This window comes from Coregonus lavaretus, assembly GCF_964263955.1.
Source record: "Coregonus lavaretus genome assembly, contig: HAP1_SCAFFOLD_1046, whole genome shotgun sequence".
NCBI classification, from domain to species: Eukaryota; Metazoa; Chordata; class Actinopteri; order Salmoniformes; family Salmonidae; genus Coregonus; species Coregonus lavaretus.
In genome coordinates, this window is record NW_028159390.1 from 1 (window position 1) to 72089 (window position 72089).

At 44.1% G+C, this 72089-nt stretch overlaps 1 pseudogene across 1 annotated transcript; it reads left to right on the top strand.

Moving 5' to 3' along the window:
- The first annotated feature begins 898 nt into the window (after positions 1-898).
- LOC311122933 (potassium voltage-gated channel subfamily A member 3-like) lies at positions 899-21080 on the top strand (annotated as a pseudogene). Its single transcript has 3 exons — positions 899-1241; positions 8015-8258; positions 20010-21080. The product of its transcript is annotated as a potassium voltage-gated channel subfamily A member 3-like (transcript).
- Positions 21081-72089: the final 51009 nt, after the last annotated feature.

Below are 72089 nucleotides of genomic sequence, written 5' to 3' on the forward strand. Positions count from 1 at the left end.
CCCCTAAGCAAGCTGGTCCTGGGGCTCTGTTCACAAACACAAACAGACCCCACAGAGCCCCAGGACAGCAACACAATTAGACCAAACCAAATCATGAGAAAACAAACAGAGAATTACTTGACACATTGGAAAGAATTAACAAAAAAACAGAGCAAACTAGAATGTAATTTGGCCCTAAACAGAAAGTACACAGTGGCAGAATACCTGACCACTGTGACTGACCCAAACTTAAGGAAAGCTTGACTATGTACAGACTCAGTGAGCATATCCTTGCTATTGAGAAAGGCCACCGTAGGCAGACCTGGCTCTCAAGAGAAGACAGGCTACGTGCACACTGCCCACAAAATTTGGTGGAAACTGAGCTGCACTTCCTAAATTCCTGCCAAATGTTTGCTTTGGCAATGTTAACATACGTTTCCCATGCCAATACAGCCCTTAAATTGAATTGAATTGAGAGAGAGAGAGAGAGAGAGAGAGAGAGAGAGAGAGAGAGAGAGAGAGAGAGAGAGAGAGAGAGAGAGAGAGAGAGAGAGAGAGAGAGAGAGAGAGAGAGAGAGAGAGAGAGAGAAGCGCCTGCCAGGGCCAAGGGTAAGATTTGTGTTTATAAACCCCATGTAGTGGGCGGGAACACCAATTGGAGAGAGTCAGAGGGAGTGAGAGAGAGAGAGAGAGAGAGAGTGAGAGAGAGAAAGAGGGAGCGAGAGAGAGAGAGAGAGAAAGAGAAAGAGAGACAGAGAGATAGGGAGAGAGAGAGAGAGAGAGAGAGAGAGAGAGAGAGAGAGAGAGAGAGAGAGGAGGAGGAGAAGAAGCCGTGGTGGTGTCAGGTTAACAGGGGCTTGCGGAGGGGGAGCAGCTGGTTCCCCTGCATTCGTCTCCATCCCTCCATCTCGCCGTGCGCATGGACGACCACCTCAGCCTCCTGCAATCCCACCGCCTTCCGTTACCAAGACCCACCGGGACGACGCCAAACTACGGGACCGCGACACCCTTGTGAACCACAGATACACAGAGACAGACATTGATGTGATGATAGTGGTGGCGTGCGGCGGAGACAACATGTTGGAGGAGTCGGCAGCTCTACCAGGTCACCACTCTCTGGACCAGTCTGAACAAAACAAACCGGGCCACGAGTGCTGTGAGCGCGTTGTCATCAATATCTCCGGGCTGCGCTTTGAGACTCAGCTCAAGACCCTCTCCCAGTTCCCTGAGACCCTGCTGGGGGACCCCAAGAAGAGGATGAGGTAGCGTGGAACCCCATATTATCGGCATATTCAACAGCGTTTAAAAAATACATGACCTTCAACAGTGTTATCTTGTGATCAAGCCATCAATGTTATGTGATTATTGGTGTCGTAAAAATGTTAGCTAACGGGTTAGCAATTAGCAAGTTTGACATTTCAATTAGTCAAATACTACTATTATCAGCTTTTTGATAAGCGATTTAGCAAAAAGAATAAGTCCCGTATTATCGGCGTACGGCCCCCAGTTATTGGCCACCTTACTATTTTGTTCAATTACAAGATATATCCATTTAATTTTGTTCAAAAAATAGACACCAACCACGTACCAGAAGTGTTTACTAGGTAGTTGACTAGTTAGCTAGTTAGGTAAAAAATAATGACTTGCCTGTCAACTTTTCATTGCGTAGCCCGGTGCGCCCTCCTGTGGACTCTTAAGAAATGGTTCTTCACCAACATATTCAGTGTTGTAACCAAATAATGTCTCATCATTTGTTTGACAGATTCATCTTATGTTTTGAGAAGGTAGATAACAGTTGAATTCTAAAATATGAGTATTAATAATTTACATCAAATAAAACTTTAATTTCAGTTATGTGCATTCAGTGGTTCAATAAATATATATATTATATTTTTGACATTTATTTTTTTGTACAAATTAATAATTTAATATGAACACAAACAAAACAAACAATTAAATCTCGACCTCCATCCTTATATTGTCACAAAAATCCCAATAATAATCCAGCTCCACCGCTACCTCTGGATCCCACTGCTCACACCTGCAGTGGAACCAGTGCTGACAGAAGTCACAGCACACCCATAGCACCTCGGATCTACACTCCTGAGAGGAGCTTGCAGGCGGATCACGCTCCCCACAGCGAGCACAGCAGGTGGTGTCTTCTTTTATAAAAAATAAAATAATACAAATTGATTAATATGGTTTTGCAAAATGTAGAAGTTCTTCAGCAACAATAGTAATTGATACAACTGAGAGAGAGAGAAAAACAGATGAAGTACCTGAGAGTGGTGCCATGGTGGCGTGACCGACGTGACCGGTGGAGCTTTTCTCTTTTCTGTTTTCTGTTCTGCAGTTTGAGAAAAAGTACTGTTAGACAGAGCATGTTTCATGAAAACCCTTTTCAACTTTTTTACATCAATACCTCTGGAGGAAGCTGCAGAGGTTTTGGAGGAGGTGGTGATGATTGAGGGCTGGTGCTATGTACTGTAGATATGTAAAGAGAGATAAAAAATTGTACATTGCTGTTTTATAAAACAGTTAACAAACAGTCTTTTTTTCGTAATTTAACATGTGTTTACCTGTGGAGGTGGCGGTATTCAAATTGCAGGGGGCATGGACACCAGACGAGGCTGCTATGGTGGTGTGACCAGGGGAGTCTGAGGAGGCAGTTGGTACAGAGGAGGCCGTGTTGGTGGTGACAGACAGTGGGGGCTGGTGTGCATCGTGGTGGTGGTGGACAAAACCGCCGACGATGGCTTGGAGGAGCTGGTGTTTGTAATGGTGGGGTTGAGGGGCCGACGATGGTGTGGCCGGGAAAGTAGGCACGTGGCCTTCTTCTGCAGCTGGGGACTCCGATGGCTCCTTCAGGTGTTGCACACTGGGAGGCACTGGCAGTGGTGATGCAGCTGTCAGGAGTGGTTCCAGCAGGGGGTCTTGCAGAGGCGATGGCGTCAATGGTCTCATCCATGGCAGCCCTCTCCTGTGCCCTCTGTGTTCTGAGGGCTGCCCGACGCTCTTTCTCCTCTGCCTCGGCCCTCTCCTTCTCACCCCTCTCCTGCCACTGGCGCGTGTATTCCTCCCCGGTGAGGCACGTGGCGACCACAGGGAGTCTTCTGTATCGGTCCAGCCGATACTTCAGGACAGTAAGGATGTGCCCCAGGTCCTTCGCTATCACCTCTATTAGGGGGTGCTCTTCTAGAGCTAGGCCTGGGAATGGAGCATGGACTGGGACAGGAGATGGGGCTGAGGGTCCTCCTGTGGTCGTTGGGGAGGAGGTGATGATGGATGGCACAGTGCTGCTGGTTCCAGGAGAGGCGGTGGTGGGACTCAGTAGGGACCGAGACGGAATTAAAAAAAAAAAAAAAAAAAGGGAAGAGGCCACACTTCTTAAACCCTTCCACCACATAGCGCATGTCCTTGCATCGCTGGTACGGGTAGTACTCTGGCAAATTCGGATTTGTTTACCATGTAGGAGTGGTCAAAATGGCTAAGGTCTCCAGCTACCTTGGAGAACTCAGCCTTTAAAGGGCCAAAGTATGCCACGTCCAGCGGCTGCAGGACATGGGTGCAGTGTGGTGGAAGACAAAGAAGTATAACCCCTTCCCTTAGTGCCGCCGCGAGCACCTCCGGGTCCATGTGGCTCTTGTGCCCATCGAAGAGGAGAAGGAGAGGGCGCTCCTTCACTGGATGCTTAATGAAGTGCATAAACCACTTCCTGAACAGGTCCCGTCAATGTAGCCACTGCTAGCCAGGGGGGGGGGCCTCCCAGTGTGTAGTGGCCACCGGGGAAACACTTGGGGTAGATGATAAATGGGGGGACGTCCTCCCCAGCTGCATTGAAGCAGGCCAGCACTGTGATGTGCTCCTTGGTCCCCGGAGCCTGCTGGTACACGTGTTTTGCGCCCGGGGAGCCAGCACTTTGTGCCTGCTCTGGTCGCTACGAAACCCAGACTCATCGCAGTTATAGATTTGTCTGGGTTTCTCCCTCAACCCACTCTCCTCCAAGTGCTTCTCATAAGAAGTTAAGAATGTGTCCATCGTCGGACACACTCAGCTCTCCCCCTGTCCAGGGTGTCCGGCCTCCTCATGCTCAGGTTCTTGTGCCTCCTCCTGAACATTTCCCACCACCTCTTCCCCAGTGGTGGGATTGTTTCCCCTGGGTGCCGAAACCTACAATAGAATATAATATATAATTGTCCATCCAGGATGAAAATGTTTGTTTTGGCATCATCATACACATCCACATTTACATCACACACATTGCGAACAGTCAGTCCACCAATCTACATACATAAATACAGAGAACACCAAATACCTGCGTATTTTGTCTGCGTATTTCATCAGCCTCTGTCTGGTGAAGGGGAACCCATGGCTGGCGCAGTAGATACAGTACTGCACCAGAGAATTTTCATCCTCTCGTGCAAGCAATGTGGGTGGTCCACTGCGACAACCATGGGTCACCCGGCCGCTCAGCCTGTCCGCCAGGGTCTGCCGAGGTACACCATGCACCTTGGTAGATAAGAAAAGAAAACTGTTACTAGCAGATAAAATTCACATACACATGGTAATCTCCTAAAAACAAAAGATGCCTAACCTGGCAGCCTGGCGGATAGCCATCCCTGCCCCGCAGTCCTCCATGGCATGGAACATGTCCACCTCACTCCACTTCTTCCTCTTGACTTTCTCCATGCTGTGGTGTTAATACATGTAGCTAAATAACTTGGCATACTATACACATTTTAGAAAGTTAACTCAATCTGAATATGTATAAACATGTACATTTCAAAGCTAAGGCATTGAAAGGTGATGAAAGTTTTCACAATAACTGAAAGTGTACCCACGTTTTTTGTTTGATGTTATCTGTAGTGAAAATTAGTGTCCCAATTAGTTTAATATTGATGCATACATTGTACAATTTGACTAAATACTGCCTCTATGTAGCTGTTGTAAGATTAAACATAACCAACAGTGATAGGTGTCAAAAAGTTAATGGTTCAACGTTCCAAATACATTTTTGCAGATTGTGCAAAACGCCTCCGTCAGAGGACTCCAATTTTGATACGGTAAACTTAACAACATTCCGCTGTTTTCGTGATATGTATTATCTAACACTTACAATTTCTTTCCTTTTTGCTGTCTTAGCAGTTCTATCAACATTTAGCAACTAAGCTAGTAACATTAGAAAATCCGTTAGCTATATTTCAGAGGTAAAAAGATTATTATAAATTATGTGTGGTCTGTCGCGTAGTCGAATTTTACAATATGCAGCGTGTCCCACAAAATGTGTACATTTTTGAAAACGCTCAAAACCTAACTTAACTTACACAAATTGCACTGAAAATCGGTGGTCAGCTAGCTAGAAGGGTGTCGTTAGTCGCAAAACTTACCGTTCTTTTCCAGGCCATTTAAATGTTGAGCTCGAGGTGATTTAGTCCTCCAACCACTAGAGAGTGTCAGAGATTAGGGGGAAATTAGCTAACTATACCACTTATACAGTGCCCTCCACAATTATTGGCACCCCTGTTTAAGATGTGGTCGAGGACTTCCAAAAATTCTCCTTTTTTTTAAACAACATAGAACCCAAATGCAAAAAAATTGAAAAATCCAACCTTTTATTTAAGTACATTACTTTGGTGTAAAAAAAAAAAATCACACATTTAGAAAAGAAAAAACTTGAAATCATGTGTCCCACAATTATTGGCACCCCTGATGTTAATACTTTGTACAACCCCCTTTTGCCAACAAGACAGCACTTAATCTCCTCCTATAACATTTCACAAGATTGGAGAACACAGAGAGAGGGATCTTTGACCATTCTTCTTTGCACAATCTTTCTAAATCATCCAGTGTCCTGGGTCCTCTCTTATGCACTCTCCTCTTTAGCTCGCCCCACAGGTTTTCGATTGGGTTGAGGTCTGGGGACTGAGATGGCCATGGGAGGACCTTGAGTTTGTGACTGCTGAACCATTTTTGTGTAGATTTTGCCACATGTTTTGGATCATTATCCTGCTGAAAGACCCAATGACGACCCATCTTCATCTTTCTGGCAGAGGCCATCAGGTTTTTATTTAAAATGTCCTGGTAGTTCAAAGTGTTCATAATGCCATGCACCCTAACAAGGTTCCCAGGGCCTTTGGAAGAGAAACAGGCCCACAGCATCACAGATCCTCCACCATACTTCACGGTGGGCATGAGGTGCTTTTCGGCATACTCATCTTTTGTTTTACGCCAGACCCACTTAGAGTGTTTGTTGCCAAAAAGCTCAATCTTAGTCTCATCTGACCAAAGCACACGATCCCAGTTGAAGTCCCAGTGCCGCTTAGCAAACTCCAGACGTTTACGTTTGTGAGTGTTAGTGAGAAAAGGCTTTTTCCTTGCATGCCTCCCAAACAGCTTGTTGGCATGTAGAGAACGTCTGATGGTTGTTTTGGAGACTTTGTGACCCCAAGATGCCACTCTTTGATGCAATTCTGTGACAGTGAGCTTAGGACTTTTTTTTTACTTCTCTTACCATCCTCCTCACTGTGCGTTGTGGCAAGATAAACTTGGGACCTCTTCCAGCCTTGTTTGTCACTGTTCCAGTTGTTTTAAACTTCTTAATGATTCCTCTGACTGTAGATACGGGCAAGTTAAGGCGAGTGGCTATTTTCTTGTAGCCATTGCCTGACTTATGAAGGTCGACACAAATCTGCCTTACTTGAATGGTGTGTTCTCTTGTCTTTGCCATGTTGACAAATGGGTAAGAGAATTAGGCCTCTGTGTCACGTCATATTTATACCCCAGGGAAACAGGAAGTCATGAATTACTAATTAAAAGTTCCTAGATACCCTGACCAACTTTAGCAACTACAGAAAAATATATTTTAAAAAAATTCAATTAAAATTTTCAGCGGAATTGTTAGGGGTGCCAATAATTGTGGGACACATGATTTCAAGTTTTTTTTTTTCTAAATATGTGATTTTTATTTTTACCACCAAAGTAATGTACTTAAAAAAAAGGTTGGATTTTTCTCTTTTTTTGCATTTGGGTTCTATGTTGTTTAAAAAAATAGGAAAATTTTTGGACGTCCTCGACCATATCTTAAACAGGGGTGCCAATAATAGTGGAGGGCACTGTATATGTAATTATGCTGTATTGATGTTAACCCTAACTCTAACCCCAAGAAGCGGTTGAGTTAACTATACCACTTATATATGTAATTATCCTGTATTGATGTTAACCCTAACTCTAACCCCAAGAAGAGGTTGAGTTAACTATACCACTTATATATGTAATTATCCTGTATTGATGTTAACCCTAACTCTAACCCCAAGAAGAGGTTGCGTTAACTATACCACTTATATATATGTAATTATCCTGTATTGATGTTAACCCTAACTCTAACCCCAAGAAGAGGTTGAGTTAACTATACCACTTATATATGTAATTATCCTGTATTGATGTTAACCCTAACTCTAACCCCAAGAAGAGGTTGAGTTAACTATACCACTTATATATATGTAATTATCCTGTATTGATGTTAACCCTAACTCTAACCCCAAGAAGAGGTTGAGTTAACTATACCACTTATATATGTAATTATCCTGTATTGATGTTAACCCTAACTCTAACCCCAAGAAGAGGTTGAGTTAACTATACCACTTATATATGTAATTATCCTGTATTGATGTTCACCCTAACTCTAACCCCAAGAAGAGGTTGAGTTAGGGAAGGACTTAGTATTTACTCTTTACTGGTTACTATGTATTGTGTTGTCTTAATGTGTGTATTGTCTGCTGCAGACAATTAATCAATTAAGTAGTAATATATCAATTTATTTCTGTCTCTCTCTGTCTCTGTTTCTGTCTCTCTCTGTCTCTGTTTCTGTCTCTCTCCGTCTCTGTTTCTGTCTCTCTCTGTCTCTGTTTCTGTCTCTCTCTGTCTCTTTCTTTGTCGCTCTGTCTGTCTGTCTGTTAATCAATAAAGAATGACTTCATATTTATGTATGTCTCTCTCCCTGTCTTTATCTATCCCCCCTCTCTCTCTCTCTCTCCAGGTACTTTGACCCTCTGAGGAACGAGTATTTCTTTGACAGGAACCGGCCCAGTTTCGATGCCATCTTGTATTACTACCAGTCAGGCGGGCGCATCAGGAGACCCGCCAACGTGCCCATAGACATCTTCTCAGAGGAGATCCGCTTCTACGAGCTGGGAGAAGAGGCAATGGAGAAGTTCAGAGAGGACGAGGGTTTTATAAAGGAAGAGGAGAGACCACTACCTGACAATGAGCTGCAAAGAAAGGTGTGGTTGTACTTATTTTGTATCTTGAATGTTGTTTTTCTTTTCCCTAGCTTTCGCTTTAGTTCATCAATTACATATGGTAATGAATTGAGTCACTTCCTGTTAGAGTTGTGAAATAAACCTGTTTGTCCACACTATTCTCTGTCACCCTCATGAAGGCCTTTGAGGCAACGACGCCTCAGTGTGTTTGTTATGCTAGCTGTACATAAGCTGTAACAAATAAAGGCTTTTTAATTTTTCCATGCGTGACTGCCTTGATCACTTCTTGAGGTTTTTTGCACAAATGCTTTTTATGGGGCATTGTTTGCTATCCAGCATGAACTTCAGTTTGTGCTCCATCTTGTGTAAACTAATACAGTATATCTCCTCTGGTCTTAAAGGTGTGGTTAATACAGTATATCATATCTTAAAGGTGTGGTTAATACAGTATATCGTATCACAAAGGTGTGGTTAATACAGTATGTCTTCTCTTATCTTAAAGGTGTGGTTAATATAGTATATCTCCTCTGGTCTTAAAGGTGTGGTTAATACTGTATATCTCCTCTTAAAGGTGTGGTTAATACAGTATATATCCTCTTAAAGGTGTGGTTAATACAGTATATCTCCTCTCCTCTTAAAGGTGTGGTTAATACAGTATATCTCCTCTTAAAGGTGTGGTTAATACAGTATATCTCCTCTCATCTTAAAGGTGTGGTTAATACAGTATATCTCATCTTAAAGGTGTGGTTAATAAAGTATATCTCCTCTTAAAGGTGTGGTTAATACAGTATATCTCCTCTTAAAGGTGTGGTTAATACAGTATATCTCCTCTTAAAGGTGTGGTTAATACAGTATATATCCTCTTAAAGGTGTGGTTAATACAGTATATCTCATCTTAAAGGTGTGGTTAATACAGTATATCTCCTCATAAAGGTGTGGTTAATACAGTATATCTCATCTTAAAGGTGTGGTTAATACAGTATATCTCCTCTCCCCTTAAAGGTGTGGTTAATACAGTATATATCCTCTTAAAGGTGTGGTTAATACAGTATATATCCTCTTAAAGGTGTGGTTAATACAGTATATCTCATCTTAAAGGTGTGGTTAATACAGTATATCTCCTCTCATCTTAAAGGTGTGGTTAATACAGTATATCTCATTTTAAAGGTGTGGTTAATACAGTATATATCCTCTTAAAGGTGTGGTTATTACAGTATATATCCTCTCATCTTGAAGGTGTGGTTAATACAGTATGTCTCATCTTAAAGGTGTGGTTAATACAGTATATCTCCTCTTAAAGGTGTGGTTAATACAGTATATCTCCTCTCATCTTAAAGGTGTGGTTAATACAGTATATCTCCTCTCATCTTAAATGTGTGTTTAATACAGTATATCTCCTCTTAAAGGTGTTGTTAATACAGTATATCTCTTCTCCTCTTAAAGGTGTGGTTAATACAGTATATCTAATCTTAATGGTGTGGTTAATACAGTATATCTCCTCTTAAAGGTGTGGTTAATACAGTATATCTGCTCTTAAAGGTGTGGTTAATACAGTATATCTCCTCTCATCTTAAAGGTGTGGTTAATACAGTATATCTCATCTTAAAGGTGTGGTTAATACAGGATATCTCATCTTAAAGGTGTGGTTAATACAGTATATCTCCTCTCATCTTAAAGGTGTGGTTAATACAGTATATCTCATCTTAAAGGTGTGGTTAATAGAGTATATATCCTCTTAAAGGTGTGGTTAATACAGTATATCTCCTCTTAAAGGTGTGGTTAATACAGTATATCTCCTCTCATCTTAAAGGTAGGTTAGTACAGTATATCTCCTCTTAAAGGTGTGGTTAATACAGTATATCTCTTCTCATCTTAAATGTGTGGTTAATACAGTATAACTCCTCTTAAAGATGTGGTTAATACAGTATATCTCCTCTCCTCTTAAAGGTGTGGTTAATACAGTATATCTAATCTTAATGGTGTGGTTAATACAGTATATATAATATAATATAATATGACATTTAGACGATTTTATCCAAAGCGACTTACAGTCATGCGTGCATAAATTTTTTTTTTTGTGTATGGGTGGTCCCGGGGATCGAACCCACTACCTTGGCGTTACAAGCGCCGTGCTCTACCAGCTGAGCTACAGAGGACACATATCTCCTCTCATCTTAAAGGTTTGGTTAATACAGTATATCTCATCTTAAAGGTGTGGTTAATACAGTATATCTCCTCTTAAAGGTGTGGTTAATACAGTAAATCTCCTCTCATCTTAAAGGTGTGGTTAATACAGTATATCTCATCTTAAATGTGTGGTTAATACAGTATATCTCCTCTTAAAGGTGTGGTTAATACAGTATATCTGCTCTTAAAGGTGTGGTTAATACAGTATATCTCCTCTCCTCTTAAAGGTGTGGTTAATACAGTATATATCTTCTCTCATCTTAAAGGTGTGGTTAATACAGTATATCTCATTTTAAAGGTGTGGTTAATACAGTATATCTCATCTTAAAGGTGTGGTTAATACAGTATATTTCCTCTCAAATTAAAAGTGTGGTTAATACAGTATATCTCATCTTAAAGGTGTGGTTAATACAGTATACCTCCCCTTAAAGGTGTGGTTAATACAATATATATCCTCTTAAAGGTGTGGTTAATACAGTATATCTCCTCTTAAAGGTGTGGTTAATACAGTATATCTCATCTCATTATAAAGGTGTGGTTAATACAGTATATCTCCTCTTAAAGGTGTGGTTAATACAGTATATCTCATCTCATCTTAAAGGTGTGGTTAACACAGTATATCTCCTCTCATCTTAAAGGTGTGGTTAATACAGTATATCTCCTCTTAAAGGTGTGGTTAATACATTATATATCATCTAACAGGTATGGTTAGTACAGTATATCTCCTCTTAAAGGTGTGGTTAATACAGTATATATCTTCTCTCATCTTAAAGGCGTGGTTAATACAGTATATCTCATTTTAAAGGTGTGGTTAATACAGTATATCTCCTCTTAAAGGTGTGGTTAATACCATATATCTCCTCTCAACTTAAAGGTGTGGTTAATACAGTATATCTCATCTTAAAGGTGTGGTTAATACAGTATATCTCCTCTTAAAGGTGTGGTTAATACAGTATATATCCTCTTAAAGGTGTGGTTAATACAGTATATCTCCTCTTAAAGGTGTGGTTAATACAGTATATCTCCTCTCATCTTAAAGGTATGGTTAGTACAGTATATCTCCTCTTAAAGGTGTGGTTAATACAGTATGTATCCTCTCATCTTAAATGTGTGGTTAATACAGTATATCTCCTCTTAAAGGTGTGGTTAATACAGTATATCTCCTCTCCTCTTAAAGGTGTGGTTAATACAGTATATCTAATCTTACTGGTGTGGTTAATACAGTATATCTCCTCTCATCTTAAAGGTTTGGTTAATACAGTATATCTCATCTTAAAGGTGTGGTTAATACAGTATATCTCCTCTTAAAGGTGTGGTTAATACAGTATATCTCCTCTTAAAGGTGTGGTTATTACAGTATATCTCCTCTCATCTTAAAGGTGTGGTTAATACAGTATATCTCCTCATAAAGTTGTGGTTAATACAGTATATCTCCTCTCCCCTTAAAGGTGTGGTTAATACAGTATATCTCATTTTAAAGGTGTGGTTAATACAGTATATCTCCTCTTAAAGGTGTGGTTAATACAGTATATCTGCTCTTAAAGGTGTGGTTAATACAGTATATCTCCTCTCATCTTAAAGGTGTGGTTATTACAGTATCTCTCATCTTAAAGGTGTGGTTAATACAGTATATCTCATCTTAAAGGTGTGGTTAATACAGTATATCTCCTCTTAAAGGTGTGGTTAATACAGTATATCTCCTCTTAAAGGTGTGGTTAATACAGTATATCTCCTCTTAAAGGTGTGGTTAATACAGTATATCTCCTCTCATCTTAAAGGTGTAGTTAATACAGTATGTCTCATCTTAAAGGTGTGGTTAATACAGTATATCTCCTCTTAAAGGTGTGGTTAATACAGTATATCTCATCTCTTCTTAAAGGTGTGGTTATTACAGTATATCTCCTCTCATCTTAAAGGTGTGGTTAATACAGTATATCTCCTCATAAAGGTGTGTCTAATACAGTATATCTCCTCTCCTCTTAAAGGTGTGGTTAATACAGTATATCTCCTCTCCTCTTAAAGGTGTGGTAAATACAGTATATCTCCTCTCCCCTTAAAGGTGTGGTTAATACAGTATATATCCTCTCATCTTAAAGGTGTGGTTAATACAGTATATCTCCTCTTAAAGGTGTGGTTAATACAGTATATCTCACCTCCTCTTAAATGTGTGGTTAGTACAGTATATCCAATCTTAAAGGTGTTCATTAATACAGTATATCTCCTCTCCTCTTAAAGGTGTGGTAAATAAAGTATATCTCCTCTCCTCTTAAAGGTGTGGTTAATACAGTATATCTCCTCTCCCATTAAAGGTGTGGTTAATACAGTATATCTCCTCTCCTCTTAAAGGTGTGGTTAATACAGTATATCTCCTCTCCCCTTAAAGGTGTGGTTAATACAGTATATCTCCTCTCATCTTAAAGGTGTGGTTAATACAGTATATCTCCTCTTAAAGGTGTGGTTAATACAGTATATCTCCTCTCCTCTTAAAGGTGTGGTTAATACAGTATATCTCCTCTTAAAGGTGTGGTTAATACAGTATATCTCCTCTCATCTTAAAGGTGTGGTTAATAGAGTATATCTCCTCTCCTCTTAAAGATGTGGTTAATACAGTATATATCCTCTTAAAGGTGTGGTTAATACAGTATATCTCCTCTCCTCTTAAAGGTGTGGTTAATTCAGTATATCTCCTCTTCTCTTAAAGGTGTGGTTAATACAGTATATCTCCTCTCATCTTAAAGGTGTGGTTAATACAGTATATCTCCTCTCATCTTAAAGGTGTGGTTAATACAGTATATCTCCTCTTAAAGGTGTGGTTAATACAGTATATCTCCTCTCCTCTTAAAGGTGTGGTTAATACAGTATATCTCCTCTCATCTTAAAGGTGTGGCTAAAACAGTATATCTCCTCTCATCTTAAAGGTGTGGTTAATACAGTATATCTCATCTTAAAGGTGTGGTTAATACAGTATATATCCTCTTAAAGGTGTGGTTAATACAGTATATCTCGTCTTAAAGGTGTGGTTAATACAGTATATCTCCTCTTAAAGGTGTGGTTAATACAGTATATCTCCTCTCCTCTTAAAGGTGTGGTTAATTCAGTATATATCCTCTCCTCTTAAAGGTGTGGTTAATACAGTATATCTCCTCTCATCTTAAAGGTGTGGTTAATACAGTATATCTCCTCTCATCTTAAAGGTGTGGTTAATACAGTAAATCTCCTCTTAAAGTTGTGGTTAATACAGTATATCTCCTCTCCTCTTAAAGGTGTGGTTAATACAGTATATCTCCTCTCCTCCTAAAGGTGTGGTTAATACAGTATATCTCATCTTAAAGGTGTGGTTAATACAGTAAATATCCTCTTAAAGGTGTGGTTAATACAGTATATCTCGTCTTAAAGGTGTGGTTAATACAGTATATCTCCTCTTAAAGGTGTGGTTAATACAGTATATCTCATCTCCTCTTAAAGGTGTGGTTAATACAGTATATCTCATCTTAAAGGTGTGGTTAATACATTATATCTCCTCTTAAAGGTGTGGTTAATACAGTACATCTCCTCTTAAAGTTGTGGTTAATACAGTATACTTCCTATCCTCTTAAAGGTGTGGTTAATACAGTATATCTCATCTCCTCTTAAAGGTGTGGTTATACCAGTATATCTCCTCTCATCTTAAAGGTGTGGTTAATACAGTATATCTTCTCATAAAGGTGTGGTTAATACAGTATGTCTCATCTCCTCTTAAAGGTGTGGTTAATACAGTATATCTCATCTTAAAGGTGTGGTTAATACAGTATATCTCCTCTCCTCTTAACTGTGTGGTAAATACAGTAAATCTCCTCTCCTCTTAAAGGTGTGGTTAATACAGTATATCTCCTCTCCCCTTAAAGGTGTGGTTAATACAGTATATCTCCTCTCATCTTAAAGGTGTGGTTAATACAGTATATCTCCTCTTAAATGTGTGGTTAATACAGTATATCTCCTCTCCTCTTAAAGGTGTGGTTAATACAGTATATCTCATCTGAAAGGTGTGGTTAATACAGTATATCTCCTCTTAAAGGTGTGGTTAATACAGTATATCTCCTCTCCTCTTAAAGGTGTGGTTAATACAGTATATCTCCTCTCCCCTTAAAGGTGTGGTTAATACAGTATATCTCCTCTCATAATAATAATAATATAATATAATATAATAATATAATAATAATAATATAATATAATATATAATAATATAATATAATAATAATATATAGTATATCTCATCTTAAAGGTGTGGTTAATACAGTATATCTCCTCTCCTCTTAAAGGTGTGGTTAATACAGTATATCTCCTCTCCTCCTAAAGGTGTGGTTAATACAGTATATCTCCTCTCATCTTAAAGGTGTGGCTAATACAGTATATCTCCTCTCATCTTAAAGGTGTGGTTCATACAGTATATCTCATCTTAAAGGTGTGGTTAATACAGTATATATCCTCTTAAAGGTGTGGTTAATACAGTATATCTCATCTTAAAGGTGTGGTTAATACAGTATATCTCCTCTTAAAGGTGTGGTTAATACAGTATATCTCCTCTCCCCTTAAAGGTGTGGTTAATACAGTATATCTCATCTTAAAGGTGTGGTTAATACAGTATGTCTCATCTTAAAGGTGTGGTTAATACAGTACATCTCCTCTTAAAGTTGTGGTTAATACAGTATATTTCCTCTCCTCTTAAAGGTGTGGTTAATACAGTATATCTCATCTCCTCTTAAAGGTGTGGTTATTACAGTATATCTCCTCTCATCTTAAAGGTGTGGTTAATACAGTATATCTCCTCATAAAGGTGTGGTTAATACAGTATATCTCCTATCCTCTTAAAGGTGTGGTTAATACAGTATATCTCATCTTAAAGGTGTGGTTAATACAGTATATCTCCTCTCCTCTTAATGGTGTGGTAAATACAGTAAATCTCCTCTCCTCTTAAAGGTGTGGTTAATACAGTATATATCCTCTCCCCTTAAAGGTGTGGTTAATACAGTATATCTCCTCTCATCTTAAATGTGTGGTTAATATAGTATATCTCCTCTTAAAGGTGTGGTTAATACAGTATATCTCCTCTCCTCTTAAAGGTGTGGTTAATACAGTATATCTCATCTTAAAGGTGTGGTTAATACAGTATATCTCCTCTTAAAGGTGTGGTTAATACAGTATATCTCCTCTCCCCTTAAAGGTGTGGTTAATACAGTATATCTCCTCTCATAATAATAATAATATAATATAATATAATAATATAATAATATAATAATAATAATATAATATAATATAATATAATATAATATATAATAATATAATATAATAATAATATATAGTATATCTCATCTTAAAGGTGTGGTTAATACAGTATATCTCCTCTTAAAGGTGTGGTTAATACAGTATATCTCCTCTCCTCTTAAAGGTGTGGTTAATACAGTATATCTCATCTTAAAGGTGTGGTTAATACAGTATATCTCCTCTTAAAGGTGTGGTTAATACAGTATATCTCCTCTCATCTTAAAGGTGTGGTTAATACAGTATATCTCCTCTTAAAGGTGTGGTTAATACAGTATATCTCCTCTTAAAGGTGTGGTTAATACAGTATATCTCCTCTCATCTTAAAGGTGTGGTTAATACAGTATATCTCCTCTCCTCTTAAAGGTGTGTGTCACGCCCTGGCTCTGGGGACTCTAGTATGTTGAGCCAGTGTGTGAGTTTTCATTAGTGTTCGTTCTAGTATTGTGTTTCTATGTTGGCCAGTGTGGTTCTCAATCAGAGGCAACGTGAATCAGCTTTTGCTTGTTGTCTCTGATTGGGAACCATACTTAGTCAGCCTGTTTCCCACAGTATGGTGTGGGATCTTGTTCCTTTTGGTTTGTGTTTGTACCGTAGGACTTCACGTATCGTTTGTTGTTTTGTTCGTGTAACATTAATAAAATGCATGTTCACCTTCCACGCTGCGCCTTGGTCCTCCTCTGTATACGACGAGCGTGACAGAAGATCCCACCAGAACTGGACCAAGCAGCGGGTCCAGGAGCCATCGCCAGGGAAATTTCTAGCGGATATCCAGCGCCTCCTCGACTGGGTCAAGCCGTGTGAGCAAGAGAGGGGCTTGACTTGGAAGCAGAAGGGCGAAAGGCTAGCGAGAGATTTGGAGACCTGGTCCACGGGAAGGAGAGAAGCCCAGAACATTTTTAGGGGGGGGCTCACGCCGTGGACGACGGGGCAGCAGGAGACCGCGATAGAGTGGCCCAGCGGGTTGGCAGAGGAGGCCGCCAGGTTACGGGGGCCACTGGTCAAAAAGGGGAAGGAAGGTGTAGAGGCACGGCGAGAGGTACTGGGGTGTGTTACCAGTCCGGTCCGGCCCGTTCCTGATCCCTGCGTAGGGCCAGTGGTGTGTGTCCCCAGTACGGTCCGGTCTGTTCCTGTCCCTTGCACCGAGCCTGTGGTGCACGTCGCCAGCCCAGTCCGGTCCATTCCTGCTCTCCGCACCAAGTCAGTGGTGCGCTTCGTCAGCCCGGTCCGGCCCGCTCCTGCTCCCCGCACCAAGCCAATGGTGCGCGTCGCCAGCCCGGCCCGGCCTGTTCCGGCTCCCCCGCACCAAGCCAATGGTGCGCGTCGCCAGCCCGGCCCGGCCTGTTCCTGCTCCCCGCACCAAGCCTTTGGTGCGCGTCGCCAGCCCGGTCCGGCCCGTTCCTGCTCCACCGGTGCCTGGTCCGGCACCGGTCAGCTGCTTCACGCCGGAGCTAGAGCAATCCGCTCCACCAGTGTGCAGTCCAGCTCCGGCCAGCGGGGCCAGACCGGACATGGGGTACTTTGGGGGGTTGGAGAGGGAGTGGGGATCAGGCCCGGAGCCGGATCCGCCGCCAAGGCGGAGTGCCCACCCGGTCCCTCCCCTGTGGTGTTTGGTTGGCGCGGCCGGAGTCCGCGCCTTTGGGGGGGGGGGGGTACTGTCACGCCCTGGCTCTGGGGACTCTAGTATGTTGAGCCAGGGTGTGAGTTTTCATTTGTGTTCGTTCTAGTATTGTGTTTCTATGTTGGCCAGTGTGGTTCTCAATCAGAGGCAACGTGAATCAGCTGTTGCTTGTTGTCTCTGATTGGGAACCATACTTAGTCAGCCTGTTTCCCACAGTATGGTGTGGGATCTTGTTCCTTTTGGTTTGTGTTTGTACCATAGGACTTCACGTATCGTTTGTTGTTTTGTTCGTGTAACATTAATAAAAAGCATGTTCACCTTCCACGCTGCGCCTTGGTCCTCCTCTGTATACGACGATCGTGACAGTGTGGTTAATACAGTATATCTGCTCTCCTCTTCAAGGCGTGGTTAATACAGTATATCTGCTCTCCTCTTAAAGGTGTGGTTAATACAGTATATCTCCTCTCCCCTTAAAGGTGTGGTTAATACAGTATATCTGCTCTCCTCTTCAAGGCGTGGTTAATACAGTATATCTGCTCTTAAAGGTGTGGTTAATACAGTATATCTGCTCTTAAAGGTGTGGTTAATACAGTATATCTGCTCTTAAAGGTGTGGTTAATACATTTACATTACATTTACGTCATTTAGCAGACGCTCTTATCCAGAGCGACTTACAAATAGGTGCATTCACCTTATAGCCAGTGGGATCACCACTTTACAATGTTATTTTATTTATTTATTTATTTATTTATTTTTGGGTTGGGGTAAGGGGGGGGTAGAAGGATTACTTTATCCTATCCCAGGTATTCCTTAAAGAGGTGGGGTTTCAAATGTCTCCGGAAGGTGGTGAGTGACTCCGCTGTCCTGGCGTCGTGAGGGAGCTTGTTCCACCATTGGGGTGCCAGAGCAGCGAACAGTTTTACTGGGCTGAGCGGGAACTATGCTTCCGCAGAGGTAGGGGAGCCAGCAGGCCAGAGGTGGATGAACGCAATGCCCTCGTTTGGGTGTAGGGACTGATCAGAACCTGAAGGTACGGAGGTGACGTTCCCCTCACAGCTCCGTAGGCAAGCACCATGGTCTTGTAGCAGATGCGAGCTTCAACTGGAAGCCAGTGGAGTGTGCGGAGGAGCGGGGTGACGTGAGAGAACTTGGGAAGGTTGAACACCAGACGGGCTGCGGCATTCTGGATGAGTTGTAGGGGTTTAATGGCAAAGGCAGGGAGCACAGCCAACAGCGAGTTGCAGTAATCCAGACGGTAGATGACAAGTGCCTGGATTAGGACCTGTGCCGCTTCCTGTGTAAGGCAGGGTCGTACTTTCCGAATGGAGGTGTGGTTAATACAGTATATCTCCTCTCATCTTAAAGGTGTGGTTAATACAGTATATCTCCTCTTAAAGGTGTGGTTAATACAGTATATCTCCTCTTAAAGGTGTGGTTAATACAGTATATCTCCTCTTAAAGGTGTGGTTAATACAGTATATCTCCTCTTAAAGGTGTGGTTAATACAGTATATCTCCTCTTAAAGGTGTGGTTAATACAGTATATCTCCTCTTAAAGGTGTGGTTAATACAGTATAACTCCTCTTAAAGGTGTGGTTAATACAGTATATCTCCTCTCCTCTTAAAGGTGTGGTTAATTCAGTATATCTCCTCTCCTCTTAAAGGTGTGGTTAATACAGTATATCTCCTCTCATCTTAAAGGTGTGGTTAATAGAGTATATCTCCTCTCATCTTAAAGGTGTGGTTAATACAGTATATCTCCTCTTAAAGGTGTGGTTAATACAGTATATCTCCTCTCCTCTTAAAGGTGTGGTTAATACAGTATATCTCCTCTCATCTTAAAGGTGTGGTTAATACAGTATATCTCCTCTTAAAGGTGTGGTTATTACAGTATATCTCATCTTAAAGGTGTGGTTAATACAGTATATCTCCTCTTAAAGGTGTGGTTAATACAGTATATCTCCTCTCCTCTTAAAGGTGTGGTTAATACAGTATATCTCCTCTTAAATGTGTGGTTAATACAGTATATATCCTCTTAAAGGTGTGGGTAATACAGTATATCTCCTCTTAAAGGTGTGGTTAATACAGTATATCTCCTCTTAAAGGTGTGGTTAATACAGTATTTCTCCTCTCCTCTTAAAGGTGTGGTTAATACAGTATATCTCCTCTCCTCTTAAAGGTGTGGTTAATACAGTATATCTCCTCTCATCTTAAAGGTGTGGCTAATACAGTATATCTCCTCTCATCTTAAAGGTGTGGTTAATACAGTATATCTCATCTTAAAGGTGTGGTTAATACAGTATATATCCTCTTAAATGTGTGGTTAATACAGTATATCTCCTCTCCTCTTAAAGGTGTGGTTAATACAGTATATCTCATCTTAAAGGTGTGGTTAATACAGTATATATCCTCTTAAAGGTGTGGTTAATACAGTATATCTCCTCTCATCTGAAAGGTGTGGTTAATACAGTATATCTGCTCTTAAAGGTGTGGTTAATACAGTATATCTCCTCTCATCTTAAAGGTGTGGTTAATACAGTATATCTCATCTCCTCTTAGAGGTGTGGTTAATACAGTATATCTCCTCTCCTCTTAAAGGTGTGGTTAATACAGTATATCTCATCTTAAAGGTGTGGTTAATACAGTATATATCCTCTCCTCTTAAAGGTGTGGCTGCTGTTTGAGTACCCTGAGAGCAGTGGTCCAGCGCGGGGGACAGCCATCGTCTCCGTCCTCGTCATCCTCATCTCCATCGTTATCTTCTGCCTGGAGACGTTACCGGAGTTCAGGGACGACCAAAAGGAGCCCGTCCCCGTGGCTCCCGTTATTAACGGCACCGAGCCGTACTTCTCCTCTCCGTTCTCTGACCCGTTCTTTGTGGTGGAGACGCTGTGCATCATCTGGTTCTCCTTCGAGCTGCTGGTCCGGTTCTTCGCCTGTCCCTCCAAGGCCACGTTCTCTAGGAACATCATGAACATCATAGATATCGTGGCCATAATACCGTATTTTATAACACTGGGCACGGAGCTGGCAGAGCAGCAGGGGAACGGGCAGCAAGCCATGTCCCTGGCCATCCTCAGGGTCATCCGGCTGGTCAGGGTGTTCAGGATCTTCAAGCTGTCCAGACATTCCAAGGGGCTCCAGATCCTGGGCCAGACCCTGAAGGCCAGCATGCGGGAGCTGGGCCTCCTCATCTTCTTCCTCTTCATCGGAGTCATCCTCTTCTCCAGCGCTGTTTACTTTGCAGAGGCCGACGACCCAGATTCCGGCTTCAGCTCCATCCCAGACGCCTTCTGGTGGGCCGTGGTCACCATGACTACCGTTGGCTATGGCGACATGCACCCAATAACCATCGGCGGGAAGATCGTCGGATCGCTCTGCGCCATCGCTGGCGTGCTGACCATCGCCCTGCCCGTCCCCGTCATCGTGTCCAACTTCAACTACTTCTACCATCGGGAGACGGAGGGGGAGGAGCAGACGCAGTACCTCCACGTGGGAAGCTGTCAGCCTCTGGCGGCCGAGACGGAGGAGGATGGGGGGATGAGGAAGAGGAGCAGCTCTTCATCGCTCAGTAAGAATGAGTACATGGTGATAGAGGAACACAGAGCACTGAATAGCAGCACCTTCAAAGAGCAGCAGAACTTCTCCACGACAACCATTGCTACCATGACAACCATGACACACAACAACACAGCGAACAGCATCAGCATTAGCAAGAAGATTTTCACGGATGTCTAGTCAATGGTGTCATAACGGACTCATGGATTAATGGACTGTCTGTAGTGCTTTAACAGATGCATTAAGCGCTTTAGGTTGTATGTGGGGAAACTCAGCTCATCCACCACCACTACCTCCTGCCCCCAGTACCTGATGGGATATGATATGAGATATATGAGATGGACATACCATCGGGCTGAACTCTGGCTGTTATAATACAACAGCCAGTATGCATTTCTGTCTGGAGACAGAGAGAGACAGTAGCTAGCTATATAACCATGTCTGGAGACAGAGAGAGACAGTAGCTAGCTATATAACCATGTCTGGAGACAGAGAGAGACAGTAGCTAGCTATATAACCATGTCTGGAGACAGAGAGAGACAGTACCTAGCTATATAACCATGTCTGGAGACAGAGAGAGACAGTAGCTAGCTATATAACCATGTCTGGAGACAGAGACAGTAGCTAGCTATATAACCATGTCTGGAGACAGAGAGAGACAGTAGCTAGCTATATAACCATGTCTGGAGACAGAGAGAGACAGTAGCTAGCTATATAACCATGTCTGGAGACAGAGAGAGACAGTAGCTAGCTATATAACCATGTCTGGAGACAGAGAGAGACAGTAGCTAGCTATATAACCATGTCTGGAGACAGAGAGAGACAGTACCTAGCTATATAACCATGTCTGGAGACAGAGAGAGACAGTAGCTAGCTATATAACCATGTCTGGAGACAGAGAGAGACAGTAGCTAGCTATATCACCATGTCTGGAGACAGAGAGAGACAGTAGCTAGCTATATCACCATGTCTGGAGACAGAGAGAGACAGTAGCTAGCTATATAACCATGTCTAGAGACAGAGAGAGACAGTAGCTAGCTATATAACCATGTCTGGAGACAGAGAGAGACAGTAGCTAGCTATATAACCATGTCTGGAGACAGAGAGAGACAGTAGCTAGCTATATAACCATGTCTGGAGACAGAGAGAGACAGTAGCTAGCTATATAACCATGTCTGGAGACAGAGAGAGACAGTACCTAGCTATATAACCATGTCTGGAGACAGAGAGAGACAGTAGCTAGCTATATAACCATGTCTGGAGACAGAGAGAGACAGTAGCTAGCTATATAACCATGTCTGGAGACAGAGAGAGACAGTACCTAGCTATATAACCATGTCTGGAGACAGAGAGAGACAGTAGCTAGCTATATAACCATGTCTGGAGACAGAGACAGTAGCTAGCTATATAACCATGTCTGGAGACAGAGAGAGACAGTAGCTAGCTATATAACCATGTCTGGAGACAGAGAGAGACAGTAGCTAGCTATATAACCATGTCTGGAGACAGAGAGAGACAGTAGCTAGCTATATAACCATGTCTGGAGACAGAGAGAGACAGTAGCTAGCTATATAACCATGTCTGGAGACAGAGAGAGACAGTACCTAGCTATATAACCATGTCTGGAGACAGAGAGAGACAGTAGCTAGCTATATAACCATGTCTGGAGACAGAGAGAGACAGTAGCTAGCTATATCACCATGTCTGGAGACAGAGAGAGACAGTAGCTAGCTATATCACCATGTCTGGAGACAGAGAGAGACAGTAGCTAGCTATATAACCATGTCTAGAGACAGAGAGAGACAGTAGCTAGCTATATAACCATGTCTGGAGACAGAGAGAGACAGTAGCTAGCTATATAACCATGTCTGGAGACAGAGAGAGACAGTAGCTAGCTATATAACCATGTCTGGAGACAGAGAGAGACAGTAGCTAGCTATATAACCATGTCTGGAGACAGAGAGAGACAGTACCTAGCTATATAACCATGTCTGGAGACAGAGAGAGACAGTAGCTAGCTATATAACCATGTCTGGAGACAGAGAGAGACAGTAGCTAGCTATATAACCATGTCTGGAGACAGAGAGAGACAGCACCTAGCTATATAACCATGTCTGGAGACAGAGAGAGACAGTAGCTAGCTATATAACCATGTCTGGAGACAGAGAGAGACAGTAGCTAGCTATATAACCATGTCTGGAGACAGAGAGAGACAGTAGCTAGCTATATAACCATGTCTGGAGACAGAGAGAGACAGAAGCTAGCTATATAACCATGTCTGGAGACAGAGAGAGACAGTAGCTAGCTATATAACCATGTCTGGAGACAGAGAGAGACAGTACCTAGCTATATAACCATGTCTGGAGACAGAGAGAGACAGTAGCTAGCTATATAACCATGTCTGGAGACAGAGAGAGACAGTAGCTAGCTATATAACCATGTCTGGAGACAGAGAGAGACAGTAGCTAGCTATATAACCATGTCTGGAGACAGAGAGAGGCAGTAGCTAGCTATATAACCATGTCTGGAGACAGAAAGAGACAGTAGCTAGCTATATAACCATGTCTGGAGACAGAGAGAGACAGTAGCTAGCTATATAACCATGTCTGGAGACAGAGAGAGACAGTAGCTAGCTATATCACCATGCAGCAACAAGCAGCTCTCGTTAGTTACATTCACAGAAAATGAATGCCTTATTCAAATGATTAGATTCTACGGTTTCATCTGTGTTTAGAAGGAGGGACAGAGAGACAGAGGTGGAGAGAAAGAGTCACTCCTTTTTCTCCTTTAGACTGTGCTTATTCCATCTCTGGGCACTTAGTTGTCATTTGTTCAGTCGATCCAGATATTGATCTATTGGTTTATTGATTAATCCATCACTACACAGGCAGTAAACAACACCAGAGCATTAGATGGAATGTAAAACGGCAGAGATTTGAACTGTACATCTGTCTCTAATACTACAGCACTCTCGTGTGTATTAAGGATTTATAGGGATGTGTTTATTATTAGGCAATTTCAAAGTTCCTCACAGGGCAGAGCTTTTAGTGTAGAGACATACGGATCACACACAGACACACACACACACACACACACACACACCCACAGACACAGACCTTCCACTGGATGTCTCCAATATCCCCCGCTGTGATGCAGTCTCCATAGCAACGGTCTGTTGTTTCCTGAGTAATCCCAGGCACCGTTTCCATGGCACCACTGTTCCCCTGGTTAACCTTCCAGACAGATGGCCTGGGACTCTGAGGGCCTGAAGATTCTCAACTCCTCTCTCATCTAGTCTCACTTGAGAAGAGAGATCTACACACCTCTATCCACCTTGGAGCAGGAGACACAATATAGAGGGAGAATTCAAACAGTATCTGCTGCTCTGCTTTGCTGCTCACACAGACACAAGTTATCTTTAATAAAGCGTTCAGTGATATGTATCAAAACAACGTTACGTCAGACATCTCCTCAGCCTTTAATAAGGACTGTGTTACCAACACGCTGTTTGTTGTTACGTCAATCAATCAAATGTATTTATAAAGCCCTTTTTACATCAGCAGATGTCACAAAGTGCTATACAGAAACCCAGCCTAAAACCCCAAAGAGCAAGCAATGCAGATGTAGAAGCACGGTGGCTAGGAAAACCTCCCTAGAAAGGCAGAAACCTAGGAAGAAACCTAGAGAGGAACCAGGCTCTGAGGGGTGGCCAGTCCTCTTCTGGCTGTACCGGGTGGAGATTGTAAGAGTACATGGCCTTTAAGGCAGGAAGATCACATCAGTGACTCAACCCACCCAAGTTGAGTGTAGCGGAAAAAAGCCTGGCACGACGTGACGCACCCCTCTTGGGGACGGCGTGGGAGAGCACTAGTTAGCCAGTGACTCAGCCCCCGTAATAGGGTCAGAGGCAGAGAATCCCAATGGAGAGAGGGGAGCCGGCCAGGCAGAGACAGCAAGGGTGGTTCGTCACTCCAGTGCCTTTCCGTTCACCTTCACACCCCTGGGCCAGACTACGCTCAATCATAGGACCTACTGAAGAGATGAGTCTTCAGTAAAGACTTAAAGGTCGAGACCGATTCTGCGTCTCTCGTATGGGATAGGAAAACCATTCCATAAAAATGGAGCTCTATAGGAGAAAGCCCTGCCTCCAGCTGTTTGCTTAGAAACTCTAGGGACAATAAGGAGGCCTGCGTCTTGTGACCGTAGCGTACGTGTAGGTATGTACGGCAGGACCAAATCGGAGAGATAGGTAGGAGCAAGCCCATGTAATGCTTCGTAGGTTAGCAGTAAAACCTTGAAATCAGCCCTAGCCTTAACAGAAACCCAGTGTAGAGAGCATAGCACTGGAATAATATGATCTAATTCTTTGGTTCTAGTCAAGATTCTAGCAGCCGTGTTTAGCACTAACTGAATTTTATTTAGTGCTTTATCCGGGTAGCCGGAAAGTAGAGCATTGCAGTATTCTAATATAGAAGTGACAAAAGCATGGATTAGCTTTTCTGCATCATTTTGGGACAAAAGGTTTCATATTTTTGCAATGTTACCAAGATGGAAAAAAGATTCCATCTCGATGCGTATGTTTGTTAAAAGATAGATCAGGGTCCAGAGTAACGCCGAGGTCCTTCACAGTTTTATTTGAGACGACTGTACAACCATCAAGATTAATCGTCAGATCAAACAGCAAATATCTTTGTTTCTTGGGACCTAGAACAAGCATCTCTGTTTTGGCCGAGTTTAAAAGTAAAACATTTGCCGCCATCCACTTCCTTATGTCTGAAACACAGGCTTCCAGGGTGGGCAGTTTTGGGGCTTCACCACGTAAATGTCCAGCTGTGTGTCGTCCGCATAGCAGTGAAAATTGACATTGTGTTTCCGAATGACATCACCAAGAGGTAGAATATATAGTGAAAACAATATTGGTCGTAAAACGGTACTTTGAGGAACACCGAAACTTACAATTGATTTGTCAGAGGATAAACCATCCACAGTGATGAACTGATATCTCTCTGACAGATAAGATCTAATCCAGGCAAAAACTTGTCCGTGTCGACCAATTAGGGTTTCTAATCTCTCCAAAAGAATGTGCTGATCGATTGTGTCAAAAGCGGCACTAAGGTCTATGAGCACGAGGACAGATGCAGAGCCTTGGTCTGACGCCATTAAAAGGTAATTTACCTCCTTCACGAGTGCAGTCTCAGTGCTATGATGGGGTCTAAAACCAGTCTGAAGCATTTCGTATACATGGTCTTCAGGAAGGCAGTGAGTTGCTGCACAACAGCTTTTTCTAAAATGTTTGAGAGGAATGGGAGATTCGATATAGGCTGATAGCTATAAAAAATGTCCAGGTCAAGGTTTTGGCTTTTTCAGGAGAGGCTTCATTACTGCCCCTTTTAGTGAGTTTGGTACACATCCAGTGGATAGGGAGCCGTCTATTATGTTCAAAATAGCACAGGAAGTAGCTCTTTCAGTAGTTTAGTTGGAATAGGTTCCACTAGACAGCTGGAAGGTTTAGAGGCCATGAGGTGATTAACTGATTTTTGTACTCTGACATCCTTGAGTAGCCGGAAGGAGTCTTGAAGGGCATCTAGGAATCTTTGGGTTGTCCAAGAATTTATAGCACGGCTTTTGATTAACCTGGGTTAGGATCTAAGTGAATTATTTGTTTGCTATTGTAAACGTAATAATATGGTGGACCGATAGTCCAGGATTATGAAGAAAAACATTTAGATCCACAAAATCTATTCCACGGGACAAAACTAGATCCAGGATATGATTGTGGCAATGCGTAGGTCTCGAGACATGTTGGACAAAACCCAATGAGTCGATGATGGCTCCGAAAGCCTTTTGAAGAGGGTCTGTGGACTTCACCCATGACTACGAGGTCCGATAGGAATTCAGGGTACTCCATGAGGAACTCTGTATCGGCCCAGGAGGCCTGTAAACAGTAGCTATAGAAAGGGATTGAGGAGGCTGCATAGATTTCATGACTAGAGGCTCGAAAGACAAAAACACAGTCCTTTCGTTTCTCGGAAATTGACATATGCTGGTATAAATGTTAGCAACATCTCCGACTTTGCGGGATGCGCTGGGGATATAGTCACTAGTGTAACCAGGAGGAGAGGCCTTATTTAACACAGTCAATTCATCAGGCATGAGCCATGTTTCAGTCAGGCCAATCACATCAAGGTTATAATCAGTGATTAGTTCATTGACTATGACTGCCTTGGAAGTGAGGGATCTAACATTATGTAGTCCTATTTTCAGATATGAGATATTATCACAATCTCTTTCAATAATGACAGGAATGGAGGAGGTCTTTATTCCAGTGAGATTGCTAAGGCGAACACCGCCATGTTTAGTTTTGCTCAACCTAGATCGAGGCACAGACACGGTCTCAATGGGGGATAGCTGAGCTGACTACACTGACTGTGCTAGTGGCAGACTCCACTAATCTGTCAGGCTCGCTAACAGCCTGCTGCCTGGCTAACAGCCTGCTGCCTGGCCTGCACCCTATCTCATTGGGCTGGCTAACAGCCTGCTGCCTGGCCTGCACCCTGTCTCATTGTGGAGCTAGAGGAGTTAGAGCCCTGTCTATGTTGGAAGATAAGATGAGAGCACCCCTCCAGCTAGGATGGAGTCCATCACTCCTCAGCAGGCCAGGCTTGGTCCTGTAGCACCCCTCCAGCTAGGATGGAGTCCGTCACTCCTCAGCAGGCCAGGCTTGGTCCTGTAGCACCCCTCCAGCTAGGATGGAGTCCGTCACTCCTCAGCAGGCCAGGCTTGGTCCTGTAGCACCCCTCCAGCTAGGATGGAGTCCATCACTCCTCAGCAGGCCAGGCTTGGTCCTGTAGCACCCCTCCAGCTAGGATGGAGTCCATCACTCCTCAGCAGGCCAGGCTTGGTCCTGTAACACCCCTCCAGCTAGGATGGAGTCCGTCACGCCTCAGCAGGCCAGGCTTGGTCCTGTAGCACCCCTCCAGCTAGGATGGAGTCCATCACTCCTCAGCAGGCCAGGCTTGGTCCTGTAGCACCCCTCCAGCTAGGATGGAGTCCGTCACTCCTCAGCAGGCCAGGCTTGGTCCTGTAGCACCCCTCCAGCTAGGATGGAGTCCATCACGCCTCAGCAGGCCAGGCTTGGTCCTGTAGCACCCCTCCAGCTAGGATGGAGTCCATCACTCCTCAGCAGGCCAGGCTTGGTCCTGTAACACCCCTCCAGCTAGGATGGAGTTCATCACTCCTCAGCAGGCCAGGCTTGGTCCTGTTTGTGGGTGAGTCCCAGAAAGGCAGTTATCTACTAATCTTTTGAGAAGGGCAGAAAACAGTTTTCAACCAGCGATTGAGTTGTGCGAGTCTGCTGTAGAGCTCGTCACTCCCCCTAACTGGGAGGGGCCAGAGACAATTACTCCATGCCGACACATCTTTCTAGCTAATTTACACGCTGAAGTTATGTTGAGCTTGGTGACCTCTGACTGTTCAATCCTAACATTGTTGGTGCCGACGTGGATAACAATATCCCTATACCATCTACACTCTGCAGTGTTAATGGAGTCGCCAATGACTAGGGCTTTCAATTTGTCAGAGCTAACGGTGGGATGCTTCGGCGGCTCAGACCCCGTAACGTGTGGAGGAGAGACCTGAGAAGGCTCGGCCTCTGACTCCGGCTCGTTGCTTATTGGGGAGAACCGGTTTAAAGTTTCTATCGGCTGAATGAGCGACACCGGTTGAGCATGATGACAGCATTTCTTTCCAGAAGCCATAAAAAATTGTCCGGCTGCGGGGACTGTGTGGGGGGGATTTATACTACTATCTGTACTTACTGGTGGCACAGACGCTGTTTCATCCTTTCCTTCACTTACATTGTCCTTGCCTAACGACTGCGTCTGAAGCCGACCTTGCAACTCGGCTATCCTCACCATAAGGCTATAGTTCTCATGTATATTAAGAATAGAGCAACTGCAATGAGAAGGCTTAATGTTACTTAGTTTTTGTTGTCAGATATCTCCTCAGCCTCTAGTAACCAACACACTGTGCTTTGGATTAACACCCAGACCCAAAACCCTAACTCCCCTTCTCACCCATAGAGGACCACCAGTGGAGGGACAGTGACAGTGACATTGAGTTGAACAAGCATCATCAGAGTATTACAACAACTCAACCCCAGGACATGAGGAGATGTGAGAAGTCATTCAGCTGCAGTGACAGGACAGACCTGTTATAGTCACCACCAGGGGAATTATGAATGAACGGAGAACAGTATGGCAGGGGAGATGACCATGTGACTGTCTACCCACCTGCCTGTCTCCCTGTCTGTCTGGCTGTGTACGTGTCCTCCACTACCCTGAACCCTCACCAGAGGCTCCAGTCTATCCTAAACACTCTCCAGTCTAACCTGAACACTCTCCAGTCTATCCTGGACACTCTCCAGTCTATCCTGAACACCCTCCAGTCTATCCTGAACACTCTCCAGTCTATCCTGAACACTCTCCAGTCTATCCTGAACACTCTCCAGTCTATCCTGAACACTCTCCAGTCTATCCTGAACACTCTCCAGTCTATCCTGGACACTCTCCAGTCTATCCTGAACACCCTCCAGTCTATCCTGAACACTCTCCAGTCTATCCTGAACACTCTCCAGTCTATCCTGAACACCCTCCAGTCTATCCTGAACACTCTCCAGTCTATCCTGAACACTTTCCAGTCTATCCTGAACGCTCTCCAGTCTATCCTGAACACTCTCCAGTCTATCCTGGACACTCTCCAGTCTATCCTGAACACCCTCCAGTCTATCCTGAACACTCTCCAGTCTAACCTGAACACTCTCCAGTCTATCCTGAACACTCTCCAGTCTATCCTGAACACTCTCCTGTCTAATCTGAACACTCACCAGTCTATCCTGAACACTCTCCAGTCTATCCTGAACACCCTCCAGTCTATCCTGAACACTCTCCAGTCTATCCTGAACACTCTCCAGTCTATCCTGAACACTCTCCAGTCTATCCTGAACACTCTCCAGTCTACCCTGGACACTCTCCAGTCTATACTGAACACCCTCCAGTCTATCCTGAACACTCTCCAGTCTATCCTGAACACTCTCCAGTCTATCCTGGACATGCTCCAGTCTAACCTGAACACTCTCCAGTCTATCCTGGACACTCTCCAGTCTATCCTGAACACCCTCCAGTCTATCCTGAACACTCTCCAGTCTATCCTGAACACTCTCCAGTCTATCCTGAACACTCTCCAGTCTATCCTGAACACTTTCCAGTCTATCCTGGACACTCTCCAGTCTATCCTGAACACCCTCCAGTCTATCCTGAACACTCTCCAGTCTAACCTGAACACTCTCCAGTCTATCCTGAACACTCTCCAGTCTATCCGGAACACTCTCCTGTCTAACCTGAACACTCTCCAGTCTATCCTGAACACTCTCCAGTCTAACCTGAACACTCTCCAGTCTATCCTGAACACTCTCCAGTCTATCCTGGACACTCTCCAGTCTATCCTGAACACCCTCCAGTCTATCCTGAACACTCTCCAGTCTAACCTGAACACTCTCCAGTCTATCCTGAACACTCTCCAGTCTATCCTGAACACTCTCCTGTCTAACCTGAACACTCTCCAGTCTATCCTGGACACTCTCCAGTCTATCCTGGACACTCTCCAGTCTATCCTGAACACCCTCCAGTCTATCCTGAACACTCTCCAGTCTATCCTGAACACTCTCCAGTCTATCCTGAACACTCTCCAGTCTATCCTGGACACTCTCCAGTCTATCCTGAACACCCTCCAGTCTATCCTGAACACTCTCCAGTCTAACCTGAACACTCTCCAGTCTATCCTGAACACTCTCCAGTCTATCCTGAACACTCTCCTGTCTAACCTGAACACTCTCCAGTCTATCCTGAACACTCTCCAGTCTATCCTGAACACCCTCCAGTCTATCCTGAACACTCTCCAGTCTATCCTGAACACTCTCCAGTCTATCCTGAACACTCTCCAGTCTATCCTGAACACTCTCCAGTCTATCCTGGACACTCTCCAGTCTATCCTGAACACCCTCCAGTCTATCCTGAACACTCTCCAGTCTAACCTGAACACTCTCCAGTCTATCCTGAACACTCTCCAGTCTATCCTGAACACTCTCCTGTCTAACCTGAACACTCTCCAGTCTATCCTGAACACTCTCCAGTCTAACCTGAACACTCTCCAGTCTATCCTGGACACTCTCCAGTCTATCCTGGACACTCTCCAGTCTATCCTGAACACCCTCCAGTCTATCCTGAACACTCTCCAGTCTATCCTGAACACTCTCCAGTCTATCCTGAACACTCTCCAGTCTATCCTGGACACTCTCCAGTCTATCCTGAACACCCTCCAGTCTATCCTGAACACTCTCCAGTCTAACCTGAACACTCTCCAGTCTATCCTGAACACTCTCCAGTCTATCCTGAACACCCTCCAGTCTATCCTGAACACTCTCCAGTCTATCCTGAACACTCTCCAGTCTATCCTGAACACTCTCCAGTCTATCCTGAACACCCTCCAGTCTATCCTGAACACTCTCCAGTCTATCCTGAACACTCTCCAGTCTATCCTGAACACTCTCCAGTCTATCCTGAACACTCTCCAGTCTATCCTGAACACTCTCCAGTCTATCCTGAACACTCTCCTGTCTAACCTGAACACTCTCCTGTCTAACCTGAACACTCTCCAGTCTATCCTGAACACCACCATAGAGCACAGTGAGTATTGTGTGTTCTGTGTCACTGTTTTCCAGAAGTAGTTAGATTATGTAATGGATGGTTCAGGTTAGGTTTAGAGGAGGAAAGCTGATCCTAGATCTGTGTTGTTGATCTCAACAAGAGATTACTTTCATGGCCTGTTTTCATCCACACTGTTCAAGGAATGTATTTATAAATACGTCAGTGAATGTTTCAGGGTTTCAGGGAATGTATTTATGAATACGGCCAAACCCGGACGATGCTGGGCCAATTGTGCGCCGCCCTATGGGACTCCCAATCACGGCCGGTTGTGATACAGCCTGGAATTGAACCAGGGGGTCTGTAGTGACGCCTCAAGCACTGAGATGCAGTGCCTTAGACCACTGCGCCACTCGGGAGCCCAGCTCAGTGAGTGTTTTCAGGTTTTCAGGGAAGCCTGCTGGTTTATTCTGGTTCCAAACAAAGAGATGAGCCAGGATAGAATATATTACTATACTATAATATTATTATTACTTTCCAATCATATGAACGTCAGCCACCCTCTCTCGCGATCTCTGTGTGTGTGTGTGTGTGCATATACAGTGCATTCGGAAAGTATTCAGACCCATTGACACATTTACATAAGTATTCAGACCCTTTAATCAGTACTTTGTTGAAGCACCTTTGGCAGCGATTGCAGCCTTCTTGGTGTATGACGCTACAAGTTTGGCACACCTGTATTTGAGGAGTTTCTCCCCCTTCTTCTCAGCAGATCCTCTCAAGCTCTGTCAGGTTGGATGGGGAGCACCGCTGCAGAGCTATTTTCAGGTCTCTCCAGAGATGTTCGATCGGGCTCTGGCTGGGCCACTCAAGGACATTCAGAAACTTGTCCCGAAGCCACTCCTTTGTTGTCTTGGCTGTGTGTTTAGGGTCATTGTCCTGTTGGATGGTGAACCTTCGCCCCAGTCTGAGGTCCTGAGCACTCTGGAGCAGGTTTTCATCAAGGACCTCTCTCTACTTTGCTCTGTTCATCTTTGCCTTGATCCTGACTAGTCTCCCAGTCCCTGCCACTGAAAAACATCCCCACAATATGATGCTGCCACCACCATGCTTCACCGTAGGGATGGTACCAGGTTTCCTCCAGGCGTGACACTTGGCATTAAGGCCAAAGAGTTCAATCTTGGTTTCATCAGACCAGATAATCTTGTTTCTCATGGTCTGAGAGTCTTTAGGAGCCTTTTGGCAAACTCCAAGCAGGCTGTCATGTGCCTTTTCTGAGGAGTGGCTTCCGTCTGACCACTCTACCATGAAGGCCTAATTGGTGGAGTGCTGCAGAGATGGTTGTCCATCTGAAAGATTCTCCCATCTCCACAGAGGAACTCTAGAGCTCTGTCAGAGTGACCATCGGGTTCTTGGTCACCTCCCTGACCAAGGCCCTTCTCCCCCGATTGCTCAGTTTGTAAAAGCGGCCAGCTCTAGGAAGAGTCTTGGTGGTTCCAAATTTCTTTCATTTAAGAATGATGGAGGCCACTGTGTTCTTAGGGACCTTCAATGCTGCAGAAATGTTTTGGTACCCTTCCCCAGATCTGAGCTCCGACAAAATCCTTTCTCGGATCTCTGCGCACAATTCCTTCGACCTCAAGGGTTGGTTTTTGCTCTGACATGCACTGTCAACTTTGGGACCTTATATAGACAGGTGTGTGCCTTTCCAAATCATGTCCAATCAATTGAATTTACCACAGGTGGACTCCAATCAAGTTGTAGAAACATCTCAAGGATGATCAATGGAAATAGGATGCACCAGAACTCAATTTCGAGTCTCATAGCAAAGGGTTTGAATACTTAAATAAGTGTTTTTATGTTTTTTTTAATACATTTGCAAACATTTCTAAAAACCTGTTTTCACTTTGTCATTATGGGTTATTGTGTATCGATTGCTGAGGAAATTGTTTTATTTAAATCATTTTAGAATAAGGCTGTAACGTAACAAAATGTGGAAAAAGTCAAGGGGTTTAATACATTCCTAGTGGGTCAGAAGTTTACATACACTCAATTAGTATTTGGTAGCATTGCCTTTAAATTGTTTAACTTGAGTCAAACATTTTGGGTAGCCTTCCACAAGCTTCCCACAATAAGTTGGGTGAATTTTGGCCCATTCCTCCTGACAGAGCTGGTGTAACTGAATCAGGTTTGTAGGCCTCCTTGCTCGCACACGCTTTTTCAGTTCTGCCCACAAATTTTCTATAGGATTGAGGTCAGGTCTTTGTGATGGCCACTCCAATACCTTGACTTTGTTTTCCTTAAGCCATTTTGCCACAACTTTGGAAGTATGCTTGGGGTCATTGTCCATTTGGAAGACCCATTTGTAACCAAGCTTTAACTTCCTGACTGATGTCTTGAGATGAAACTTCAATATATCCACATAATTTTACTTCCTCATGATGCCATCTATTTTGTGAAGTGCACCAGTCTCTCCTGCAGCAAAACACCCCCACAGCATGATGATGCCACCCCCGTGCTTCACGGTTGGGATGGTGTTCTTCGGCTTGCAAGCCTTCCCCTTTTGTTCTCCAAACATAACGATGGTCAGTATGAAAATGTATGCACTCACTAACTGTAAGTCGCTCTGGATAAAGGTGTCTGCTAAATGACTAAAATGTAAATTATGGCCACACAGTTCTATTTTTGTTTCATCAGACCAGAGGACATTTCTCCAAAAAGTACGATCTTTGTCCCCATGTGCTGTTGCAAACCGTAGTCTGGCTTTTTTATGACCGTTTTGGAGCAGTGGCTTCTTGCTTGCTGAGCGGCCTTTCAGGTTATGTCGATATAGGACTCATTTGACTGTGGATATAGATAATTTTGTACCTGTTTCCTCCAGCAACTTCACAAGGTCCTTTGCTGTTGTTCTGGGATTGATTTGCACTTTTCGCACCAAAGTACATTCATCTCTAGGAGACAGAACGCGTCTCCTTCCTGAGCGGTGTGACGGCTGCGTGGTCCCATGGTGTTTATACTTGCGTACTATTGTTTGTACAGATGAACGTGGTACCTTCAGGCGTTTGGAAATTGCTCCCAAGGATGAACCAGACTTGTGGAGGTCTACAATTTTTTTTCTGAGGTCTTGGCTGATTTCTTTTGATTTTCCCATGATGTCAAGCAAAGAGGCACTGAGTTTGAAGGTAGGCCTTGAAACACATCCACAGGTACACCTCCAATTGACTCAAATGATGTCAATTAGCCTATCAGAAGCTTCCAAAGCAATGACATCATAATCTGGAATTTTCCAAGCTGTTTAAAGGCACAGTCAACTTAGTGTATGTAAACTTCTGACCCACTGGAATTGTGATACAGTGAATTATAAGTGAAATAATCTGTCTGTAAACAATTGTTGGAAAAATTACTTGTCATGCACAAAGTAGATGTCCTAACCGACTTGCCAAAACTATAGTTTGTTAACAAGAAATTTGTGGAGTGATTGAAAAACGAGTTTTAATGACTCAAATCAAATCAAATCAAATGTTATTGGCCACATGCGCCGAATACAACAGGTGCAGACATTACAGTGAAATGCTTACTTACAGCCCTTAACCAACAGTGCATTTATTTTTAACTAAAAAGTAAAAACAACAACAACAAAAGTGTTGAGAAAAAAAGAGCAGAAGTAAAATAAAATAACAGTAGGGAGGCTATATATACAGGGGGGTACCGGTGCAGAGTCAATGTGCGGGGGCACCGGCTAGTTGAGGTAGTTGAAGTAATATGTACATGTGGGTAGAGTTAAAGTGACTCCAACCTAAGTGTATGTAAACTTCCGACTTCAACTGTAGATACGTATATATGTGAGTGGTTAGTGGTCCGGCCTGGCTCAGTGTCAGTGGTTAGTGGTCCGGCCTGGTTCAGTGCTGGCTCAGTGCTGCCATCATGTGGTGGATGTGTGTTACTGCACCACCTTCTTTTCACCAGACATACTGTAATATGATGGATGAGCACAACCTTCCTGTCCTCCCAGTCCCTGAATTTCAAAACCAGACAGGTGTGTATTTAATACAGATGTGTTGTGTGTGTGTGTGTGTGTGTGTGTGTGTGTGTGTGTGTGTGTGTGTGTGTGTGTGTGTGTGTGTGTGTGTGTGTGTGTGTGTGTGTGTGTGTGTGTGTGTGTGTGTGTGTGTGTATGATAATCGCACATATTGTCTTTTAGGAAATGTATCTTTTGTTGTTGTTTTTGTTGTTGTTAATGATGTTGTGAGTGAGGCCTGGATTATATCTGATCACAGGTGTGTAGACAATGTGGCTTTTAAATTGAATGTTCCCACGTTTGCGGAGATCCCATTCACAGCATACTGCATACTTCGTCTCAATCAGACTTTTCCTATAAAGGGGCAGTAAAAAAAAAAAAGAAGCTTTTCCTGTGTTTTATATATATTTCCACTCTATGAGGTTGGAATAATTCTGTGAAATTGTGAAAATTTGGATAATGCACTTAAGAGTTGTTGGAAATGTCAGCTTGTTTGGCTGGGTGGGTTTTTGGACAGCCAGGTGACATCACCAGGAGGTATACAGAATGTTTTCACACCCCTTGACATTTTCCACATTTTATTGTGTGCCTTAATTTTAAAAAGTATTACATTGAGTTTTCTTGTCACTGGCCTACACAAAGTGGAATTATGTTTTTTGAAATGTTTTGAAATGAATAAAAAATGAGAAGCTGAAATGTCCTTGAGTCAATAAGTATTCAACCCCCTTTGTTATGGCAAGCCTAAATAAGTTCAGGAGTAAATGTTTGCTTAACAGGTCACATAAGTTGCATGGACTCACTCTGTGTGCAATAATAGTTTAACATGATTTTTGAATGACTACCCCATCTCTGTACCCCACACATACAATGATCTGTAAGGTTTTCCATTGGCCTCTCAAATAAGTGGTAGATGAAAAAAAAAAAAAAAAAAAAAAGCAGAAATTGAATATCCCTTTGAGCAGTGAAGTTATGAATTACACTTTGGATATCAACACACCCAGTCACTACAAATATTGACTCGGGTGTGAATACTTATGTAAATTAGATATTTCTGTATTTCATTTTCAATAAATGAGCAGAAATGTCTAAAAACATGTTTTCACTGTCAATACGGGTTATTGTGTGATTTAAAAAAAATGTATTTAATCAAATTTGAATTCATGTGGAATAAGTCAAGAGGTGTGAATACTTTGTGAAGACACTGTATGCCTTGTGTGTTTTATATAAGGTCTACAAGTTCAGTTGTCATTGCAATTGTCCCACTTACTGTTTTAAACAGTCACTTTTACCATGTAAAGATTTTAATTATGAATTAAAATGATAACGTGGATTTTTCCATAACAGAGATTTATGGTGGTCAGTTTTTGTATAATCCAGTAATCCACGTCCTCCATGGTTCAGTTACTCTTTTGATGCTGAGAAGGAAAAACACATCACTGAAATGTATTGAAATCACTTTTTAGAGCAAGTTCTAATTCAGTGTAATTGAATATTCATTTCTCAAGTTTAATCAGGAAAACAGAGACAATACTTGTAATGGGCGTAATGTCTATCGTTCTATATTTCCTGGAGAAACGCTTGGTTGGTTGGTTGGTTAGTTGGTTGGTTGGTTGGTTGGTTGGTTGGTTGGTAGTGGGACAGGACAGATGAGTCTGAGCCTGTGGGGTTGTTGGCGCAGTGGAGATACATAAAACACATTGTTACTTCAATAGTACAATGCAATGTCATATTCCCGTATATACCCCACTTAAACCGGTGCATATTGCCAAATAAATGTTGATACTGATATGATAACATAATATTGATGGAATAGGAGTAACGTATGTACCGGTAGGTAATACGCTGACCATGGTCTCACCTGAGAGAGAGGAGGTCGGTAATACGCTGACCATGGTCTCACCTGAGAGAGAGGAGGTAGGTAATACGCTGACCATGGTCTCACCTGAGAGAGAGGAGGTAGGTAATACACTGACCATGGTCTCACCTGAGAGAGAGGAGGTCGGTAATACACTGACCATGGTCTCACCTGAGAGAGAGGAGGTCGGTAATAGGCAGACCATGGTCTCACCTGAGAGAGAGGAGGTCGGTAATACGCTGACCATGGTCTCACCTGAGAGAGAGGAGGTCGGTAATACGCTGACCATGGTCTCACCTGAGAGACAGGAGGTCGGTAATACGCTGACCATGGTCTCACCTGAGAGAGAGGAGGTAGGTAATACACTGACCATGGTCTCACCTGAGAGAGAGAGGGAGAGAGAGAGAGAGACATAGCTTTGACAATGTACAGACTCAGTGAGCATAGCCTTGATTTGAGAAAGGCAGCCGTAGGAAGACCTGGCTCTCAAGAGAAGACAGGCTATGTGCACACTGCCCACAAAATGAGGTGGAAACTGAGCTGCACTTCCTAACCTCCTGCCAAATGTATGACCATATTAGAGACACTTACAGTGGGGGGAAAAAGTATTTAGTCAGCCACCAATTGTGCAAGTTCTCCCACTTAAAAAGATGAGAGAGGCCTGTAATTTTCATCATAGGTACACGTCAACTATGACAGACAAAATGAGAAAAATAAATCCAGAAAATCACATTGTAGGATTTTTAATGAATTTATTTGCAGATTATGGTGGAAAATAAGTATTTGGTCAATAACAAAAGTTTCTCAATACTTTGTTAGATACCCTTTGTTGGCAATGACACAGGTCAAACGTTTTCTGTAAGTCTTCACAAGGTTTTCACACACTGTTGCTGGTATTTTGGCCCATTCCTCCATGCAGATCTCCTCTAGAGCAATGATGTTTTGGGGCTGTCGCTGGGCAACACGGACTTTCAACTCCCTCCAAAGATTTTCTATGGGGTTGAGATCTGGAGACTGGCTAGGCCACTCCAGAACCTTGAAATGCTTCTTACGAAGCCACTCCTTCGTTGCCGGGTGGTGTGTTTGGGATCATTGTCATGCTGAAAGACCCAGCCACGTTTCATCTTCAATGCCCTTGCTGATGGAAGGAGGTTTTCACTCAAACTCTCACGATACATGGCCCCATTCATTCTTTCCTTTACACGGATCAGTCGTCCTGGTCCCTTTGCAGAAAAACAGCCCCAAAGCATGATGTTTCCAACCCCATGCTTCACAGTAGGTATGGTGTTCTTTGGATGCAACTCAGCATTCTTTGTCTTCCAAACACGACGAGTTGAGTTTTTACCAAAAAGTTCTATTTTGGTTTCATCTGACCATATGACATTCTCCCAATCCTCTTCAGGATCATCCAAATGCACTCTAGCAAACTTCAGATGGGCCTGGACATGTACTGGCTTAAGCAGGGGGACACGTCTGGCACTGCAGGATTTGAGTCCCTGGCGGCGTAGTGTGTTACTGATGGTAGGCTTTGTTACTTTGGTCCCAGCTCTCTGCAGGTCATTCACTAGGTCCCCCCGTGTGGTTCTGGGATTTTTGCTCACCGTTCTTGTGATCATTTTGACCCCACGGGGTGAGATCTTGCGTGGAGCCCCAGATCGAGGGAGATTATCAGTGGTCTTGTATGTCTTCCATTTCCTAATAATTGCTCCCACAGTTGATTTCTTCAAACCAAGCTGCTTACCTATTGCAGATTCAGTCTTCCAAGCCTGGTGTAGGTCTACAATTTTGTTTCTGGTGTCCTTTGACAGCTCTTTGGTCTTGGCCATAGTGGAGTTTGGAGTGTGACTGTTTGAGGTTGTGGACAGGTGTCTTTTATACTGATAACAAGTTCAAACAGGTGCCATTAATACAGGTAACGAGTGGAGGACAGAGGAGCCTCTTAAAGAAGAAGTTACAGGTCTGTGAGAGCCAGAAATCTTGCTTGTTTGTAGGTGACCAAATACTTATTTTCCACCATAATTTGCAAATAAATTCATAAAAAATCCTACAATGTGATTTTCTGGAGAAAAAAAATCTCAATTTGTCTGTCATAGTTGACGTGTACCTATGATGAAAATTACAGGCCTCTCTCATCTTTTTAAGTGAGAGAACTTGCACAATTGGTGGCTGACTAAATACTTTTTCCCCCCACTGTACATATATATGTTTTGGTTGAGAACAGGGTTTTTTTGTTTTCATAAGGAAATATGTGAGTTAAGGTTAAAAAATCTTATGAGTCTCTATAAACAGAGAACGTTTACTAATTATTAGAATATCATGAGCCTAGTCAGGTCTTAAAAAAAAAAGAGTGTATAGAGATGTTTTGTAATGGATAAGAAAATACCTATAAATCTGCAGATTAGAATAATTGAAGATAAGAAACTTCGAAGTAGGATTTGTGTTCTATGTTCTGTATTGGTTTGTGAGTTTTGTTAAGTGTTACTGTTTGTCTGTGTTGGAGGTGGAGAGACAGCTGCTCTGTCTGCTTTCTGGTGTCTAGCTGGGAGAGAGCTGCTTGAGAGCTCCCTCCACTCTGAAATCGTATTGGTGAATGAGCTGCGCACGCGTGGGATTTTATGAGTTTAGAGTTACGTAGAGCAAATATGCCACTCCCCTGCCTGCACTGAGCTGCTGTGGCATGCAGACAGAGTAGAAAGGGAGAGACTTACATACAATTAAAGTATTCTGTTTGTTAAATCGGCTGTTGTTTAACTATGAAACTATTTGATTGAATTGATAAATGAGAGATATGTTGACGGATTAAAAATAATTAAATAAATAAATTGAATAAAATGTTATTGCGCTATTTATAATATTCCTGAGTTAAGCTGTTTGCTTATTTCTTAGCGCCAATGTGAACATAGGTATGCATAAAATACTAAATTCTTGTCTGTTCTTTGTTCTTCTGCCATGTGAGAGACGAGAAAGAGGAGAGAGAGAGAGAGAGAGAGAGAGCAGGTGCTGACAAGTGCGTCACGCGACAGGGTGTGCTGCAACGGATCAAGTCAAATCAAGGCTAGTACTGTTCTATTTACAAAACTTACCTTCCCATAGAGGATATTTTGTGTGCCTAGCATATTTGATGTTGTGACAATTTGACAAGGACTTGGCAACAGACTGATCAATTGATGTAATTAAGAATTGCATTTAGGAGTTTTAGTGCATGAGTGGGTTTGATTAGAGTTGAGTGGGGAAATCGAGCACTGACATTATTCTGTAAAATTAAGGTCATTGGGTGATTAATAAGCAATTGGTTTGTGAGTGCTGTAGTGTTGCAGGATTAGAGGTCTTTATTTTTTTGGATTGCTCTGAAGGTGACTACTTTCATTTACTTTTTCTGATCGGATGTGGTAAGATTGCCACTAATCAATAATTTGGTCCAAAAAAAAGAACAAAAAAAGAGGGAACAATAAGCTACATAGTCTAAAATAATAAAATAATTCACAATAAAGGAATATAAAAGAGTTGTTACAATGTGGAAAAAGGACATCAAAACTATGAAAGTAATTACTCCTGTTGATGTAGTAGAAAATAGTAATCCTTTAGTTAATGGTATTGCAAGGTTATCTGGAAAGGGAATAAACGTTGGGGTGACATTGAACAACCATGGCTAGTGGAAGGGATTCTTAACCCTGACGTCATCAACATGATGAAAGTGATTGAATAATAGAGAGAGGAGAAGCAGAAACGACCATAAAGATGAATCCAAACTCCAAAAGTAAGAATAAAACGTGATGTCTGGAAACTAAGGGTGGAGTGAGGTTCAGGAGGATGGAACTTGAAGATGATGATGATGATGATCAGAGTGATTCAGAAGAGATCATGGGTGGATATGACCCTGTGATCAGACAGAGGTTGGCCAGAGCGGAAAGAAGGGGTGATGGAAGTTGGAAGAAGAAGAATACAAGAGATTCGAGTTCTGATGAAAGTGAAGATGGAGACAGCGATGAAGATTTGGAGATTAAAGGTGCTTCATATTCAAGAGGATTTTATCCTACAATGATTGGCACAGAAGAAATAGAAAGAGATATAGACCGATGCGTATCATGCCTGGATAAAGGGAATAATTTAGAAGAAGTAAGACAACTGGAATAACAACTCAAGAAGCTCAAGATAGAGAAGAAAAAACTGCTGAGAAAAGGATCCCAAGAATTGGAGAAGAATAATACATTGAGGAAAGGAAAGAGAGCACAAGTAAGAAGATGATGCCAGATGATATTTCGAGGACAGAACCTAGAATATAAGCCTTTGAAGAATACCGATATGTCAGATATACTTGAAAAGCTGTCTACTCTTCAAGATGGAGCATATCCTTGGATTACAAAAAAATGGAAGAAATTATGGTGGGAACATAGTCTGCCATAGGAGACATTAAGAGACTTTTGGCTAATCTCCTTGGGATTGCAGATATGGAAGAATTTTTTCAGAGAGCTGGACTTAATAGATATGTGGGGACTGCAGTGAATGACCCTGAATTGTTAGCTGCAAGTAGAAATCGGCTGTGGAGAGCACTGAAAGATACGTTTCCAACAAATGTGCATCCTGACAACATTCTGATTGACCCACTAGGACAACAAGAAAATCCGAGAGCCTATGTGTCAAGAGTTCATCAAGTGTGGAGAAATATTACCGGAAATGATCCAGATATGAGTCAAATTGAACAGTCAATTTTGAGAGCTAAACTGCAGATGGGACTGCCCTCACCAGTAAGGAGCAAACTGGCAGAGGTGGTTGGACTTGGAAGCATGACAAAAGGTGTCTATACAGATCATGTAGCCCATCAAGTGGATCTATACAGGAAAAAGGAACACAACCAGAAAGAACAGGACCAAGAAACTCTCATAAAACTCAATCAAATACAACTGGTGGAGAATAAGAAGGAGAAGAAACAGGGTTTGGTTATGCAGAATCAGTGTGCACCAAATCAACAATCACTGCCACAGCTTCAACCGAACCAGTTCCAACCGCAATTGTACCAGCCACCAAAAGCGGTACCAGTTGTTTCATATCCACAGCCAGTTTCTGGACAGAGACATAATTGGAGAGGAAGAGGACGAGAAGGCTTAGGAAGAGGAAGAGGAGGAAAATTTAAGCCATACTTCCAGCAATCTTCAGAAGTGTGTTATAATTGTGGACAGGTTGGTCACTTTGCCCGTGAGTGTAATGGGCCAGGAGGAAACACCAGAGGGAATTTCAGAGGAAGATACAGGGGCCAGTCAAGATCATCTGGAGGACCGGTAAACCCTTATAGGGGCCCAGAGCAAGGATTCTAGAGGTGCCCAGAAGATCCGAAAGGGGGGTGTCAGCTGGTAGCATCAGGACCGGAAAAAGATCCAACAATTGAGGTGAAAGTAAACAAACGACCATTGGAAGTGATGGCGGATAGCGGAGCTGCTTTTACCTGTGTTCGGCCTGAAGATGCTACACATCTCCCTATGTCCAATCAACTAATTAGGACAATCGGATTTGGAGGAGTGAAGATCAGCGATTTCTGAAAATGATGATTTTGGCTCAAGGACAAGGAGAGCCACAAGCTGTACACATGAATCTATTTGCAGTGTGAATCTATTAAAGAGGAGATGTTGTAAAAAAATTCAAGAATGTTTGTGGTCTCAACACAGCACCGATATTGGACTTGTGAAATCAGCCCAACCGGTGAAAGTTGAACTTCGACCAGGAGCCAGACCTCCTTGGAAGAATCAGTATCCATTGAAAGATGAAGCAATCCAAGGGATTGAACCACAAATTGAAGGACTTTCGAAAGCAAGTGTTTGAAGAAAATAAAAAATCCTCAGAGTAACAATCCTTTGTTGTCTTTGGAGAAACCATGAGGGGTTGATAGTAGCGCCTCTAGACCAATTAGGTCTGATGATTTAGGAAGCACATGGGTTAGCTCATGTTGCAAGGGGGAGGTTAGGAGAAAGATCACAAAGGAGTATGGTTTTTGGGCACCATATTTGCTTGAACAGGTTGACTATGTCATAGGCAGGTGCACAATCTGTCTGAAAAATAATGTTCGCAGGGGTGTGACTGTTATTCTTGGTTACATTCCTACACCAAGAGGTGCATAAGATGTCCAACTAAGCTAAAAGATGCTCAGTCGGTTGCAAAGTTCTTGTGTAAAGAAGTCATAAGCAGGTGGGGATTTCCCGATCGAAATATCCTCAAATTAGTGGGAAAGAGTTTTGTGGATAAATCAGTGAAATGGTTTTTGAAAGAATTGGGGAAAAAGTTGGACTAAAAAGATATGAAAACTAGGGTTGAAATAGCTCTAGGAAATGTTGAATATCTGATTGTGTGATAATTTTTCACGTCTTTACATATTATTGTGATATTTAGTGTTTTGTTATGAATCAAAGGGGGGAAATGGAATGTGATTCATATATATATCATTTTTATATTATTTTTGATATTGATGTTTTCAAATCAAATCAAATCAAATGTTATTGGTCACATGCGCCGAATACAACAGGTGCAGACATTACAGTGAAATGCTTACTTACAGCCCTTAACCAACAGTGCATTTATTTTAAACAAAAAAAGTAAAAATAAAACAACAACAAAAAAAGTGTTGAGAAAAAAAAGAGCAGAAGTAAAATAAAGTGACAGTAGGGAGGCTATATATACAGGGGGGTACCGTTGCAGAGTCAATGTGCGGGGGCACCGGCTAGTTGAGGTAGTTGAGGTAATATGTACATGTGGGTAGAGTTAAAGTGACTATGCATAAATACTTAACAGAGTAGCAGCAGCGTAAAAAGGATGGGGTGGGGGGGCAGTGCAAATAGTCCGGGTAGCCATGATTAGCTGTTCAGGAGTCTTATGGCTTGGGGGTAGAAGCTGTTGAGAAGTCTTTTGGACCTAGACTTGCATGTGTTGTTTTGCAAAAGATACTGGTTGGTGTTTTCTTTTCTTCCAGAAGTATATGGGGGAATGTGTAGAGGGGATTCAAATACTCAAATGTGGACAATATGAATGGACTGGAGGAAGTGGAACAAGGAAGGTGTGGAAATGTTCAGATTCCATCATCGACATTTCATTGGAAGTCGACACTACTGAGGAGATGAAGTGTAGTGGACTACATTCCAGTGTCTGCAATGATATATAGACATATTTGCATGTGTAATACATAATTTGTGTTATATTCTTTCTGTATTAATTTTTTGAAGAATTATGTTTTCTGTTGTTGGGTACATGTGGGGACCTCAGATGTTTTTGTTTATTTCGTTGAAGCTTAGGGATATTGGGTCTAGGCAGGGACAGAGAGAATCCACAGGAGGGTCCGTTGGGTCGACAGCCTGAACGTGGACATTTTTGATTGTATTTTGTTTGCTGAGGTTTTCATGTGTATTCAATTGCATCATAGCTTAAAATGCATTGATAAATATTTATAAATTGATCTGGAGTACTTAGGTGGTCGCCTGGGGCAGAGGGGCCGTGAAGAGAATTTTCCTGTCTTGATTGATTGATGGATATTTGGAACGAAAACTGCCAGACAGGTTTTTCGCTCTTACACTCCATAACAAATTATTTACATTCCATACAAAAATGTGTCTATATTAACATGTGTTTACTCTCCATAAATGTTGGTTTATTGCTGAAGTTACTCAAGAACAAAAATTGTTATTTGTCATAATCCTATTCTTTTTGTTTTCGAGACTTAATTAGTCTCGAAGGGGGGAAATATGTAGTGTCTGAGGGTCTATGGTTTTGCTGACATTTGCAAATGGTGTAATGGATGAACTCTACTCTGCTTTGCTGAAACATCTGGAAAGCATTACTACATAGGCTTCTTGGAATAGAGGACATTTGGAGATATGTGGAAGCCGGGGATTGGTCTGTCAAAAACCACCCATCTTATGTTACATAGGATATAAATACCATGTTTTGAACAATGGACGGGGAGAAATAACATATCAGAGATTTGGGTCCGGTTATTCTCCAGATATTCTGCAGATGTCTGTAAATTGACGCTGGAATCCTTTGATACAATAAACCTTTATAATCAAAGTACAGCGTCAGCAGAATTCTTAATCATCACAGCATAATCAGCATCGTTGTCTCGGACACCACACCAACTTTAATACATTCAGGCTATCCTAACTTCAAAATCATTAAGATCTTTGTCAACAATAACTATATACACTACCAGTAGAAATATTTGACACACCTACTCAGTCAAATAACTCACCAACAGTAACTCTTGAACTGTTCAAGCTAGAGACACCAAATTAACTTTCACATGTTCAGCCTATCCTAACTTCCATTCGTTAAACGTTTTATCAATGATAACTATATACATTTGCATAAAATAACCCAACAACAGTATGTCTTGAACCGTTAAAGCCGTAGGCACCAAACGAACTTCACATATTCAGGCTATCCTAACTTCAAATTCACATACACATTACCGTTCTAGGCAGAGTTGCAAAGAAAAAGCCATATCTCAGACTGCCCATCTTAATATTTTATTTTGATTGGCTAGTCTGAGATATGGCTTTTTCTTTGCAACTCTGCCTAGAAGGTCAGCATCCCGGAGTCGCCTCTTCACTGTTGACGTTGAGACTGGTGTTTTGCGGGTACTATTTAATGAAGCTGCCAGTTGAGGACCTGTGAGGCGAGATCTTTAGTTTCTTGGCAATTTCTCGCATGGAATAGCCTTCATTTCTCAGAACAGGAAGAGACTGACGAGTTTCAGAAGAAAGTTCTTTGTTTCTGGCCATTTCGAGCCTGTAATCGAACCCACAATTGCTGATGCTCCAGATACTCAACTAGTCTCAAGAAGGCCAGTTTGATTGCTTCTTTAATCAGCACAATCGTTTTCAGCTGTGCTAACAAAATTGCAAAAGGGTTTTCTAATGATCAATTAGCCTTTTAAAATGAAAAACTTGGATTAGCAAACACAACATGCCATTGGAACACAGGACTGATGGTTGCTGATAATGGGCCTCTGTACGCCTATGTAGATATTCCATTAAAAATCAGCCGTTTCCATCTACAATAGCCATTTGGGAAAAGTATTCAGACCCCTTGACTTTTTCCACATTTTGTTACGTTACAGCCTTATTCTAAAATGGATAAAATTAATGTTTTTCCTCATCTTCACACAATACCCCATAATGACAAAGCCAAAAACTGTTTTTTAGAACATTTTGCAAGCAAAAAATAAATAAAAATAAAAAATACCTTCCTTACATAAGTTTTCAGACCCTTTGCTATGAGACTCGAAAGTGAGCTCAGGTGCATCCTGTTTCCATTGATCATCCTTGAGATGTTTCTACTTGACTGGAGTTCACTTTTGGTAAATTAAATTGATTGGACATGATTTGGAAAGGCACACACCTGTCTATATAAGGTCCCACAGTTGACAGTGCATGTCAGAGCAAAAACCAAGCCATGAGGTCAAAGGAATTGTCCGTAGAGCTCCGAGACAGGATTGTGTCGAGGCACACATCTAGGGAAGGGTACCAAAACATTTCTGCAGCATTAAAGGTTCCCAAGAACACAGTGGCCTCCATCATTCTTAAATGGAAGAAGTTTGGAACCACAGAGACTCTTCCTAGAGCTGGCTGCCCGGCCAAACTGAGCAATCGGGGGAGAAGGGCCTTGGTCAGGGAGGTGACCAAGAACCCGATGGTCACTCTGACAGAGCTCTAGAGTTCCTCTGTGGAGATGGGAGAATCTTCCAGAAGGACAACCATTTCTGCCGCACTCCACCAATCAGGCCTTCATAGTAGAGTGGCCAGACGGAAGCCACTCCTCAGTAAAAGGCACATGACAGCCCGCTTGGTGTTTGCCAAAAGGCACCTAAAAGACTCTCAGACCATGAGAAACAAGATTCTCTGGATGCAGTGGCTGCGTTGTCTTGGCTGTGTGTTCAGGGTCGTTGTCCTAACATCTCGATGTCGGCAACCTTCCATCCCTGCTCTGGATCGAGCGGGGCTTCTCCATCTGTCGGAGGCCTGCACCATCCTGTGAAGCGTGGGAGTGGGCGGATTTCGTCGTCCTTCTCGCCAGCTGTGATTTTGGGCAGCTCAATGGTATACATACATTAAACATTGTCATAGCTGTAGCTCAGTGTTAGCTAGCTAACATTAGGCTAAAGTAATCCTTCTTCCCCCACCCCCCATTAAAAAAAAGAAATAATATAAAAAAAAATAAAAAAATAAAAGTGGTTGTCCCACTGGCTATCATAAGTTGAATGCACCAATTTGTAAGTTGCTCTGGATAAGAGTGTCTGCTAAATGATGTAAATGTAAAATGTAATGTATAATACATAGTTGACGTGTACCTATGATGAAAATTACAGGCCTCTCTCATCTTTTTAAGTGGGAGAACTTGCACAATTGGTGGCTGACTAAATACTTTTTTTCCCCACTGTAAATGTTAGCTAGCGAGCCAGCAAGCTAACGTTCGCTAGCTAACTAACAGTACGCTTTAACTTGCAATAAAAACGACTTTCTGACAAAATTAGAAACGTATAACTTATAGACTCCCGGCATGTCCAGCCCATACATTATCTCAGCCAATCATGGCTAGTGGGAAGGTTCCTGTCTTTTTCCGTGGTTAAACCAACTAGGCTCGTAATTTAACCATTTTATTTGTGTTTATGGATGAAATACAAGTTTGTTATTAAGGCACATGAAAGTTCTCATGTTCCAGAAGGCATTTCTGCCAAAAAAACGCATTTTGATAAAAAAATATATGTTTACGTGCCTCTCCTGTGAAATAGTGACGTGTGACATGCGCCTAGTTTCCTGAAACGAGTCACATATTAATGCACATGATTTTGGAATGAGAAGCTCGACGAGCAGATGTCTAAATACCTCATATGGTGTAGCTGGCCCGTTTCTAGATGCAGAAACGCAGTGTGTAATTAGGAAATACTAATTTTTTACAAAACATATGATATATTAATAATAATTTTAATGCACATATAGTGAAGTAGAGCAGCGGTCAAATGTCCCTTTAAAAAGTTAGTGGATTTGGTGTCTCAGGCAGATGTTAGAGAGCCTTTTTACTGAATAATGTTTTTGTTTCATATGATTGTGTTTTGCTTTTCATGTTTGCTTTTCATGTATAGTGTAATTCTTGTTTATTGATGTGTTGTTTATTGATGTGTTTGACAGGTCATCATTGTACACTGAGCAAGAATATAAACACAACATGTAAAGTGTTGGTCCCATGTTTCATGAGCTGAAATCAAAGATCCCAGAAATGTTCCATACGCACCAAAAGCTTATTTTACAAAAATGTTGTGGACAGATTTGTTTACATCCCTGTTAGTTGCCAGAGAATTGAATGTTAATTTCTATACCTTAAGCCACCTCCAACATCATTGTAGAGAATTTGGCAGTACGTCCAACTGGACTCACAACCGCAGACCATGTGTATGGCGTCATGTGGGTGAACTGGTTTGCTGATGCCAACGTTTTGAACAGAGTGCCCCGTGGTGGCGGCGGGGTTATGGTATGGGCAGACATAAGCTACAGACAACGAACACAATTGCATTTTATTGATGGCAATTTGATGGCACAGAAATACCATGATGAGATCCTGAGGATAATTATGAGGGCCATTTATTTTAAGGTATCTTTGACCAACAAATGCATATCTGTATTCCCAGTCATGTGAAATCCATAAATTAGGGCCTAATGAATTTCTTACAATTGACTGATTTCCTATTGATTGATATTATGAACTGTAACTCAGTCAAATCTTTGAAATTGTTGCATGTTGCGTTTAAATTGTTGTTCATTACATGACCAAAAAGTATGTGGACACCTGCTTGTCGAACATCTCATTCCAAAATCATGGGCATCAATATGGAGCTGGTCCCCCCCCCCCTTTGCTGCTATAACAGCCTCCACTCTTCTGGGAAGGCTTTCCACTAGATGTTGGAACATTGCTGCGGGGACTTGCTTCCATTCAGCCACAAGAGCATTAGTGAGGACGGGCACTGATGTTGGGCGATTAGGCCTGGCTCGCAGTCTGCGTTCCAATTCATCCCAAAAGGTGTTCGATGGGGTTGAGGTCAGGGCTCTGTGCAGGCCAGTCAAGTTCTTCCACACCGATCTCGACAAACCATTTCTTTATGGACCTCACTTTGTGCACGGGGGCATTGTCATGCTGAAATAGGAAAGGGCCTTCCCCAAGCTGTTGCCACCAAGCTGGAAACACAGAATCGTCTACAATATCATTGTATGCTGAAGCGTTAAGATTTCCCTTCACTGGAACTAAGGGGCCTAGCTTGCACCATGAAAAACAGCCCCAGACCAGTATTCCTCCTCCACCAAACTTTACAGTTGTCACTATACATTTGGGCAGGTAGCGTTCTCCTTTCATCCGCCAATCCCAGATTTGTCTGTCGGACTGCAAGTTAGTGAATCGTGATTCATCACTCCAGAGAACGCGTTTCCAATGCTCCAGAGTCCAATGGCGGCGATCTTTACACCACTCCAGCCGACGTTTAGCATTGCTCATGCCAGTGATTTCAATAGGCAGCAGCAGCCTCTAATGTGCTAGTGAAGGCTATTTAACAGTCTGATGGCCTTGAGATATGAGCTGTTTTTCAGTCTCTCGGTCCCAGCTTTGATGCACCTGTACTGACCTCGACTTCTGGATGATAGCGTGGTGAACAGGCAGTGGCGCGAGTGGTTGATGTCATTGATGATCTTTTTGGCCTTCCTGTGACATCGGGTCCTGTAGGTGTCCTGGAGGGCGGGTAGTTTGTCCCCGGTAATGCGTTGGGCAGACCGCACCACCTAATGTTAGTAAGCTCTGTGCTAAGTCTGCTCTCCAACATAGTTTTGCTTTTATGAGACACCAGAAGTGTAGAGTCATCCGCATAAAGGAAAAGAGGACAAGGACAAGCATCTTTCATATCGTTAATATACAGTAAAAACAGTAGTGGCCTAAGCACGCTTCCCTGCGGAACGCCACAACTCATTGGTTTTGTCTGAGACAGTGAACCACCTGACTAGTGCCTCCAGTTTGGAGATTAGGAGACAGTGGTTAACTGTATCAAAGGCCTTCTGTAGGTCAAGCAGCACCATTCCACAGAGATTTCCCTCATCAATCTCTTTCCTGATGAAGTCAGTCAGGTAAAGTAGACATGAATCAGTGGAGTATGTTTTTTCTAAAACCCGACTGAAAATCATACATTAGACTTTGTTTGTTTACATATTCATGAATGTGCTCATGTACAACTCTCTCCAATAAATGTGCTTTAGCTGTCACGCCTGATATTGGCTACACTATCTAGCTACTTCCCTCTCCTTGCTGGCCTGATATTGGCTACACCATCTAGCTACTTCCCTCTCCTTGCTGACCTGATATTGGCTACACTATCTAGCTACTTCCCTCTCCTTGCTGGCCTGATATTGGCTACACTATCTAGCTACTTCCCTCTCCTTGCTGGCCTGATATTGGCTACACTATCTAGCTACTTCCCTCTCCTTGCTGGCCTGATATTGGCTACACTATCTAGCTACTTCCCTCTCCTTGCTGGCCTGATATTGGCTACACTATCTAGCTACTTCCCTCTCCTTGCTGGCCTGATATTGGCTACATTCTATCAGAGACTGTATCACAGTGATGATGGTTACTACCACTATTACAAGTTGTTTCTCAAAATATAAATCGGTGCGATGGAACAAATTATCTATGTAAGCTGGTGCCAGCGACATGTGATCCAGCTGCCCAGTGAAGCAACTGCTGCCCAGTGGGACGCACCTCCATACAAAACCATTAGCACTGGTCATTCACACCGGCTTGTAATTACGTTGTCTGATCGGCATGTCACGGTGACATTCAGATGGTGACCAATACTACAAGTTATTTCTCCCATTGAAATTAACACCAGCACCATGCTGCTGTTGTTGTTGCCAGCATAAACATTTACATTACATTTTAGTCATTTAGCAGACATTCTTATCCAGAGCGACTTACAGTTAGTGCATACATTTTTTAATACTGGCCCCCCGTGGGAATCGAACCCATAACCCTGCCGTTGCAAGCGCCATGCTCTACCAACTGAGCTACACGGGGCCCCTAGGTAGCTGGGAAGGGCTCATCAGGACGACTGACTGAACTGACTGAAGCGAATCCATTCGTCACCACTCAACTCTCAGCTGCACGACAAACATCAATTTGGGCACCAGGCATGTCCTTATAGCCGCTCCCAGGTAGGTAGCTTATTTGCAAAACACTAGGCTAGTATTCATGGCACATTGTAGATATCTAACTAGGATCTGTACAAGACACAAGATCAAATGCATAAATAAGCCAACAAATATTAGTAAAATAAAATATGGAGCAGTAAATACATTTTCAATATATATTTTATTTTGGATCATGGTAGCTAGCATCTAGCTAGCCGACAGCAAAGGTGTCAAAGCAAAAGAACTTGCAGGGATTTGTAGTCTTGCATGATGTCTACTTTGATGCTAATTAGCATTTTCAAAACTGAGAAAAAAATAGAGCCGAATATATTGATAAAAGTCACCTTGTCCAAGAGAGATTTACACAGTTATCAAAACGTCACATTTACATTTACATCATTTAGCAGACGTCACGCCAGGAAACATCATTTAGCAGACGTCACGCCAGGAAACATCATTTAGCAGACGTCACGCCAGGAAACATCATTTAGCAGACGTCACGCCAGGAAACATCATTTAGCAGACGTCACGCCAGGAAACATCATTTAGCAGACGTTACGCCAGGAAACATCATTTAGCAGACGTCATGCCAGGAAACATCATTTAGCAGACGTCACGCCAGGAAACATCATTTAGCAGACGTCACGCCAGGAAACATCATTTAGCAGACGTCACGCCAGGAAACATCATTTAGCAGACGTCACGCCAGGAAACATCATTTAGCAGACGTCACGCCAGGAAACATCATTTAGCAGACGTCACGCCAGGAAACATCATTTAGCAGACGTCACGCCAGGAAACATCATTTAGCAGACGCCACGCCAGGAAACATCATTTAGCAGACGTCACGCCAGGAAACATCATTTAGCAGACAGGAAAACCCTACACATAACACAGACCTTGTTTGAACTGGGTCTAAAATCTCCTATGGGGAAAAATGAATGGTGAAAAAAACGATTGGAACCATTTCCGTGTTTGACCGCTAGGTTTTATGGGTATTATGACGTGTCAACTGTGGAGCTTTATAGAGGCGCCCACAACCTGCTGATTCCTGGTTTAACCCATCTTGTGTATAACCAGAGAGGAAGAGGCAAAGCGAGAGGTTTTACTCCACCCAAAATCTCTCCACGAAATAAGTCCATGAAATTAGGAATTTTGTATGGAGGTCAATGAGTGTCCACTTTGGTCAACAAAAAATGTAATTGCTACGTGAGGCTTATTTGATTGAAACTGAAGTTTTGTAATGGTTGGGTTGTTATGAATGCACTGATATAAGTTCACTACGTGGCATTTTGGCAAATATGAATTAGCAGTTCAGTCAGTCGTCCTGGAACGAACACACCACCACCCTGGACCCAACACACCACCACCCTGGACCCAACACACCACCACCCTGGACCCAACACACCACCACCCTGGACCCAACACACCACCACCCTGGATCCAACACACCACCACCCTGGACCCAACACACCACCACCCTGGACCCAACACACCACCACCCTGGACCCAACACACCACCACCCTGGACCCAACACACCACCACCCTGGACCCAACACACCACCACCCTGGACCCAACACACCACCACCCTGGACCCAACACACCACCACCCTGGACCCAACACACCACCACCCTGGACCCAACACACCACCACCCTGGACCCTAAAGCACCACCACCCTGGACCCAACACACCACCACCCTGGACCCTAAAGCACCACCACCCTGGACCCAACACACCACCACCCTGGACCCAACACACCACCACCCTGGACCCAACACACCACCACCCTGGACCCAACACACCACCACCCTGGACCCAACACACCACCACCCTGGACCCAACACACCACCACCCTGGACCCTAAAGCACCACCACCCTGGACCCAACACACCACCACCCTGGACCCAACACACCACCACCCTGGACCCAACACACCACCACCCTGGACCCAACACACCACCACCCTGGACCCAACACACCACCACCCTGGACCCAACACACCACCACCCTGGACCCTAAAGCACCACCACCCTGGACCCAACACACCACCACCCTGGACCCTAAAGCACCACCACCCTGGACCCAACACACCACCACCCTGGACCCAACACACCACCACCCTGGACCCAACACACCACCACCCTGGACCCAACACACCACCACCCTGGATCCAACACACCACCACCCTGGACCCTAAAGCACCACCACCCTGGACCCAACACACCACCACCCTGGACCCAACACACCACCACCCTGGACCCAACACACCACCACCCTGGACCCAACACACCACCACCCTGGACCCAACACACCAACACCCTGGACCCAACACACCACCACCCTGGACCCAACACACCACCACCCTGGATCCAACACACCACCACCCTGGACCCTAAAGCACCACCACCCTGGACCCAACACACCACCACCCTGGACCCAACACACCACCACCCTGGACCCTAAAGCACCACCACCCTGGACCCAACACACCACCACCCTGGACCCAACACACCACCACCACCCTGGACCCAACACACCACCACCCTGGACCCTAAAGCACCACCACCCTGGACCCAACACACCACCACCCTGGACCCAACACACCACCACCCTGGACCCAACACACCACCACCCTGGACCCAACACACCACCACCCTGGACCCAACACACCACCACCCTGGACCCAACACACCACCACCCTGGACCCTAAAGCACCACCACCCTGGACCCAACACACCACCACCCTGGACCCTAAAGCACCACCACCCTGGACCCAACACACCACCACCCTGGACCCAACACACCACCACCCTGGACCCAACACACCACCACCCTGGACCCAACACACCACCACCCTGGATCCAACACACCACCACCCTGGACCCTAAAGCACCACCACCCTGGACCCAACACACCACCACCCTGGACCCAACACACCACCACCCTGGACCCAACACACCACCACCCTGGACCCAACACACCACCACCCTGGACCCTAAAGCACCACCACCCTGGACCCTAAAGCACCACCACCCTGGACCCAACACACCACCACCCTGGACCCAACACACCACCACCCTGGATCCAACACACCACCACCCTGGACCCTAAAGCACCACCACCCTGGACCCTAAAGCACCACCACCCTGGACCCTAAAGCACCACCACCCTGGACCCAACACACCACCACCCTGGACCCAACACACCACCACCCTGGACCCTAAAGCACCACCACCCTCGACCCAACACACCACCACCCTGGACCCAACACACCACCACCCTGGACCCAACACACCACCACCCTGGACCCTAAAGCACCACCACCCTGGACCCAACACACCACCACCCTGGACCCAACACACCACCACCCTGGACCCTAAAGCACCACCACCCTGGACCCAACACACCACCACCCTGGACCCAACACACCACCACCCTGGACCCTAAAGCACCACCACCCTGGACCCAACACACCACCACCCTGGACCCAACACACCACCACCCTGGACCCTAAAGCACCACCACCCTGGACCCAACACACCACCACCCTGGACCCAACACACCACCACCCTGGACCCAACACACCACCACCCTGGACCCAACACACCACCACCCTGGACCCTAAAGCACCACCACCCTGGACCCAACACACCATCACCCTGGACCCTAAAGCACCACCACCCTGGACCCAACACACCACCACCCTGGACCCTAAAGCACCACCACCCTGGACCCAACACACCACCACCCTGGACCCTAAAGCACCACCACCCTGGACCCTAAAGCACCACCACCCTGGACCCAACACACCACCACCCTGTACCCAACACACCACCACCCTGGACCAACACACCACCACCCTGGACCCAACACACCACCACCCTGGACCCAACACACCACCACCCTGGACCCAACACACCACCACCCTGGACCCAACACACCACCACCCTGGACCCAACACACCACCACCCTGGACCCAACACACCACCACCCTGGACCCAACACACCACCACCCTGGACCCAACACACCACCACCCTGGACCCAACACACCACTACCCTGGACCCAACACACCACCACCCTGGACCCAACACACCACCACCCTGGACCCAACACACCACCACCCTGGACCCTAAAGCACCACCACCCTGGACCCAACACACCACCACCCTGGACCCAACACACCACCACCCTGGACCCTAAAGCACCACCACCCTGGACCCAACACACCACCACCCTGGACCCAACACACCACCACCCTGGACCCAACACACCACCACCCTGGACCCAACACACCACCACCCTGGACCCAACACACCACCACCCTGGACCCAACACACCACCACCCTGGACCCAACACACCACCACCCTGGACCCAACACACCACCACCCTGGACGCAACACACCACCACCCTGGACCCAACACACCACCACCCTGGACCCTAAAGCACCACCACCCTGGACCCAACACACCACCACCCTGGACCCTAAAGCACCACCACCCTGGACCCAACACACCACCACCCTGGACCCAACACACCACCACCCTGGACCCAACACACCACCACCCTGGACCCTAAAGCACCACCACCCTGGACCCTAAAGCACCACCACCCTGGACCCTAAAGCACCACCACCCTGGACCCAACACACCACCACCCTGGACCAACAGGTATTGTTGTATTTGTAGTTTTAATGGAGACCCATTAGCTGCTGCCAAGGCTGTGTGCCAGTGGTTCAAACAGACAGCTCGGTTCATTCAACATGTCAATACCTCTCACAAATACAAATAGTGATGAAGTCAATCTCTCCTCCACTTTGAGCCAGGAGAGATTGACATGCATATTATTAATGTTAACTCTCTGTGTACATCCAAGGGCCAGCCGTGTTGCCCTGATCTGTTCAATTTTCCTAATTCCCTCTTTGTGGCACCTGACCACACGACTGAACAGTAGTCCAGATGCGACAAAACTAGGGCCTGTAGGACCTGCCTTGTTGATAGTGCTGTTAAGAATGTAGTGCAGCGCTTTATTATAGACAGACTTCTCCCCATCTTAGCTACTGTTGTATCAATATATTTTGACCATGACAGTTTATAATCCAGGGTTACTCCAAGCAATTTAGTCTCCTCAACTTGCTCAATTTCCACATTATTTATTACAAGATTTAGTTGAGATTTAGGGTTTAGTGAATGATTTGTCCCAAATACAATGCTTTTAGTTTTATAAATATTTAGGACTAACTTATTCCTTGCCAGCCACTCTGAAACTAACTGCAGCTCTTTGTCAAGTGTTGCTGTCATTTCAGTCGCTGTAGTAGCTGACGTGTATAGTGTTGAGTCATCCGCATACATAGACACTCTGGCTTTACTCAAAGCCAGTGGCATGTCGTTATTAAAGATTGAAAATAGCAAGGGGCCTAGACAGCTGCCCTGGGGAATTCCTGATTCATCAATACATGGGGATTTAACAGTTTTTACAGTCATTTTCTTAATGGGTCACTGGAATAAGCAATTTCATAAATGTGTCAAGTGCAGCGTCTGGTTGCTCCTCATTACACACCATGGACCAACAAATTATTATATACATCAACAACATAGGAATCACTACAAAACTTATTGTATAACCTCTTATACACTATATTAGGCCCAGCCTTTGGAACTTTGGTTTTCCTAGATATAGCTACTATATTGTGATCACTACATCTGATGGATTTAGATACTGCTTTCAAACAAATTTATGAAGCATTAGTAAAGATATGATCAATACATGTTGATGATTTTATTCCTGTACTGTTTGTAACTACCCTGGTAGGTTGACTGATAACCTGAACCAGGTTGCGGGCACTAGTTACAGTTTGAAGCTTTCTCTTGAGTGGGCAGCCTGATGAAAGCCAGTCAATATTTCAATCACCCAGAAAGTATAGCTCTCTATTGATATCACATATATTATCAAGCATTTCACAGATTTTATCCAGATACTGACTGTTAGCACTTGGTGGTCTATAGCAGCTTCCCACCAGAATGGGCTTTAGGTGAGGCAGGTGAACCAGTAGCCATATTACTTCAAGAGTATTTAACATGAGGTCCTCTCTAAGTTTTACAGGAATGTGGTTCTGAATATAGACCACAACACCGCCCCATTGGCATTTCTGTATTTTCTGTAAATGTCATAACCTTGTATTGCTACCCACTGTATCATCAAAGGTATTATCTAAGTGAGTTTCAGAGATAGTCAGAATATGAACGTCATCTGTTACTAGCAAATTATTGATTTCATTAACCGTGTTTCTTAAGCTACATATGTTAACGTGGGCTATTTTTAACACTTTTCTGGGATGCTTGATGGTAGACATACTCTGGTTAATTTTATTAGTGCAGGGTGAGCTGCACACAGTGGACTTTCTACTAGGGCACACCACCTCAGTGCTAACAGTATTACTCTGGTTCAGAGGCACATGATTACTGCATACAATAGCTGTAGGATCAGCAGAGGCATTCAGGGCAGTAAGAGGGACATAAATTAGGTTACTTACATTGTGTCTTCCAACGCCCCTGGGATAATGTACATTTGCTGAATCATTATGACAACTCAGCGACACAATGGTAGGGATTAAATTAGCTGGACTTGGGTAACTGATAAGTCAGTCAACGCAGCCTTATAATGCTGTGAAAGGATCCAGGAACCGAAATGATTTTGGTGGATCGCATCCTCCTTATAATAAATGCTTTGTTTCCAGAAGATATCAAAACTGTCAATAAATGTTACACCCACAGAGCTGCAGTAGTCTCGTAGCCAGTTATGGAGGGCTAAAAGCCTGCTGATCCGTTCAATGCCACGATTTAATGCAAATAGTCCAGGTAGCCATTTGATTAGTCAAACTAACTAATTAACTAATCAAATGGCTGACTGGACTATTTGCATTGTTATTCCCCCCCCCCAACCCCCTTTTACGCTGCTGCTACTCCCTGTTAATTATCTATGCATAGTCACTTTAACTCTACCCACTTGTACATATTACCTCAATTACCTCGACTAGCCGGTGCCCCCGCACATTGACACTGTACCGGTACCCCCTGTGTATAGCCTCCCTACTGTACCGGTACCCCCCTGTATATAGCCTCTGTACCGGTACCCCCTGTATACAGCCTCTGTACCGGTACCCCCTGTATATAGCCTCTCTACTGTACCGGTACCCCCTCTATATAGCCTCCCTACTGTACCGGTACCCCCTGTATATAGCCTCCCTACTGTACCGGTACCCCCCTGTATATAGCCTCTGTACCGGTACCCCCTGTATATAGCCTCCCTACTGTACCGGTACCCCCCTGTATATAGCCTCTGTACCGGTACCCCCTGTATATAGCCTCCCTACTGTACCGGTACCCCCCTGTATATAGCCTCTGTACCGGTACCCCCTGTATATAGCCTCCCTACTGTACCGGTACCCCCTGTATATAGCCTCCCTACTGTACCGGTACCCCCTGTATATAGCCTCTGTACCGGTACCCCCTGTATATAGCCTCTGTACCGGTACCCCCTGTATATAGCCTCCCTACTGTACCGGTACCCCCCTGTATATAACCTCCCTACTGTACCGGTACCCCCCTGTATATAGCCTCTGTACCGGTACCCCCTGTATATAGCCTCCCTACTGTACCGGTACCCCCTGTATATAGCCTCCCTACTGTACCGGTACCCCCCTGTATATAACCTCCCTACTGTACCGGTACCCCCCTGTATATAGCCTCTGTACCGGTACCACCTGTATATAGCCTCCCTACTGTACCGGTACCCCCCTGTATATAGCCTCTGTACCGGTACCCCCTGTATATAACCTCCCTACTGTACCGGTACCCCCTGTATATAGCCTCTATACCGGTACCCCCTGTATATACAATTACATTTACGTCATTTAGCAGACGCTCTTATCCAGAGAAACTTACAAATTGGTGCATTCACCTTTTAGCCAGTGGCATAACCACTTTACAATTATTATTATTATTAGTATTATTTTTTTTTTAAATTTGGGGGGGGTAGAAGGATTACTTTATCCTATCCCAGGTATTCCTTAAAGAGGTGGGGTTTCAAATGTCTCCGGAAGGTGGTGAGTGACTCCGCTGTCCTGGCGTCGTGAGGGAGCTTGTTCCACCATTGGGGTGCCAGAGCAGCGAACAGTTTTGACTGGGCTGAACGGGAACTATGCTTCCGCAGAGGAAGGGGAGCCAGCAGACCAGAGGTGGATGAACGCAATGCCCTCGTTTGGGTGTAGGGACTAATCAGAGCCTGAAGGTACGGAGGTGCCGTTCCCCTCACAGCTCCATAGGCAAGCACCATGGTCTTGTAACAGATGCGAGCTTCAACTGGAAGCCAGTGGAGTGTGCGGAGGAGCGGGGTGACGTGGGAGAACTTGGGAAGGTTGAACACCAGACGGGCTGCGGCATTCTGGATGAGTTGTAGGGGTTTAATGGCACAGGCAGGGAGCCCAGCCAACAGCGAGTTGCAGTAATCCAGACGGAAGATGACAAGTGCCTCGATTAGGACATGTGCCGCTTCCTGTGTAAGGCAGGGTCGTACTCTCCGAATGTTGTAGAGCATGAACCTACAGGATCGGGTCACCGCCTTGATGTTAGCGGAGAACGACAGGGTGTTGTCCAGGGTCACGCCAAGGCTCTTCGCACTCTGGGAGGAGGACACAACGGAGTTGTCAACCGTGATGGCGAGATCATGGAACGGGCAGTCCTTCCCCGGGAGGAAGAGCAGCTCCGTCTTGCCAAGGTTCAGCTTGAGGTGGTGATCCGTCATCCATACTGATATGTCTGCCAGACATGCAGAGATGCGAATCGCCACCTGGTTATCAGAAGGGGGAAAGGAAAAAGCACGCTCTCCTCCAAGGAGTGAATGTCCCGAGACAGAAGAGTCATTTTCCTGTGCGTTTTTGCTGCCAACTTTACTTTATTTTAATTTTTTCCATCGCAACTTTTTTCCCTCATTCAACTTTTTCACTCCGGACGCTTTATCTGGACATGGTTCGTCAACATCTTCAACAGCCGAAGCTAAGTAGTAACATTAACATGATGTCTTCTAATTGCAGTCGCTGTACTCATAATATACAGGAGAACGATCGCCTTACGGCGAGAATAGCTGTGCTACAAGCCCAGCTTCAGACGCAATCGTTAGGCAAGGGTAATTTCAGTGTAGGAAAGGAAGAAACAGCGTCTGTGCCACCAGTAAGTACAGATAGTAACGTTAGTATAAATCCCCCCGCACAGTCCCCGCAGCCAGACAACTTTCTCATGGCTTCTGGAGGGAAATACTGTCGGAATGCTCAACCGGTGTCGCTCATTCAGCCGACAGAAACTTTCAACCGGTTTTCCCCATTATGTAGCGAGTCGGAGTCTGAGTCTGAGTCTTCTCTTGTCTCTACTCCTCCCGTTACGGGGTCTGAGACGCCGAAGGCTCCCACCATTAGCTCTGACAAATTGAAAACCCTAGTCATTGGCGACTCCATTACCCGCAGTATTAGACTTAAAACGAATCACCCAGCGATCATACACTGTTTACCAGGGGGCAGGGCTACCGACGTTAAGGCTAATCTAAAGATGGTGCTGGCTAAAGCTAAAACTGGCGAGTGTAGAGAGTATAGAGATATTGTTATCCACGTCGGTACCAACGATGTTAGGATGAAACAGTCAGAGGTCACCAAGTGCAACATAGCTTCAGCGTGTAAATCAGCTAGAAAGATGTGTCGGCATCGAGTAATTGTCTCTGGCCCCCTCCCAGTTAGGGGGAGTGACGAGCTCTACAGCAGAGTCTCAGCACTCAATCGCTGGTTGAAAACTGTTTTCTGCCCCTCCCAAAAGATAGAATTTGTAGATAATTGGCCCTCTTTCTGGGACTCACCCACAAACAGGACCAAGCCTGACCTGCTGAGGAGTGACGGACTCCATCCTAGCTGGAGGGGTGCTCTCATCTTATCTACCAACATAGATAGGGCTCTAACTCCTCTAGCCCCACAGTGAAATAGGGTGCAGGCTGTTAGCCAACCTGCCAGCTTAGTGGAGTCTGCCAATAGCATAGTCAGTGTAGTCAGCTAAGCCATACCCATTGAGACTGTGTCTGTGCCTCGACCTAGGTTGGGCAAAACTAAACATGGCGGTGTTCGCCTTAGCAATCTTATTAGGATAAAGACCTCCTCCATTCCTGCCATTATTGAAAGAGATCGTGATACCTCACATCTCAAAATAGGGTTACTTAATGTTAGATCCCTCACTTCAAAGGCAGTCATAGTCAATGAACTAATCACTGATCATAATCTTGATGTGATTGGCCTGACTGAAACATGGCTAAAGCGTGATGAATTTGCTGTGTTAAATGAGGCCTCACCTCCTGGTTACACTAGTGACCATATTCCCCGTGCATCCCGCAAAGGCGGAGGTGTTGCTAACATTTACGATAGCAAATTTCAATTTACAAAAAAAAAAATGCCGTTTTCGTCTTTTGAGCTTCTAGTCATGAAATCTATGCAGCCTACTCAATCACTTTTTATAGCTACTGTTTACAGGCCTCCTGGGCCATATACAGCGTTCCTCTCTGAGTTTCCTGAATTCCTATCAGACCTTGTAGTCATAGCAGATCATATTCTAATTTTTGGTGATTTTAATATTCACATGGAGAAGTCCACAGACCCACTCCAAAAGTCTTTCGGAGCCATCATCGACTCAGTGGGTTTTGTCCAACATGTCTCTGGACCTACTCACTGCCACAGTCATACTCTGGACCTAGTTTTGTCCCATGGAATAAATGTTGTAGATCTTAATGTTTTTCCACAAAATCCTGGACTATCGGACCACCATTTTATTACGTTTGCAATCGCAACAAATAATCTGCTCAGACCCCAACCAAGGAGCATCAAAAGTCGTGCTATAAATTCTCAGACAACACAAAAATTCCTTGATGCCCTTCCAGACTCCTTCTGCCTACCCAAGGACGTCAGAGGACAAAAATCAGTTAACCACTTAACTGAGGAACTCAATTTAACCTTGCGCAATACCCTAGATGCAGTTGCACCCCTAAAAACGAAAAACATTTGTCATAAGAAACTAGCTCCCTGGTATACAGAAAATACCCGAGCTTTGAAGCAAGCTTCCAGGAAATTGGAACGGAAATGGCGCCACACCAAACTGGAAGTCTTCCGACTAGCTTGGAAAGACAGTACCGTGCAGTACCGAAGAGCCCTCACTGCTGCTCGATCATCCTACTTTTCCAACTTAATCGAGGAAAATAAGAACAATCCAAAATTTCTTTTTGATACTGTTGCAAAGCTAACTAAAAAGCAGCATTCCCCAAGAGAGGATGGCATTCACTTCAGCAGTAATAAATTCATGAACTTCTTTGAGGAAAAGATCATGACCATTAGAAAGCAAATTACGGACTCCTCTTTGAATCTGCGTATTCCTCCAGGGCTTAGCTGTCCTGGATCTGCACAGCTCTGCGAGGGCCTGGGATCGGGAGAGACACTTAAGTGTTTTAGTACTATATCTCTTGACACAATGATGAAAATAATCATGGCCTCTAAACCTTCAAGCTGCATACTGGATCCTATTCCTACTAAACTGCTGAAGGAGCTGCTTCCTGTGCTTGTCCCTCCTATGTTGAACATAATAAACAGCTCTCTATCCACCGGATGTGTACCAAACTCACTAAAAGTGGCAGTGATAAAGCCTCTCTTGAAAAAGCCAAACCTTGACCCGGAAAATATAAAAAACTATCGGCCTATATCGAATCTTCCATTCCTCTCAAAAATTTTAGAAAAAGCTGTTGCGCAGCAACTCACTGCCTTTCTGAAGACAAACAATGTATACGAAATGCTTCAGTCTGGTTTTAGACCCCATCATAGCACTGAGACTGCACTTGTGAAGGTGGTAAATGACCTTTTAATGGCGTCAGACCGAGGCTCTGCATCTGTCCTCGTGCTACTAGACCTTAGTGCTGCCTTTGACACCATCGATCACCACATTCTTTTGGAGAGACTGGAAACCCAAATTGGTCTACACGGACAAGTTCTGGCCTGGTTTAGATCTTACCTGTCGGAAAGATATCAGTTTGTCTCTGTGAATGGTCTGTCCTCCGACAAATCAACTGTACATTTCGGTGTTCCTCAAGGTTCCGTTTTAGGACCACTATTGTTTTCACTATATATTTTACCTCTTGGGGATGTTATTCGAAAACATAATGTTAACTTTCACTGCTATGCGGATGACACACAGCTGTACATTTCAATGAAACATGGTGAAGCCCCAAAATTGCCCTCGCTAGAAGCCTGTGTTTCAGACATAAGGAAGTGGATGGCTGAAAACTTTCTACTTTTAAACTCGGACAAAACAGAGATGCTTGTTCTAGGTCCCAAGAAACAAAGAGATCTTCTGTTAAATCTGACAATTCATCTTGATGGTTGTAAAGTCGTCTCAAATAAAACTGTGAAGGACCTCGGCGTTACTCTTGACCCTGATCTCTCTTTTGACGAACATATCAAGACTGTTTCAAGGACAGCTTTTTTCCATCTACGTAACATTGCAAAAATCAGAAATTTTCTGTCCAAAAATGATGCAGAAAAATTAATCCATGCATTTGTTACTTCTAGGTTAGACTACTGCAATGCTCTACTTTCCGGCTACCCGGATAAAGCACTAAATAAACTTCAGTTAGTGCTAAATACGGCTGCTAGAATCCTGACTAGAACCAAGAAATTTGATCATATTACTCCAGTGCTAGCTTCCCTACACTGGCTTCCTGTTAAGGCAAGGGCTGATTTCAAGGTTTTACTGTTAACCTATAAAGCGTTACATGGGCTTGCTCCTACCTATCTTTCCGAGTTGGTCCTGCCGTACATACCAATACGTACGCTACGGTCACAAGACGCAGGCCTCCTAATTGTCCCTAGAATTTCTAAGCAAACAGCGGGAGGCAGGGCTTTCTCCTATAGATCTCCATTTTTATGGAACAGTCTGCCTACCCATGTGAGAGACGCAGACTCGGTCTCAACCTTTAAGTCTTTACTGAAGACTTATCTCTTCAGTAGGTCATATGATTGAGTGTAGTCTGGCCCAGGAGTGTGAAGGTGAACGGAAAGGCTCTGGAGCAACGAACAGCCCTTGCTGTCTCTGCCAGGCCGGTTCCCCTCTCTCCACTGGGGTTCTCTGCCTCTAACCCTGTTACAGGGGCTGAGTCACTGGCTTGCTGGTGCTCTTTCATGCCGTCCCTAGGAGGGGTGCGGCACTTGAGTGGGTTGAGTTACTGACGTGATCTTCCTGTCTGGGTTGGCGCCCCCCCTTGGTTTGTGCTGTGGTGGAGACCTCTGTGGGCTATACTCGGCCTTGTCTCAGGATTGTAAGTTGGTGGTTGAGGATATCCCTCTAGTGGTGCGGGGGCTGTGCTTTGGCAGAGTGGGTGGGGTTATATCCTTCCTGTTTGGCCCTGTCCGGGGGTTTCTTCGGATGGGGCCTCCGGACCGCTCCTGTCTCAGCCTCCAGTATTTATGCTGCAGTAGTTTATGTGTCGGGGGGCTGGGGTTAGTTGGTTATACCTGGAGTACTTCTCCTGTCTTATCCAGTGTCCTGTGTGAATTTAAGTATGCTCTCTCTAATTCTCTCGTTCTCTCTTTCTCTCTGAGAACCTGAGCCCTAGGACAATACGTCAAGGCTACCGGGCATGCTGACACCTTGCTGTCCCCAGTCCGCCTGGCCTTGCTGCTATTCCAGTTTCAACTGTTCTGCCTGCGGTTACGAAACCCATACCTGTCCCAGACCTGCTGTTTTCAACTCTTAATGATCGGCTATGAAAAGCCAACTGAGAGACCTGAGCCCTAGGACCATACGTCGGGACTACCGGCCGTGGTGACTCCTTGCTGTCCCCAGTCCGCCTGGCCTTGCTGCTATTCCAGTTTCAACTGTTCTGCCTGCGGTTATGGAACCCCTACCTGTCCCAGACCTGCTGTTTTCAACTCTTAATGATCGGCTATGAAAAGCCAACTGAGATTTATTCCTGATTATTATTTGACCATGCTTGTCACTTATGAACATTTTTGAACATCTTGGCATGGTTCTGTTATAACCTCCACCCGGCACAGCCAGAAGAGGACTGGCCACCCCTCATAGCCTGGTTCCTCTCTAGGTTTCTTCCTAGGTTTTGGCCTTTCTAGGGAGTTTTTCCTAGCCACCGTGCTTCTACACCTGCATTACTAGCTGTTTGGGGTTTTAGGCTGGGTTTCTGTACAGCACTTCGAGATATTAGCTGATGTACGAAGGGCTATATAAAATAAAATTGATTGATTGATTGAAAGGAGAAGATTAGTTGTGTATCGTCAGCATAGCAATGACAGGTGGTCCTCTGTAGCTCAATTGGTAGAGCATGGCGCTTGTAACGCCAGGGTAGTGGGTTCGATCCCCGGGACCACCCATATGTAAAAATGTATGCACACATGACTGTAAGTCGCTTTGGATAAAAGCGTCTGCTAAATGGCATATTATTATAGGAGAGGCCATGTGAGGATATGACAGAGCCAAGTGACTTGGTGTATAGCGAGAATAGGAGAGGGCCTAGAACTGAGCCCTGGGGGACACCAATGGTGAGAGCACGTGGGCGGAGACAGCTTCTCGCCATGCCACTTGGTAGGAGCGACCGGTCAGGTAGGACGCAATCCAAGAGTGAGCCGCGCCGGAGATGCCCAGCTCAGAGAGGGTGGAGAGGAGGATCTGATGGTTCACAGTATCAAAGGCAGCAGACAGGTCTAGAAGGACAAGAGCAGAGGAGAGAGAGTTAGCTTTAGCAGTGTGGAGAGCCTCCGTGACACAGAGAAGAGCAGTCTCAGTTGAATGACCAGTCTTGAAACCTGACTGGTTTGGATCAAGAAGGTCATTCTGAGAGAGATAGCAAGAGAGTTGGCTAAAGACGCCACGCTCAATAGTTTTGGAAAGAAAAGAAAGAAGGGATACTGGTCTGTAGTTGTTGACATCAGAGGGATCGAGTGTTGGTTTTTTGAGAAGGGGTGCATCTCTCGCTCTCTTGAAGACGGAAGGGACATAGCCAGCGGTCAAGGATGAGTTGATCAGCGAGGTGAGGTAGGGGAGAAGGTCACCGGAGATGGTCTGGAGAAGAGAGGAGGGGATAGGGTCAAGCGGGCAGGTTGTTGAGCGGCTTGCAGTCACAAGTCGCAAGATTTTATCTGGAGAGAGAGGGGAGAAAGAAGTCAAAGCATAGTGTAGGGCAGTGTGAGCAGGACCAGCAGTGTCATTTGTCTTAACAAACGTGGATCGGATGTCGTCAACCTTCTTTTCAAAGTGGAAGGGGGGGGGGGGGAGGAGGATTCAGCAGGGAGGAGAATGTGGCAAAGAGCTTCCTAGGGTTAGAGGCAGATGCTTGGAATTTAGAGTGGTAGAAAGTGGCCTTAGCAGCAGAAACAGATGAAGAAAATGTAGAGAGGAGGGAGTGAAAAGATGCCAGGTCCGCAGGGAGTCTAGTTTTCTTCCATTTCCGCTCAGCTGCCCGGAGCTCTGTTCTGTGAGCTCGCAATGAGTCATCAAGCCACGGAGCTGGAGGGGAGGACCGAGCCGGCCGGGAGGATAGGGGACATAGAGAGTCAAAGGATGCAGAAAGGGAGGAGAGGAGGGTTGAGGAGGCAGAATCAGGAGATTGGAGGGAGAAGGATTGAGCAGAGGGAAGAGATGATAGGATGGAAGAGGAGAGAGTAGCGGGAGAGAGAGAGCGAAGGTTGCGGCGGCGCATTACCATCTGTGTAGAGGCAGAGTGAGTAGTGTTGGAGGAGAGCGAGAGAGAAAAGGATACAAAGTAGTGGTCGGAGACATGGAGGGGAGTTGCATTGAGATTAGTAGAAGAACAGCATCTAGTAAAGATGAGGTCAAGCGTATTGCCTGCCTTGTGAGTAGGGGGGACGGTGAGAGGGTGAGGTCAAAAGAGGAGAGGAGTGGAAAGAAGGAGGCAGAGAAGAATGAGTCAAATGTAGACGTAGGGAGGTTGAAATCCCCCAGAACTGTGAGGGGTGAGCCATCCTCAGGAAAGGAACTTATCAAGGCATCAAGCTCATTGATGAACTCTCCCAGGGAACCTAGAGGGCGATAGATGACAAGGATATTAAGCTTAAATGGGCTAGTGACTGTGACAGCATGGAATTCAAATGAGGAGATAGACAGATGGATTAGGGGAAAAATTGAGAATGTCCACTTGGGAGAGATGAGGATTCCTGTGCCACCACCCCGCTGACCAGATGCTCTCGGGGTATGCGAGAACACATGGTCAGACGAGGAGAGAGCAGTAGGAGTAGCTGTGTTTTCAGTGGTAATCCATGTTTCCGTCAGCGCCAAGAAGTCGAGGGACTGGAGGGTAGCATAGGCTGGGATGAAGTCTGCCTTGTTGGCAGCAGAACGGCAGTTCCAGAGGCTGCCTGAGACCTGGAACTCCAGGTGGGTGGTGCGTGCAGGGACCACCAGGTTAGAGAGGCAGCAGCCACGCGGTGTGAGGCGTTTGTGTACCCTGTGCGGAGAGGAGAGGATGGGAGAGGAGAGAACAGGGATAGGCAGAGGCATAGTTGACAGGCTGGAGCAAATGGCTACAATAATGCAGAGGAGATCGGAATGAAATGAACTAAACATCTGGGAAAGGAGAGAGCGGGGCCTCCCTCATCACAACTCCCAAATATAACTCTCCCAATTTCCACCTCAGAAACTATAATTGTTTCACTGAAACACCCGAATATAACTCTCCCAACTTCCACTTTAGAAATTATAATTGTTGTAAACTACAGCGGTTCAATGTTTCTAGGAATAGACTCTAACTTACTTTATTCAGCTAGCTAACTTGGTACAGTATTCTTCCGTGAAAACCGCCCAGGGCACCGTATCCTATGACGCCATAGCTAACTAGCATGCTAGCATCCAATAACACACGGTTTAGCACCAATACTTGGTTACAACAAACTACCGATAGTGTGTTAACACACTAAACAGATAATTCGTGTCCGTGTCTAGTTCCTTTCATAACGCAGCAATAATTAAACGTTGGCTAGCTAGCACAAAGTCAGTCATGCTAGCTACACAAGTGGACTACAGATCTCAAATGTTCAGAAAGGGAAGCTTTATGTTGCAAAATTCTCATTGACTAAAATTATATTGTATTTAGCTGCTACAGTACTGCTAGCTGGTCGCGTTGGCTAGATAGCAATGGCTGCGGTGTTGACTTTGTTTGAAAACGGTGTCGCTGCGAACGAATGTAGCTGGCTAAAATGATATTGTATTTAGTTGCTACAGTACTGCTAGCTGGTAGTTTTGGCTAGCTAGCAATGGCTGCTGTGTTGACTTTGTTTGAAAAACGGCGTCGCTGCGAACGAATGTAGCTGGCTAGCTAACCTCGATAGTTTCTCTATACTACACCTTTACCTTTATCTTTGATACAAATACAACTATGTAGCTAGCTAACATTACACTAATCAAATCGTTCCATTGTAATGTAATGCGGAGCGAAGTACAGCCTATAGTACAGCTATACAATATAGCCTCCCTACTGTACCGGTACCCCCTGTATATAGCCTCTGTACCGGTACCCCCTGTATATAGCCTCTGTACCGGTACCCCCTGTATATAGCCTCCCTACTGTACCGGTACCCCCTGTATAGAGCCTCCCTACTGTACCGGTACCCCCTGTATATAGCCTCTGTACCGGTACCCCCTGTATATAGCCTCCCTACTGTACCGGTACCCCCTGTATATAGCCTCTGTACCGGTACCCCCTGTATATAGCCTCCCTACTGTACCGGTACCCCCTGTATATAGCCTCCCCCCTGTACCGGTACCCCCTGTATATAGCCTCTCTACTGATATTTTACTGCTGCTCTTTAATTATTTGTTATTTCTATTTTTTTGTTATCTATTTTTTACTTAACAATTATATTTCTTAGAACTGCATTGTTGGTTAAGGGCTAGTAAGTAAGCATTTCACTGCAAGGTCTACACCTGTTGTTTTCGGCGCATGTGACAAATACAATTTGATTTGATTTGATTGTCCGTTTGTAAATTCAGAGTTTTTCGCTCTCGGAGCGCACACTGGACACTCTGGCCGAGGAGTAGCGTTCTGTCCTAACAACAGCAGTCAAGCACCCAAGCTAACGTTGGCTAGCTTGCTAGCTACTTCCAGACACAAATGAGAGAACACTCTGAACATTTTACACGCCCTAGCAGAGCTGGTTAGGCTGTTTTTATGTTATCCAGCGCGTTAGTGACAGCAACTGTGCTGCTGGCAACAATTTAATTACTATTTTTTGCCAACATTTACTGACACCGGCCATACGTTCGTAAATTCCTCAGATATTCTGCCCTCAGCACATTCAGACGAGACTGCTCTGAAATCGGAGTAGATAGCCAGAGCGAATTTACCAGCTACGTCTATCAACAGCTGTCGCTGTGACATCATGAACATTCTATTGAAATGATTATTTACATAGTGGAGTCTTTTGTTAAGACTTATGTCATGCAATAAAATGCAAATTAATTACTTAAAAATCATACAATGTGATTTTCTGGATTTTTGTTTTAGATTCCGTCTCTCACAGTTGAAGTGTACCTATGATAAAAATTACAGACCTCTACATGCTTTGTAAGTAGGAAAACCTGCAAAATCGGCAGTGTATCAAATACTTGTTCTCCCCACTGTATGTGATATCAATAAAGAGGTATATTTTCTGGTTGATTTAAATATTGACTGGCTTTCATCAAGCTGCCCACTCAAGAGAAAGCTTCAGACTGTAACCAGTGCCTGCATCCTGGTTTAGGTTATCAGTCAACCTACTAGGGTAGTTACAAACAGCACAGGAATGAGATCAAATGTATTGATCACATCTTTACTAATTCTGCAGAAATTTGCTTGAAAGCAGTATCCAGATCCATCGGATGTAGTGATCACAATATAGTAGCTATATCTAGGAAAACCAAAGTTCCGAAGGCTGGGCCAAATATTGTGTATAAGAGGTTATACAATAAGTTTTGTAGTGATTCCTATGTTGTTGATGTAAAGAATATTTGTTGGTCCGTGGTGTGTAATGAGGAGCAACCAGACCCTGCACTTGACACATTTATGAAATTGCTTATCCCAGTTACTAATAAGCATGGACCCATTAAGAAAATGACTGTAAAAATAGTTAAATCCCAGTGGATTGATGAGAAATTGAAAAATGGTATGGTTGAGAGTGAGGCAAAAGAGATGGCAAATATGTCTGGCTGCACAACCGATTGGCAAACGTACTGCAAATAGAGAAATGATGTGACTAAACTGAATAACCCCCCCCCAAAATACACTATAAAACAAATATAAATTACATAAAGAATGATAGTAAAAAGCTTTGGAGCACCTTAAATTAAAATGTTGAGCAAAAAGGCAAACTCCGCTTCATCATTCATTGAATCAGATGGCTCATTCATCACAAAACCCATTGATATTGCCAACTACCTTAATGATTTTTTAATTGGCAAGATTAGCACACTTATTCATGACATGCCAGCAACAAAACGCTGACACTACACATCCAAGTATATCTGACCAAATTATGAAAGACATTGTAATTTTGAATTCCGTAAAGTAAGGGTGGAAGAGGTGAAAAAAGTATTATTGTCGATCAACAATGACAAGCCACCGGGGTCTGACAACTTGGATGGAGAATTACTGAGGGTAAAAGCGGACGATTTTGCCACTCCTATTTACCATATCTTCAATTTAAGCCTACTAGAAAGTGTGTTCCCTCAGGCCTGGAGGGAAGCAAAAGTCATTCCGCTACCTAAGAATAGTAAAGCCCCCTTTACTGGCTCAAATAGCCGACCAATCAGCCTGTTACCAACCCTTAGTAAACTTTTTGCCAAAATTGTGTTTGACCAGATAAAATGCTGTTTCACAGTAACCAAATTGACAACAGACTTTCGGCATGCTTATAGGGAAGGACATTCAACAAGCACAGCACTTACACAAACTACTGATGATTGGCTGAGAGAAATTGATGATAAAAAGATTGTGGGGGCTGTTTTGTTAGACTTCAGTGTGGCTGTTGACGTTATCGATCTTAGTCTGCTGCTGGAAAAACGTATTTGTTATGGCTTTAAACCCCCTGCTATATTGTGGATAAAGAGTTACTTGTCTAACAGAACACAGAGGGTGTTCTTTAATGGAAGCCTCTCAAACAAAATCCAGGTAGAATCAAGAATTCCCCAGAACTGCTGTCTTTTCAATCTAACTAACAACATGCCATTGGCTTTGAGTAAAGCCAGTGTGTCTATGTATGTGGATGACTCAACACTATACACGTCAGCTACCACAGTGACTGAAATGACTGCAACGCTTAACAAAGAGCTGCAGTTAGTTT